General features: G+C 41.5%; 3 protein-coding genes and 1 long non-coding RNA gene across 5 annotated transcripts; 1 reads left to right on the top strand and 3 right to left on the bottom strand.

The window, feature by feature from the left end:
* Positions 1 to 4,784: 4,784 nt before the first annotated feature.
* LOC117479142 (E3 ubiquitin-protein ligase TRIM21-like) lies at positions 4,785 to 23,610 on the bottom strand. 2 transcript variants are annotated; one of them, XM_034126142.1, is made up of 3 exons: positions 23,476 to 23,610; positions 20,348 to 20,352; positions 4,785 to 7,139 (listed from the first exon to the last, which is right to left on the bottom strand). In XM_034126142.1, exon 3 carries the CDS (start codon positions 7,133 to 7,135, stop codon positions 5,492 to 5,494), a length of 1,644 nt encoding a protein of 547 aa, XP_033982033.1. In that variant the 5' UTR covers positions 7,136 to 7,139; positions 20,348 to 20,352; positions 23,476 to 23,610; the 3' UTR covers positions 4,785 to 5,491. The 2 variants fall into 2 exon arrangements, with proteins under 2 accessions (XP_033982033.1, XP_033982032.1); XM_034126141.1 differs by lacking the exon at positions 20,348 to 20,352.
* Positions 23,611 to 27,112: 3,502 nt separating this feature from the next.
* LOC117479143 lies at positions 27,113 to 29,392 on the top strand. The gene is made up of 3 exons (XR_004555534.1): positions 27,113 to 27,297; positions 29,136 to 29,265; positions 29,362 to 29,392. It is a non-coding gene; the product is annotated as an uncharacterized LOC117479143 (long non-coding RNA).
* A 6,277-nt stretch (positions 29,393 to 35,669) lies between these two features.
* On the bottom strand, positions 35,670 to 38,407 carry LOC117479140 (E3 ubiquitin-protein ligase TRIM21-like). Its single transcript, XM_034126139.1, has 3 exons — positions 38,371 to 38,407; positions 36,827 to 36,931; positions 35,670 to 36,021 (listed from the first exon to the last, which is right to left on the bottom strand). The coding sequence occupies exons 1-3, from the start codon at positions 38,405 to 38,407 to the stop codon at positions 35,684 to 35,686; spliced, it is 480 nt and encodes a 159-aa protein (XP_033982030.1). The 3' UTR covers positions 35,670 to 35,683.
* Positions 38,408 to 38,942: 535 nt separating this feature from the next.
* LOC117479141 (probable E3 ubiquitin-protein ligase TRIML1) lies at positions 38,943 to 44,613 on the bottom strand. Its single transcript, XM_034126140.1, has 2 exons — positions 44,507 to 44,613; positions 38,943 to 41,206 (listed from the first exon to the last, which is right to left on the bottom strand). The coding sequence occupies exon 2, from the start codon at positions 41,198 to 41,200 to the stop codon at positions 39,554 to 39,556; it is 1,647 nt and encodes a 548-aa protein (XP_033982031.1). The 5' UTR covers positions 41,201 to 41,206; positions 44,507 to 44,613; the 3' UTR covers positions 38,943 to 39,553.
* Between the last annotated feature and the right edge of the window lie 12,062 nt (positions 44,614 to 56,675).

Below are 56,675 nucleotides of genomic sequence, written 5' to 3'. Positions count from 1 at the left end.
TCACCTTTCCGACAGGCCTTTGGGGCGTCAGAGGAGGTGAGTTAGTAGCTGTTTCTCATTGGAGTTTATCCTATGTTTTACCTGCTGTGTTTTATGCCTTTTATTCTACATGTTATAGTTGTACTTTGAATTGAGTACTGTATACTGTAAAGCACTTTGTGCATTCGTGTTGAGAAGCGTGCTATATAAATAAAGTTTTACTTACTTACTTTACTTCTTTAGACAGGAAGTAAACACAGAATTCAGACTTTTTTTCCAGAATTCTAAATGTTATCACTTCTGTTCAGATCTCAACAAGTATTTCACATGTGGCCCTGATCTTCCTCCGTAAAGTAGAAGTATACATTTGCATCATATAGAAATTCTCTAACTATGAGATTCGGACTTTTACAAACACGAACTCAATGGGATCCGATTGCTCTTTTTCCACTCACAAAATATATTTGATGTAAGTAAAAGTATCATGACTAAACTATAGAAACACTGAGTTGCAAGAACACAGAACAATATCACAGAACATCTGTATTGTAAAATATATCATCATTTATATTCCACTTTGCTAACAGTTCCTTTGCTAAGAAATATTGTTTAATATAAAATCAATGAATTTATAAAAGAGTATATTTCCCCCTGTGGCACGCTCCACTCACAGCTGCACACACACACACACACACACACACACACACACACACACACACACACACACACACACACACACACACACACACACACTGACACACACACACACACACACACACACACACACACACACACACACACACACACACACACACACACACACACTGACACACACACACACACACACACACACACACACACACACACACACACACACACACACACACACACACACACACACACACACACACACCGTCTGACTTCATACTGAGTGTTTGTGGCGTCAGCATCATTTAATTTATCTCTTAGTCTTGTCTCTAGAGCTCAAGGAGGACATTAATTCTAATCGAGGAAATAAAAGGTATTTTTTTAAAACCTCAATAATGTGAAGATGATTTTCCACATCTTTCTCGCTGACACTGTTAGTGGATATGAAGCTGCATAATCCAAAGAAACGAACACAGTGTTTGAATGTTTAATGTTGATATGAATCTTGATAAACTGCTTTGAGATGAAGCGTTCACTCTGCAGGTCGTTGCTTAAAGACCCTCTGCTTGTAATGAATGAACAACGATGGCTTCGTACAGAAAGGACTCTGATAGTAGAGAATGAAAGTCAGGGGTAATAACACAGTATACTTTATTTGAAAGACAAATTAATACATAAAAACATATTCAAGATAAGTAAATGAGGCGTGTGGCGCAGTGGACTAATGCTCGGATCAGGGGGGCACAGGTTCAAACCCCACTGCAGTCAGCATGTCGTTGTGTCCCTGAGACACTTCACCACAAATTGCTCCTGTGGGGATTGTCCACAGTATTGAGTATGTAAGTCGCTTTGGATAAAAGCGACTAATGGCGCTTTTCCACCATGGCGCGGAGCGCGGTTTAAGCGTGCCGTGTCGTGCCGTGCCCGTTTTTGGTTGCGCTTCCACTAGGCCTAGTCACGGCCCGGCCCGGCCCGGGGCCACTTTTTCACCTCTTTTCTGGCCCGACAAAATTGTGGTTCTATCGGGGCCAACAAACAGGGCTGAGTCAGGCTGAGTATGCTAAACTAGAGAGAGGATCGCTGGCAAGGGGGCTACAACTACAACAAGATGGACATCTTTGACCGTGATTTAATTGTAATACACGTTTCAAAATGATGCCGAAGTAACAACATACTGATACCGGTTAGTAAAAACCATGAATTAATGCTTTGGCAAGTTTGCAGACAGACGGCAGGCGAAAAACCTTTTAAAATGCGTGTTTTCTAGATGGAGATTGGCTAAGCTAACGCAGTATATGCTCCGACCGTCCACACTCACAACAACGGCCTATACAGACATAAATAAAGCAGCGGCTGTATTCACCATGACACAGGCAGTCTGTGGTGTGTACTTGTTTAACTTTTGTCGAGTTTCTGAACATATATAAGGAGCTGTGAGCTCTGAGTGCTAACAGCTAACGGCTGTGTTGTTTTTCTGGGGTTCTCATTGAAGATGACGTCACGGCTCCGCCTACACTGCGTTACTATAGTAACTACCCCAGTTCCTAAACTGTAATGGAAGCGCAGCATGAAGTGAGCCAGCCCTGTTAAGGCCCAACGCGGCCAAGCAGTACCGAGTGTGGCCGAGGCCGACCGTGTGGTGGAAATGCACCATAACATGTCATGTCATGTAAATTAAAGTACCTCAGAATTGAACTTCAGTAAAGATGTTTGTCCACTAGGGGGTGACACTTCCTCACAGTTCACATGGAAACACCTGGTAGTAACACACCTTGACAGAGCTGCTTTCATGACACAGGTATTTAAGCATCACCACTAAAACAATTGTGTTTTAACTACATCATAACTAACTTATTATGCATTCATAACCGTACAATCCTGTTGTAATTTGATGTTATGGCCCAAAACACATTACACCACATATTGCACACGTGCATGTGTGAGTTCAGGTTCAAGTGTTAGTGTACTTATTCTTTGAGAAAGGTCGAGTTCCCGTGGGGGGAGGGGGCAGAGGAAGGGGAGACCAGGTGCATGTTGCGAAAAATGATTGTTACAGTTGATGAAGGGGGTGGGGGAGGGGTGTCTAAAGTCAAAGATGAATCTTGATTGGGCCAAATTTGACCTCGAGTCACCCAAAACCATTCTGCTGGGTCTCCTCAGACCCCAACACCAAATTATACACTTTATTTTTTAGAGACCTTCAGACTTGGCAAAAATTGTCAAAATCTGTTTTGTAATGTTTACATAGCTGTTGTGGAAGATATCATGAAGCCTTGTTCCGATACAAAAAAATAGAGTGTAGTTATTATATCATTTTACCTTGAAACGGGTCAGGGGAGAACCCAACATAAAGGTTAAAGGAAGACAATACAGCAGGGAGGACACAAAAGCATTTTAATGTACACCTGAAACCAGAAAAGCCAATAAAAAACAAGGCAAGGCAAGGCAAGGCAAGGCAAGGCAAGTTAAGTTTATTTATATAGCACCTTTCAACACAAGGCAATTCAAGTGCTGAAAAAATACATGCATAAAAGTTTCAGTGCAGTTTAAGATATGAATATATCAATTAAAAGCAGCGTCAGAAAGATGCAGTTCTGAGACAGACTAACTCTTATTGTCCCCTGGTCTTCGTTGAGCTTTTTGCAGCGTTGCAGCACTTTTAGTAAACGTTGCATGTGTTCTCAAGATGGTAAAGATGATTCTTCTTTTGAATGTGTTTTGGCAGATTTGTGTTTTTATATTTGCATCGTTTTTGAAACTGCAGCGTGTTTTTAATAAGTGCGTTGGCCCCTGTCGGCCTCCATACTTATCCATGTCAGTTTTGGTTTATACAAAAAGTGGTTTTATGAATTAGTTACTATTTTGTTTAACTTCATCACCTGTGTACTGCAAAATGTAAATTCACAATACAAGGCCTTTTTAAAAAATGTTATCAAAATGAGTTTGACTCCCATCTGTACTCTGAGTGGTTTGTTCATATATCATCAATAGCCAGATTTATAGACTGATTATTGATGATTGCGTTAAGGATTATAACATCTGTTTCCCTAAAAAACATCTGGAGAATAGATTTTTCTTAAAGGCTGCTGACAGTTTTTCTGGATTTATGTCGTGGTACAAACCCATATCAAAACTCCCCTCTGTAAAAACCTTTGACTCTAATAAGTCGACAATAAAACAAGAATTTGATCCTGGTTTTAACCAGTGTACACATTTCTATGCTGTTTCTGTATAAGTTAGTATAAGATAACATTTCAGAAAACGTGTACTGTAATAAAAAACAAAGTCATGATGTGAGTGAAACATTTTTAATTGTAATATTATTCACCATCCACCTCTTTAAAAATAATGACATTTCAAATGATAAGCTCCATCTTCTAAACAGGGCATTAATAAAATAGACTTTACAAGCATATTTCATGCAATTTTGATATTTAAAAAAACCTTTATTTATTTCCCAGTCAGACGGGACGTTTGCAGTGAGTTAGTCTCACCTGTACAGGCAGTGCTGGAGTGTGTTCAAGGTGAAGAATGAGATCATAATCATTAGAAGCAGTCCAACCAGTCAGACCGCTCACACTGACACAGGCTACAGCCATCAGACACTTAGATTAGCTTAGTTTAGCATATATACTAGGAAAAGGGGGAAAATAGTGAGTGACAAAATACACATTTAAGTGTACTTAATATATCTCTGTACAAAAACTGAAATGTAAAAACAATTTGGCAACTTGTTTTGGTCCCAGTCAAGAAATAGCCCGACCCATAATCCCCTGTTAAACGTCTTATTGATGTTTTTACTCCTCTGATTTGGTATGGATTAAACAAACTGGATTCAGAGCTGCTGATAGGTGGATTTAGTTACCTTTGGACAGGCTGGCTTTGTCTTCCCCTGTTTCCAGTCTTTATGCTAAGCTAAGCTAACCAGTTGATGGCCTTATTTCTAACAAACATATACAGCAATCTTAATATCTATGATCAGCTGATCCAAGAGGGTTTTAAATAGTTCATAAAGCTTCAGAAGAACCAAATCTATCAGACAAATGTAGTTAAGTAGAAATGGAAATAGTCAAGTACATTTTTTTAAGCTACTTTCCCTAAGTTGAGAACTCGTGAAAACTGTACTTTAGTAAGAACATTTAAAAAAACACACAAAATAACATTCTTTGTTCCTTTTTTTAATCCATTGAGGCTTTGTTCAAACTTTACAAGCAGTGTGCAGAGAGGTGGACGAAATACAATTAACATAACACAACAGACAGCTGAGATGTAACATTTAAATTTCCCTCCTTTGTGAAACCACTGCAGCCTAATGTTTAATGATCAGATATTGTTGATTCTCCAAGTAACTGTCAACACATTTTGTACCAATATACTATAATTCAATAATCAATCCTGAACGTCCCCCTTTAAAACACACCAGAGACCCATCATTATCCCCTCAATTGAAAATTATAAAAAATATATTTGAATATATACAGTATTTTACTGATGAAAAAGGAGTGCATTACTTCCACTAGTAATGTCTGCAAGTATGAAACACTTTTTGAACACACAATTCTGAGACAATAAATACTTTTTTTGTCCCCCTGACATATAAAGAAGTGGTAAAAGTTTATTTCTGAGTAAATAGTTTTCTGATCACTTCAAGTCATGACGGCAGGAAGTGCAATCCGTAGAATAAACTAGAGTACATTAGAACATACTCATCAGTATTTTATGTGTTTTTTTACGTCTCGTCAAGGTGAACCATATGTGATCAGATTCTGAAACATTAACAATGTGTACAATGTACTTCCCCAGTTGAATACATTTATTACATTTAGTGAGAGTGAATCTTTCTGACGAAAATCAAATGTTTATTCTACTCAGTGTGATTGACAGGAGAGATGATCAGAGGGCAAGAGTTTTTACCACCATAATTCAGACTGGGACTAAAGAATGGGTAGAGTTTCTCTTTGAAGCAGCAGCCAGTGAAGGAGTAGATCAGAGCTGCAGCATCAACATCATAAAAGGAGACCAGACCCTCCTCATAATCCACAAACACCCCCACCTTCTCAGGCTGAGACTTCAGAGAGAGACGGACTCGAGGGTCAGCACAAGCTTTGTACTCATTTTCATTCCTCAACCATATCATCCAGTTACCTTTCTGAGGAGACGCTGTGATGCTTCCCTTCCTGTTGATCGACTCTCTGGCCACTCCTAAATCCCACTCAGTCTTCCCTTTAACCTGAACCTCGTAATAAAATCTTCCTGAAGAGAAACTCTGCTTTGCTAAGACACAAGCACAAGAATCAAATCTCTCTGGATTCTTTGCGAGATTCTTCTTCACATCACCATGTTTAACTTTTTTTCCATCATCAGACAGGATGAGTCTGGGAAGTGCTGTATCAGGATCAAGAGTCACCTCCACCTCATACTGCTGGACCCTCTTCAGCTCCACCTCAAGCAGCTTCTTCATCTGTTTACTGAGCGTCTCCTCCAGCTGAGTCACAGCTCTCCTCACAGTCCCCTCATATGAAGGTGGACGGACCCTGACATCTGTCCAGTTCTTGGTGGGTGGAGCAGCGTTCAGGGACGTGAAGCTTTGGAGGAGGTGGAGCTGGTCTTCAGAGCGTGACAGCTGCTCCACCTCAGAGCTTCTCTTCTTCAGCTCAGAGATGTCCTGTTCCAGCTCTTTGATGAAGCCTTCAGCCTGTTCCTCTGTCTCTCTCTGCTTCTCTTTGATCGTGTCGATGAGCTCGGCCTGGCTTCTCTCAACAGACTCCTTCAGAGCGGTGAAGACCTGAACACCATCTGCTATCTCTCTGTCTGCTCCTTCCTTACTGAGCTCCACTGAGCGATTCATCTCCTGAATCTTCAGTCGTCTCTTCTGGATCATCTGCTGAATTTCAGCCTCTGTCTTCCCCAGCTCAGCCTTCTTTCCTTCATATCCTTCTTTCAGAGGAACGACATCATGTGTCTTGTGGTCTGAAACAGTGCAGAGCATGCAGACACACACCTGGTCGGTCTTACAGAACAGCTCCAGCAGTTTATCGTGCTTCACACACATCCTGCTTTCCAGGTTCTCCTCAGGGTCGATCAGCTGATGTTTCTTCAGGCCTGGCCTTGTCAGGTGAGGCTCCAGGTGAGTCTCACAGTAGGACTCCAGACACACCAGGCAGGACTTCAGGGCCTTCAGTCTGGTTCCAGTGCAGACGTCACAGGGAACTTCTCCTGGTTTGACAACTTGTTGCTCTGAGCTGCTGCTGCTGGCTTTCTGTTGAGCTGACTGTCTGAACTGAGCAGCCATCTCAGAGATGAAAGTGTTGACCAGCATTTCAGGCCTTGTGTGGAATAACTTTTTACAGTTAGGACACTGATAGGGGACTTTAGTATCCCAGTGTTGAGAGATGCAGGCTTTACAGAAGTTGTGTCCACATGGTGTGCTGACTGGATCAGTGAACACATCCAGACAGATGGAGCACAGAAACTGATCTTCAGTCAGCAGACAGCTGGCAGCAGACATGTCTCTCTGAGGACAAAACGTGTGAAAAAAACAAAAACTGTAATGTATATATGATTGAATCTCTTGTATCTGTTTGCTATAAGTCAAATCGATGGTGATACTGAACTCTGCTGATGTATCATGATTATGCGGAGGGTGAAAGATTGCTCAAATTTGCAGTACTGTTATGTTTATGCATGGCTTTTGTTGTTGTTGTGTTATTTCCTGTTTTGCTCCTTTTACCCCTCACTACTCTGTCTCTCCTTCTCTGCAGGGCTGGTGTGTGACAGGGGGCGTGGCTGGTATTCTCCTGGCTGCAGATGAGGCACACCAGAGGCCTGTACTACGAAGCCGGATTTTCCTAACCTGGATATGTTGGAGTTAGCCGGTTGGCCCAATCCAAAACATACGCGCTCTCGCTAAACTGTACTACGACGCTGGTTATCAAGTGGATCGCTCAAGCCAGCCGTGTCCTATCTAGTTAGGTGCACGTTCACATGGAAGGGGTGGTATTTGGAGCATTCGACCAATCTCAAACACGGACAAGCGTACTGACAGCGCAGCGTCATACTTCCTGAATGAAAAGTGAACTTTAATATTAGTCAAATATGAAGAAGTTAAACTTTAAACATCCATGACTTAAACACTTTATCCAGGATAAAAGCCACATAGCTGCACCTGCAAGGTGAATGCAGCTGGTAAAAGAAAAAGTGTTTGAATGCGTACATTAACAGGTTTATGAAATCACTGCCCCGTCCAAGACACGAGTGGATCTGACTTTAATTAGGAGAATTTGACTCGAGTGTTTCGTCAACTTAATGTGTTGCTTAAAATAATACTTCTGCATACAGTATGTGACACTGTGAGTGTTGCACGGCCAGATACGGCTCAAGAAGCTGACTCAAATAAGGAAATATATGATACATTATGATGTGATATGATATGAATGATAATGGGACACATCGACGTCTGCACTCACAGTGCCGCGGACTGTACTTAATGTTACTCTGATCCGGTTACTTATGTTGTGGCAGATATTTAAGTAAGCTTTCTTAACGCTAATGTTATAATAGTCAGATTGCTCTGAAGATGGGAGGGGATATTCTATTAATTTTCACGTTCACACAGTCAGTTGATTTTTGCCGGCCGTTTCCTCTATACTGTAATATGAATTGATCGCTTTAAACTCCGCACACGGAGCTCTGATTGGTCAGCAGGCGGTGCTTTCACTGAGTTGATCTCTTAGCCTGCCACCTAACCTGCTCCGGAGCAGGTTAGCCGCTCAGCATAAGTTACCATGGAAATCTAGCCTGCTAAAAAGAGAACCAGCGTCGTAGGACCGGAAAGCCCGAGATTTCCCTGAAGTCAGCCGGCTAAGCGAAAATCCGGCTTCGTAGTACAGGCCTCTGTTCCCACTCAGATAATCACCTGCTCTTTAAGAGCCTGGCCCTCACCTCACTTCTCTGCCAGAGAATTAAATGCTGTTCAACAATCCAGAGTGCCTTTCTGCAGCCTTGAGTTTTGTTTTGTTTCTTTGCAGTTTTTGAGCTACTTTTCGAGTATAGCCTGGGACGTTTCCCTCTGCTTTGTTTTTGGACCTTTCTGCAGCCAGCCAGCTCCCTGTTTTCAGTACCTGCCTTGGCCTATTATTTATTAAACACCTTGAGCTTAACTTGTGTCTGTCTCTGCTTTGGGGTCCAAGAATCCATACGTCACAGAATTCTCTGGCCCAAATGGACCCCGCAGAGAATGAGAGACTCAGGGAAGCGCTTGCTGCCCAAGGTGTAATTATAGGACATCATTAGGGATGTCCCGATCACCTTTTTTTGCTCCCGATCCGATTCCGATCATTTGATTTTGACAATCTGCCGATACCGATTTTTCCCGATCCGATCTTTATGCAATGCATTAAGAGGAAAAAAAAGGTAACAGATAACGGCTGGTCATCCAACGCGATGAATTCAGCTATCTTGGCTGTTATTTTTTTGGCCTTTTCACTGTTCTGGGGTAGTTTCTCTTTCCTTTTAAAAGTCTCTGAAAGTGTCGGTTGTTTCAGTGCCGTTACCTGAGTGGCCGCTGTGTACTCGTCGTGTTGTTGTTGGTGGTGTTTGTATTAGATTGGTCATGTTGAACGTAGCTCTGTTCTTTCCACCACGCGGAACCTCCGCCTTGCAAACATTGCATCTGGCTGTTACACTGCCTTCGCTTTCAATTTTATAATACTTCCAAACTCCTGACATTTTCTCTGTCCCGACTCCCGAGTCACCAGCTGAACGTAGCCTCTTGTTAGCTTACTGCTACTATTAGACACTGCGCCCACTCTGTTGCCAGATTTGAGAGAAATAAGCAACCAGGTCTATGAAAACAAGCCCAAAAGAAGCAACACATACATGATGTTGTGTAATTTTAACCCAAAACTAAGGCCTCAGGATGACTTTAAGACGTGAACATGGTCATTTTTGTTTTGTAACATTAAATAAAATGTATAAAAATATTTTATAAAAAAAAAAAAAAAAAAAAAAAAAAAAAATTCCGATCCCCGATTTTTTTCTCCCGATCCCCGATCACGTGAAAATCACGTGATCGGCTCCGATCCCCGATCACGTGATCGGATCGGGACATCCCTAGGCATCATGACAGAGCCCTGCAGAAGGTAATGGAAGCGATTCAGGAATTAACCTCCGGTGTGACCAACCTCGGAGGCCGTATGGATCAGGTCGCAGCACATCTCTCCACGCGCCCGCTGACTGCCAATGCTCAAGCTCCAGATCATGCTCCTCCACCTCAAGCTGATCCGGAACGACAGCCCTGCAATCCTCGTGAGCCCTTTATCCCCACTCCCGTCAGGTATTCAGGAGATTTAGGGTCTTGTAGTCAGTTCTTGCACCAATGTAGTCTTGTGTTTGAGCAACAACCATTCACTTATTCCACTGATAGATCTAGGGTTGCTTTTATTATGAGCCTACTGAGTGATAAAGCAGCAGCATGGGCCCTTGCCATATCTAACAGCAACTCGCCTATCAGTCAGTCTCTGCCGTCTTTTACTGCAGAGATGCGTAAGGTTTTTGATCATCCAGTGAGGGGGAAGGAGGCTGGTAAAAGACTCCTTTCACTCCACCAGGGTTCAGGCTCTGTTGCTAATTTTGCTATAGATTTCCGCATTCTGGCAGCTGAGAGCGGTTGGGATGACATGGCCTTGCTGGGAATTTTTTGTAAGGGGCTAAATGATGATTTAAAGGATGAACTAGCTGCCAGGGATGAAACTTCCTCCTTAGAGGAGTTGATTTCTTTAGCGACACGATTAGATAACCGCCTCCGCGAGAGGCGTAGGGAGAGATCAGGAAAGCATAGCTCCACCTCCCTTCCCCCTCAGTCCAAGTTTCCTAGACAGCCTGCGTTCCCTGGACCTTCTCTTCATCCTCCAGACTCCTGGCCTTCCAGTGCTTCGCCTGCTACCAAGGCCTCTCCCTTCCTCATGGAGGAGCCCATGCAGCTGGGAAGGATGACGCTTACCCAATCAGAACGTCAACGCCGTCTTCATCAGAGACTCTGCTTCTACTGTGGCCAGGCTGGTCACTTCCGCGCCGGTTGTCCTACTCAGCCAAAAGACCTGGCTCATCAGCAACAGGGGGAGTACTGATGAGCCATACCTCTATCAACTCAGCCTCCTCCAACCGCATGCCAGTCAAAGGTACTATTTCTTGGTCTCAGGCCTCTTTTCCGCTTCAGGTCTTGATAGATTCTGGTGCGGATGACAATTTCATTGACTCTGACTTTGTGATGCAGTCTAAGCTCCCCTTTGAGCTTCTTCCTGAACCTAAAGATGTGTTTGCCTTAGACGGGAGACTCCTAGCCCAAGTCACCCACCGTACTTCTCCAGTTTCCCTCAAGCTCTCTGGTAACCATCACAAGATTATCTCCCTGTACCTTATCCCCTCACCCATGTCGCCACTTGTTTTAGGTTTTCCGTGGTTAAAGCTCCATAACCCTCACATAGATTGGGCCAACTCGTCTATCGTTAACTGGAGTATATTCTGTCACTCACATTGCTTACACTCTGCTGTACCCCCCACAGTTACTAGGGCACCAGATTCCCCCAAACCCATTGATCTCACCTCTGTACCCCCTGAATATCACAACGTCAAGGAGGTTTTCAGCAAGGACCACGCACTATCCTTGCCACCTCACCGGCCCTACGACTGTGCCATAGATTTGCTCCCTGGCACCCCCTTTCCATCTAGTAAACTGTACAATCTCTCCAGGCCAGAAAAGGAGGCCATGGAGAGTTACATCTCTGACTCACTCGCTGCTGGGCTCATTCGCTCCTCTTCATCTCCTGTGGACGCAGGTTTCTTTTTTGTGGACAAGAAGGATAAGACCCTACGCCCTTGCATAGACTACAGAGGTCTAAATGGGATCACAGTCAAGAACAAGTACCCCCTTCCACTCATTGACTCTGCTTTTGTCCCCCTCCATGAAGCCACAATCTTCACTAAGTTGGATCTTCGCAATGCATACCATTGCATACTTGGTGAGAATAAAGGAGGGGGATGAGTGGAAGACTGCATTCAATACTCCTCTGGGACATTTTGAGTATTTGGTAATGCCTTTTGGGTTAACGAATGCACCAGGTGTTTTCCAAGCTATGATTAATGATGTCTTGCGTGACATGTTAAACAGGTTTGTTTTTGTGTACCTTGATGACATCCTGATCTTCTCTCGCACTCCTCAGGAGCATGTCCAGCATGTAAGGCTGGTACTACAGAGACTTCTTGAGAACAGACTGTATGTTAAGGTTGAGAAGTGCGAGTTTCATGCCTCTTCTGTGAGTTTCCTGGGTTTTATCGTCGACAAAGGACAATTAAGGACTGACCCCGCCAAGGTCCAAGCAGTGACCGAGTGGCCCACTCCCTCTAACAGGAAGCAGTTGCAAAGGTTTCTGGGCTTTGCCAATTTTATAGGAGGTTTATTCGGGACTATAGTAGGGTAGCAGTACCTCTGACTAAACTAACCTCTGTCAAGTTGCCTTTTGTGTGGTCTCCTGCAGCTGAGGCAGCTTTCGTAAAACTGAAATGTATGTTTTCCACTGCTCCTGTTCTCTCTCATTCTGATCCAGGGGTCCAGTTTGTGGTGGAGGTGGATGCCTCTGATTCTGGAGTGGGGGCAGTATTATCCAAGCGTTCCCCCTCAGACCAGAAGCTCCACCCTTGTGTGTTCTTCTCTCGCTGGCTGACCCCTGCTGAGAGGAACTACGACGTTGGTAATCGGGAGTTGCTGGCAGTGGTTCTGGCCCTTCAAGAATGGAGGCACTGGCTGGAGGGAGCCACCCATCCTTTTGTAGTATGGACTGACCATAAGAATTTGTCTTACCTTCGCTCTGCACGCAGGCTCAACTCGCGCCAGGCTCAGTGGTCTCTCTTCCTGGGACGGTTCAACTTTACCTTGACCTACCGGCCTGGCTCCAGGAATGTGAAGGCCGACGCCTTGTCCCGGCAGTTCGCCCCCCCCAGTGGAGGATTCATCAGATGAAACAATTTTGCCATCTTCCTGTGTCGTGGGAGCTGCTAGATGGGAGATTGAAAGGGTGGTCCAGGAGGCCCAGGAGGACCATCCAGCGGCTCAGGATTGTCCACCAGACCGGCTGTTTGTTCTCCCCGATGCTAGATCTCCAGTGCTCTTGTGGGGACACGCGTCCAAAGTAGCCTGCCATCCAGGTTTTCTTCGGACCGTGGCCCTACTTCAACAACGCTTCTGGTGGCCCACTATGTCCGCAGACCAGTGGCGAAGCGTGTCTATCACAACTGGACCTTCTGTAGATACAAACGCCCCCCCCCCCCCCCCCCACGCACGGCGCAGCAGCCGCTCTTGTCAGATTTAAATGCACAACAACGCGTACTACACTCAAGACAGACATTAACGAACCATTCAACAAGTGTGTGGAAACAAAATGCAACCAGCTCAACGAGATGCATAACCAGCAAATAAAAATGAGTCTCACTCACCAATGGTCCTCACTTAAAGACGAAATCCATCCTCCTGTCCTTTTGGATGAATTTTTCGATCACCCGGTCATAAAGCTGATCACTGCTTTTCAGATCCAAAAGAAGTTGCCTTTCAATAGCCATGGAAGCTAATGCAGAGAGTCGGGATTGTCCTGTTCTGTTCCGTGCATATGTTTTTATCCGTTTGAGGGCAGAAAATGTCCTTTCCACAGATGCAGTGGTGACGGGGATCGTTACAACCAGACATATCAGTGCATATAGCTGATGCATGCTGTCACAAAGTTCTTTTCGTTGGAAAAAGAAAAGGAGGTCAGATGGGTTCTTTCCCTGAAAATCTGTCATACAATACATCACAGACAGTTCTGTTTTCAGTCGAGGCAAGTCAAAGTGCGGCCCGTAGCTCTCTGTGAGGCTTGCGAATGCAGTTTCAGGGAAGTTGCTGTTAAAGCTGGTGAACTGTTGAGGGTCCAGAAGAGAAAGGAATGACAGTTTTTCGTGATCTTTAAACCGATTTTGCACCTGATTTAAAATGTTCTCAAGAATGCCATTGTGCAGCTTCTTGTAGTGTGAGCGAGAATCTCCGTGGGCTCTCCGTCCAGTTGGCAGGCCGGTGTCCTGCACAGTCTCATCATATATTTGATCAAAACGATCCCTATGCCCTTCAATGCAAATGCAAAACTCTTCCACCCTTCTCAGACAAAACTGCATGTCAAATGACTTGTTCTGTAAGAGGTCGAAGAGCACATCTGCATGCGCAAATATCTCGTTAAAAGTTGAAAGGAAAAATCCAAATTCAAAGTTGCCCAGGTTTGATAGGTAGCCATCAGCACTGAGAATGGCAGCATCATCAAATTCCTCGTGGTGTTCAACTATGTAAGGCAAGGCAAGGCAAGGCAAGGCAAGGCAAGTTTATTTATATAGCACCTTTCAACACAAGGTAATTCAAAGTGCTTTACAAAAATGGAAGACATTTTAAAAATGGCATTTAAAATCATTCATTAAAAAGGAAAGATAATGAAATAAACATTAAAAGAAAAAATACATGGATAAAAGTTAAAAGTTACAGTGCAGTTTAAGATGTGAATAGTTCAATTAAAAGCAGCGGCAAAAAGAAAAGTCTTCAGCCTGGATTTAAAAGTAGTAAATGTAGTCAAACAGATCCTTAAGAGCATCCTTCTTTTCAAAGACAGTGCACACCAATCTTGATGCAAAATTCCACCTGGTTGGTGCCACTCGTGGCAGTCGCTTCTGGCATATTTCATCAAGCAGCTGCGTTCGTTTTGGCGATCTTGAAAAGAACGCAGCCAGGCCAGAAAGGTGTGAGAAGAAAATTCTGCATTCTTTCATTTTAACTACACCTTGAGATAAAACCAAATTAAGGGCATGTGCATAACAGTGTATGAAAAGTGCCTGTGGGATCTTTTCCTTGACCTTGGCTTGGACTCCGTTCAGCCCCGATGCCATAACGGCAGCACCGTCATAGCACTGGGCTACAAGTTTGTCCATGCATCCATGTTCCTCCAAGAAACCGAGGGCCATGGCTGCTACATCCTCTGCCCGTTTCTTCCCTGTCACATCCTCAAATTTGACGAACCTCTCTTTTACGCCACTGTCTGTTACAAACCGAAGAACAAACGATAACTGTGCAGCATTGCTGACATCTGTTGTTTCATCCAGCATTAAAGCTACGAAGGGTGCTTTACTTATTTCTTCTTTGATGGTCTCACCCATCACTTCGGCCACAGCACTTATCAAGTCGTTCTGTATTTGACTCGAGGTTCCAATGAACACCTTAGAAGTGGACAAATGGTAGTGCAAGTCTGGATCATATTCTGCTATGAATGTAAGCAGCTCCAGGTAATTACCTCGATTGGCTGATTCTCTGCTCTCATCATGGCCCCTGAAAGCTAACTCCTGTTTCCCAAGGAAAATCACACAGTGGATCAGACGTTTCAAAATCTCCCGATTTTTGTTCACCTTTTCGTTGTGAATGATCGTTTCTCTACGTCTCTGTTCGTCCAGCTGTAGATCAATCCTTGTGTCTCCAAAAGTCTTCATGGTGACCGTTGCCTTAAGATGCCCTGCTGTGTTTTGGTGTTTTTGTGCAGCCTTGGTTAAACAGCTCAGATTATCGTAGCCTTTCCAATTCCATGCCCCCTTTTCGGTCCCAAAAAGCAAGCACTCCCAGCAGTAGAGCCTTTTGTGACTAACTGAGCCCGTAAGCCACGGGTATCTTTCCCAGTTGCTAGTCTGGAAATGGCGAACATAGCCTGCTTTAGCAACTTGATTCAGCTCCAGATTTTCAGGCATTGGGCGCCCTTTTTTTACAATGTCCGTCTTTTCAGTGAATTGTCGTCTTGAAAAAGGAACCGACAATAATTCCGCAACAACATCTTCTTCACCTGTTGCCATGTCAACGTTAAAACGCATAAAACGGAAAATGAATTGTTACCATCTATATCCTGTGTCTCGCACCTGTCAGAACTAACGGGCCTTCTAGCATACCCTGCACCGTGGGAAACTCCGAAAGAATACGCCCATTTGCTACAAATCAATATATGATTGGTTGATCAAACTGTCAATCAGAGTGTTCGCTCTCATTCAGTGCAACGACCAGGGCCTTCTATCAAGGATACAGAATACCCACAGACGCAGAAACAGATCTGATTGGTTGCATTTATTTTTTTAAATGCGTAGTGCAAGGTCCGAGAAGGACAAACAAATCAACGTAACACTGTTTATTACAGATCAACAACACAGATACGATTCTCATTTATAAAATGTATTTACATTTTATTAAATTGTATTTATATAATTAAATCGATAAATGTCTTTTTTTTATCTGAGTTATCAGGGTATTCTCTGAATACCTTGAAGGCCCTGACGGTTCGCCACTGCCGCAGACACAACGGAGTATGTCTCAGCCTGTTCCGTCTGTGCCCGCAGCAAAGCTTCACATCAGGCCCCCGCTGGTCTTCTTCGCCCCCTTCCCATTCCCCACCGGCCCTGGTCCCACATTGCGGTGGATTTTGTGATTGGTCTCCCACCATCAGACGGTAACGACACTATTCTGACCATCGTTGACCGTTTTTCTAAGGCTGTGCACTTTGTCCCCCTGCCTAAACTACCTTCTGCCCTTAAGACTGCCACTCTTCTCACCCAGCATGTTTTTAGGCTGCATGGTATCCCTCAGGATATTGTATCAGACAGGGTCCGCAGTTTTCCTCCCAAGTATGGAGGGCTTTTTGCCAGGCATTGGGGGCGTCGGCCAGCTTGTCCTCTGGGTACCATCCCCAGACCAATGGCCAGACGGAGCGGGCAAATCAGGACCTGGGAGCGGCTCTTCGTTGTGTTGCCTCTCGAAACCCGGCCTCATGGTCTTTTCATCTACCGTGGGTTGAGTACGCCCACAACTCCTTGGTATGCTCTGCCACAGGTATGTCACCTTTTATGGCTTCTAACGGCTTCCAACCCCCCCTTTTTCCGGTTCAAGAGAGAGAGGTGGCGGTTCCCTCGGTGCAGGGGCATCTCCGGCGAGCCCGCAGAGTCTGGCGTGAAGCCCGGGCAGCTCTCACCCGCACCTCCGCCCGGAACCAGAGGCTGGCGGACCGTCACCGCCGACCAGCTCCTGATTACCAACCGGGCCAGAAGGTTTGGCTTTTCTCCCGTGACCTCCCTCTACAAACTGAGTCTCGGAAACTCACTCCCAGGTACATTGGACCTTATGAGATTGAACGTGTCATCAATCCTAGTGTGGTTAGGCTCAAGTTGCCTCTTGCCTTGAAGGTGCACCCAACTTTTCATGTGTCACTCCTCAAAAGAGTTTCCTGCAGTCCTCTTTGCCCTCCGACCGAACCCCCTCCACTCCCCCGGCTCATCGACAACCACCCGGCCTTCACTGTACGGCGGTTGCTGAACGTTCGAAGGCGGGGCCGTGGCTACCAGAGGAGCGACAATGGGTTTCTCGCTCGCTCATTTTGGACCCTGATCTCTTCAGAGACTTTTATGCCCGGTACCCGGATAAGCCTGGTAGGCCGCCAGGAGGCGTCCTTTGAGGGAGGGGTACTGTTATGTTTATGCATGGGTTTTGTTGTTGTTGTGTTATTTCCTGTTTTGCTCCTTTAACCCATCACTACTCTGTCTCTCCTTCTCTGCAGGGCTGGTGTGTGACAGGGGGCGTGGCTGGTATTCTCCTGGCTGCAGATGAGGCACACCTGTTCCCACTCAGATAATCACCTGCTCTTTAAGAGCCTGGCCCTCACCTCACTTCTCTGCCAGAGAATTAAATGCTGTTCAACGATCCAGAGTGCCTTTCTGCAGCCTTGAGTTTTGTTTTGTTTATTTGCAGTTTTTGAGCTACTTTTCGAGTATAGCCTCGGACGTTTCCCTGTGCTTTGTTTTTGGACCTTTCTGCAGCCAGCCAGCTCCCTGTTTTCAGTACCTGCCTTGGCCTATTATTTATTGAACACCTTGAGCTTAACTTGTGTCTGTCTCTGCTTTGGGGTCCAAGAATCCATACGTCACAAGTACACTGTTATTGTTAAATGTTAAAAGAATCTCTCTGTTTGTTAACAGGAGACTGTACTGTTATCTTTCTTACAGTGCAGACGCTTTTCTGCTTGCTCTTGCCTCTGCTTACTTTTTATGCTGATTTTCCTATTCTTATTCTCTGAAAACTTCGAGCAGCGGCTCCTGGACATTAACTTATCACTGGGACAGTTATTCATCGTAAATAGACGGAGGGTTTCAGCCATATTTCAACATTTTTACGACGACCTCAGTCTTACAGTAGCGTGGCCTAGCAACAGCTAAAGCCTGGTAGGCTACTGCATGCTATTTAGCTTAAGCTAGTTGGTAGCAAAATGCCTCCGTTCTCTACAGATGACTTCCACAAACTTCAACAGAAGATGGCTGTGTTGGAAATGAAAATGCAACGGTTGGAAGTTAACGTGGAAGTGAATGGACTATGTTGTGGGAATAACACCACTTTACCAGTGTTGCAAGATAATGGAAAAGGGTATGCTAACTCACAGCTAGTTAGCAGCTACAAGGTTTCCAAGGAACAGGAGGGCTGTGTACTGGGTAATAAATCTACAAGTGGTAGTCCTCCCTGGAACTCTCTGGGTGCAAAGCCTAAGAGTAAATCATTTCCATGGGATTTGGGAGGACGAATAACAGGCAGAGCCCAGCGCTCTGAAATCTGTGATGCGACCGGCTGGCCTGCATTGTTATCACCCAGGAAGAGTGCCTCTTCAACCCCTATTCATACTAGGAAACAGCCGTGGACAGCTGCTAAAGGGAGAACTACAAACAATCCTCCTAAACCACCAAGTGTGCCAATCCAGAACAGATACGCTCCGCTGACCGAGAACCGGAGATCTCTTTCTGATGACCTGGATAACCCGTCCTCTTCACACAGCAGGGTAAGGACCAATAGCTACTCCAAAAGTAAAAGGCTAGAGGGAAAGCTAACGGCTGGGCCTGAAACTCTGATTGTGGGTGATTCTGCTGTAAGAGATGTAAAAGGTCTGTGTAGTAAGAACAACACCAAAGTACTCTGTTTTCCCAAGGATATGGTCTCCGACTTGGCTGAGAAGATCCTGCATATTGGGGCTGAACATCCGACTGTGAAGAATGTGGTACTACATATTGGAACAAATGATGTTGTGAAACAACAGTCAGAAGCGCTGAAAGAAGACTTTAAATGTCTGTTGGAAACTGTCAGCTCTCTAAATGCGGAGGTGTTGATCAGTGGCCCTCTACCGCCAGTCAGAAGAGGAGTGGAGAGATTCAGCAGACTGTTTGCATTGAACATGTGGCTTTCAGCTGCCTGCACTGACCATTCTGTCCATTTTATTGACAATTTTAACTTTTTCTGGGATCGCAGACATCTTTTTAAGGCAGATGGAGTTTGCCTGAACAAGTCAGGAGTGAAATTGTTTATCTCTAACATATTCAACTGCCTGCGTCAGCAATCTGTTCCCTCTGCCAAGGACAAGCGGCAAGAGGAATCAAAACAGGAGAAAGACACAACACATTGCGCAGAAAACCCTGAAGAAGTATCACTGCACCCGCCTGAGGAATGTTCTGATTATGGGAGACCTATGACACAAATGGAGGAGTCTCCACTGCCCGTCACCCCCCCCTGTCAACGCCTTGGAAGATACTCTTCATTCATCTCCCAGCTCTCTCTACTCTCCGCTCACCCTTTCACCCTCGCCCTCCCCCCTGGAGTTCGATGACCGCATGAAGGCGAGATGCAGGGTTGGCAGCATGTCCTTTACCCCCGCCCCTCAACGACGCCCACCAAAATCACCGAAGCAGAGACGCGCACCATCTCCCCCGTCTTCATCACTGTGCCTATGTCAACCACCTCCCATCCCTTCAAGAAAGCATCTGCAGTCTCCGAAGCCTGATAAGGATGTGTGTGTACAAAACGCAACAAACTTTTACTGATATGTGCTGGGTCCAGGCTCAAGGGCATATGGCACTCTCAACTCTTTCCAGCACATGCCGGGGCCCTGCCTGCCAGTAGCTTTGCCGATATCTGTGTTGATAGGTAATAGATTAAGAGCGGTAAATCAGCTTAGAAACAGGAAGTGCTCAAACGTTTGTGTGAGGTTATCAAATTTAGCAGTGATTCCATGTCAGCCACAGCTTGTCACAATTTTTTTTACTGATAGTGTATTTAACAAACTTAAACTAGCTTTATTAAATGTCAGGTCTTTGGCAGGAAAAACATTTTTAATCAATGATTTTATCACTGAGCACAATCTCGATTTTATGTTTTTAACGGAAACTTGGATTGAACAAAATAACAGTGCAGCTGTTCTTATCGAATCAACCCCTCCCAACTTTAGTTTTATGAGTCAGGAAAGAATGCATAAGAAAGGGGGTGGAGTTGCTATTTTGTTCAATGATTCCATTCAATGCAGGAAGACATCTTATGGGGACTTTGCTTCTTTTGAATATGTGGCCCTTCAGCTGAAATGCTCCTCTCGAGCTCTGTTCCTAAATATCTATAGACCACCCAAATACTGTGCAAGCTTTTTTGATGATTTTACTGAACTGCTGTCTATAGTGTGTATTGACTTTGACCGTTTAGTCATTGTTGGTGATTTTAACATCCATGTTGACAACCCCCAGGACAGAGGGGCTAAAGAACTGTTTTGTGTTCTTGATAACTATGGACTGACTCAGCATGTGGCGGAGCCCACGCACAATAAGGGGCACACTCTGGACTTAATTATCTCAAAGGGTCTGAATATCTCAAAGGTTGTGGTGACTGATGTTGCACTCTCTGATCATTCCTGTGTTTTCTTTGAGAGCTCTATTTCTGTTCACAAAAATGTTCAGAAAGAGGTAACCACAAAGCGATATTTAACTGAAAATACTAGGGAAATGTTTACTCATAATTTCTCATCCACACTTGCCCCTGCTAACATCTCAGTAAATGAGCTAGTAGATCATTTTAATTCAAAAATTAAAAATGTTATAGATACCATTGCTCCAACTAAGGTAAAGGAAGTGATTAGCAAGAAAATATCTCCATGGAGAAAGGCCATGACCGTGAGAACAGAAAAAAGAGAGTGTCGAAAAGCTGAACGTAGGTGGCGAAAAACAAATCTCCAGGTTCACTTTGAAATCTATAAAGAGAGACTTGGCCTTTATAATTTGGAATTGAAAAACGCACGACAGTCTTTCTTCTCTGACATCATTACCAAAAACAAAAACAACGCACGTGCCTTGTTTGCTACCGTCGACAGACTAACTAACCCCCCAGTGTCAGTAGCCTCTGAATTTTTATCCACCAGGGCGTGCAATGATTTTGCCTCCTTCTTCACTGACAAAATTCAGAAAATTAGACAAGCAGTCAGTGCCTCTACATCAGGTACAGCAAATGTTTTGTCCCTATGTCCACCTAATATCAATTCAAACACCATGACACAATTCCATCAGATTAATGGTAAAAACTTAGAGGACATTATTCAACTTCTGAAATCCTCCTCCTGCTGCCTTGATATTATTCCAACAGGATTTTTCAAAGATGTTTTTCCTTGCATGGCCTCAGATCTACTTCATATAGTAAACACATCTCTTCACTCAGGTATTTTTCCAGAGGCCCTGAAAACTGCAGTCATTAAACCGCTCTTAAAAAAGAATAATCTAGATGCCTCAGTAATGAACAATTACAGGCCAATATCAAACCTGCCATTTCTAGGTAAAATCATTGAAAAAGTAGTATTTCAACAGTTGAGTAACTTCTTGCATTTAAATAACTGTTTGGATGTGTTCCAGTCAGGATTTCGTCCAAACCACAGCACTGAGACTGCTCTTGTAAAGGTCTTCAATGACATCCACTTAAACACAGACAGTGGCAGAACTTCAGTGTTAGTATTATTAGATCTCAGTGCTGCATTTGACACTGTTGACCACAACATATTACTAGACCGACTAGAAAACTGGGTGGGACTTTCGGCAACAGTTCTAAATTGGTTTGAGTCCTACTTAAAGGACAGAAAAAAACTTTATTTCTATAGGTAAATACACATCTGAGTTGACAAATATGACATGTGGGGTACCTCAAGGCTCCATCTTGGGGCCTCTTCTCTTTAACATCTACATGCTACCACTGGCTCAGATAATGAAAAACAACAAAATAAGTTACCATAGCTATGCGGATGACACACAAATTTACGTAACAATTTCACCAGGAGATTATGCTCCAATTCAAACACTGAGTAAGTGCATTGAACAAATCAATGACTGGATGTGTCAGAACTTTCTCCAATTAAACAAAGATAAAACTGAGGTAATGGTTTTTGGAGCCAAGGCAGAACGTATAAAAGTTAGCGCTGAGCTTCAGTCTGCAATGTTCAAAACAACAGATAAAGCCAGAAATCTAGGTGTAGTCATGGACTCTGACCTGAGTTTCAACAGTCACATTAAAACAGTTACTAAATCAGCCTACTATCACCTAAAGAACATATCTAGGATTAAAGGACTAATGTCACAGCAGGATTTGGAAAAACTTGTCCATGCTTTTATCTTCAGTAGACTCGACTACTGCAATGGTGTCTTTACAGGCCTCACTAAAAAATCTATTAGAAAGCTGCAGCTAATTCAGAACGCCGCTGCTCGAGTCCTCACTAACACTAAGAAAGTGGATCACATCACTCCTGTTCTGAAGTCTTTACACTGGCTTCCTGTGTGTCAAAGAATAGATTTCAAAATATTGTTGCTGGTTTATAAAGCTTTGAATGGTTTAGGCCCAAAATACATGTCTGACCTACTGCTAAATTATGAACCATCCAGAACCCTCAGGTCTTCAGGGACTGGTCAGCTTTCTGTCCCCAGAGTCAGAACTAAACATGGTAAAGCAGCATTCAGTTATTATGCTCCGAATATCTGGAACAAACTCCCAGAAACCTGCAGGTCCGCTGCAACTCTTACTACTTTTAAATCCAGGCTGAAGACTTTTCTTTTTGCCGCTGCTTTTAATTGAACTATTCACATCTTAAACTGCACTGTAACTTTTAACTTGTATCCATGTATTTTTTCTTTTAATGTTTATTTTATTATCTTTCCTTTTTAATGACTGATTTTAAATGCCATTTTTAAAATGTCTTCCATTTTTGTAAAGCACTTTGAATTACCTTGTGTTGAAAGGTGCTATATAAATAAACTTGCCTTGCCTTGCCTTGCCTTGCCTTAATATTATAAATACATCTCAAAAATCATAGCAGCATTCAGTTTAAACTCTAAGAAACACAATGTGTAAGTTCTGATAGTGTTGGGGGATTTTGCCATTGTTGAACAGAGGAGTGAAACCTCCTGCTGAGCATCACTGAAGTTAATACTAGTAAAAAACAGTAAACGTTATCAGCTTCAAAAGGCAGACAGCAGTTACCACAGAAACAGGTTCAAAGCTCAAGGCTACTTACCACAGTGTGTACAAATAATATGAGATCAAATATCTAATTGTCATGCCTTTTTATAAGCAACACTTGTAACATAACACCAGATCCCTTGCTTTGGAGAGTCCAGAACACATCTAATATTTAGATTCTACTTTGTTTAATAGAGTCAATTATAAAGATGTTTTCAAATACAGGAAATATGAAAATTAGCATTAGCTAATGCTAGCTTGGACTGTATGCTCTCTAACCTAACTTACCCAGAGTTTACATTGTATTGTTGGCTGTTGCTAATGTAAATGTTGAGGTTTTTATCTTAACTGACACATTTATATAGTATAATATTCTTTATATGGTCAAATGGATGTAATAGAGTCAGATTCTGATTTTAATCCAACTTTGACTAAATATTTAGTAAGTGATGTGTCTGTAGTGTACTCACCAGTGTTTGCAGAGTCCTGCTGTGTTGTTGAGAAAAAGCTTCTGGATTCAGTTGAGTGTTTCTTCAGAGAAACAGAGACTTGTCTCGGCTGCTGCTCTGCTGTCGCTCAGACAAACTTCAACTTTGATTTCTGGGAAATTGAAACTCTTCTCTTACAGTGTGGTTCAACCTGTCAGTGGCAGTTTGCCAAGAGGGAGTGGAGTAGAGATGGGCGAGTCCTGATTCATCCGGATCATTAACCCGGATCCTAGAAATGAGCTGGTCATGACGAGTCTCCCCTCTCCATTAACCCGAGTCCTTTGAGTCCCACTTTTGGTGTGACGTACAAATTAAAACTATAAATTGCGTCTCTCGCTACTCTCTTTATAACATGTAAAATCACATTACAACGTACCCCAGTCCATCTGCCTACCCTTTAGCAAGTAGGATAGCTGCCAGAAGTGATCGTTTGGCTCAGGGGAGGGGACGCGGATCAGTGAAACTTCCTGCAGACTTGTGGGGACTCAGAGGAGCCGACGGCTCCGAACCGTAATAGCATAGCAGATCCAGCGATCCATACTCGTCATGTGCACGAGCATAGCCCCTCCTCCAGCACACGGCTCCCGCGGCTATATTATGCACGAGTCAACAGCAGACTCGCAGATTCGCAGATTCGCAAATCCTGACTCACTGTGCAACACACATCAGACTCGTGCGGACTCAGAGCCGTAGCCATATAGCAGCAGATCCAGAGATCCAGCAGACTCGTCGTCATGCATGAGTCAACAGCAGACTCAGATTCGCTAATCCTGACTCACTGTGCAAAACACAGCAGAGCAGACTCGTGCGGACTCAGAGCCGTAGCCATATAGCAGCAGATCCAGAGATCCAGCAGACTCGTCCTCATGCACGAGTCAACAGCAGACTCAGATTTGCCAAATCGCAAAATAACCCTTTTTTTTGTGATCAACATTTTTTATTAAAGCAAAATACACTGTGTAGCGGAAGTTAATATAACGTCAGTTTAATATGCTCGTGAAATGCAACAACTTTTCGGTTTCACCGATAGGATTTCTACGGTCTTGGTGATGCTGACTCATATGACTCAAATGACTCGTATGATCCGGATCTCTTCAATGACTGACTCAGAAGACCCTGAGTCCGTAAAAGGATCCGGATTTGCCATCTCTAGAGTGGAGGAAGAACTATTGAGGCTTGTTATTTAACTTTGTGACGATGCATTTTACAGCTGATCCAAGAGGCTTTTCAAATAGTGTATTGAGCATGAGTAGGAATATTTTCTCAATACATAAAGGACATCTCTTTACACATCTGGAGATGTATAGCTATATTTCACAACGCTGTGTTATGGTCCCTGTTTAAGAGCAGCTGGTGAAACACTTCCTCCTCCCTGAACAGACTGTTTGAAAATGGGTCTTGTAAGAAATATGAGGAGTAAAGGCTTGTGGAGTTATACAATAAACACACAACGTCTAAATCCTCTTATTAGATGCAATATTAATCACAGAGGAACGAACCCGGGAGGAAGACCCGCCCCCCGTCGAGACCGGCCAATAGGAGAGGACTATAGATTATAACATGTGATGGACAGAAAAAACGCTCTCTCTCTACCCCGGCCACGCGATAAACAACAGCTGGGAGGAGGCAGCGGCACCCCACGCGATCGGGAGAGCCGCACAACTCTTACACATTCCATTTGTATCACCGTATAATTTGTTTAATTAAATGCTGTTAACTTTAAAATAAGCTTCCTTGGACTCTTTTCAGCTAATCCTGCTCTCAGGTTTGAATCACCTGTAACAGTCTGTACTTAAATGCCATTGTTTGCTACGTTGTACTTTTACTCCTACAATTGATTAATACCTTTAGTTACTTTACAGATCTGGATTAATAATGTGAAATATAATCAAGTGTTAAATCAGACTTTAGTTCCACCTGGAGTAAATTCACAAGCTACCCTGCAGTATACAAAGTCATTCAAGGGACGGGAGTGGTTCAGTCTGTAGGGGATTGGACTTTGGCCCGAAGGGTTGCCGGTTCAAGTCCCGATCGGACCAAAGAATACGGGGTATGGACTGGTACTGGAGAGGGGCCAGTTCACCTCCTGGGCCACTGCCGAAGTGCCCTTGAGCAAGGCACCTAACTTTTCACCCTTTGTCTGAAACCAGACCATTTACATGCACCCAAATATATAACACAGTACAGGAAATCGAAACCCTTTAAATGTCTGAATGGAAGTGTTTGCACCGGTTGACCCCCGTATTTTCTGGATAACCTGGACCAAAATCCTTCGTGCACACAAGTATGAGGAAGAGGTTCAAAGTTCCAGGTAGCATACTAAAAAGAGAAAAGTATGCGAGTTGGAACGCAGACGAAAAGTCAAGGTGAGTGAGAACTGGTTTCCTCAGCGTGCGTTCAGACCATTCTTCTTAAGTGAGAACACAACACACGCCTCAGTGGAGAGCAGATTCCTCAGCACACTGCGCTTTGTGCTGCGTACGTGCCACTCATTCTTCAAATCCCTCCGGACAAAGACGCTTGTTGTAGAGTGAAAGGTAAACAGTGAGACGTCAGGACAAACATTAGCAGAGAACAGTTTGAGCTCTTCTGTCACTCTGAGGAAGAGCACATGTCAACTTTTGAAGAGAGGCAAAGTCCCTTATGCAGGCAACAGTGAACACAATTTAAGAAATATAAAATACAAAGTGCAAAAACTCCAGATATGAAATAATGAGTGTCTTTGTCGTCAAGTTTTGTCTTTTTATGGCCATTGTGAGTGTATTTGTAGACTCCTTCTGTCTCTTTGTAGTCATGTTTTGGCTTTTTAGAGACATTTTATGCAACTTTTTAGTCACTTGAGTCTCTCTGTGGTCATGTTGTGTCTCTTTGTAGTCTTTTTGTGTGTTGTTTTGATTATTTTGTGTAACTTTTAAGTCCTTATTAGTCTCCTCAGAGTCGTTTTGAGTCTTTTGTAGGCCTTAAGTGTCTCTTTTGGTAATTGACTGTCTCTCTGCAGTCATTTAGTGTCTCTTTGTGATGATTAAGTGTCTCTTTGTGCCACTTTGTGGACATGTCTTGTCTTATTGTGGTCATTATGTGTACCATTGTGGTCATTCTGAGTGCCTTAGTAGTCATGTTGGGTCTTTGAAAACATATCACATAGTCATTTTGACTCTCTTTGGAGTTTCTTTATGTATCTGTTGTTATTTTCACACTTTTCATAGTTTCTTCGTGTCATTTTGCAGCTGTTTTTCATGTCTTTGTAGTTTCTTTGGTCTTCTCGCAGCTCTTTTGCATCTGATTGTTGTCTTTTTGTCCGCCCCTTGAGTCTCTCCTTGGTTTATACTTGTGTCTTTGGGTGACATTTTGTAGATCTAGGCACTGGTGTTAAGGTCAGCTTTTTGGTGAGCTAAGAGATTCTGTTTCCCATTCAGCAAAAAAGAAAGTGAAAACTCTGCATTTATATCATTCTGCTCAGAACAAATCCAATCTAATTTGAACACTGATGAAAAGTAAATCATGCTAAATTGACTTACTGTTAGTTGCATTCATAATGGATGCAACTCCATGGGAATACATTGAAATCACAGCCAAATAATGTCTCTTTAAATCCTGTATTGATCAACCCTTTCATGTTTTACACTCATCTAATACACAACTAACTTCACAATGATCTGAGGAATGGGGTGAAGTTCATTTTCTGTGTTTTCTGACCCTCGCTGTGATTCTCGTCCTCTCAGGTTGGGTGTACGCCTTCGACAAGATAAACACACTGAACCTGAACACACCATACGACTACAACTCCGTCATGCAGTACCACAGGTTACCAAGCATTCATCTTCATTTATATACGCATATATTGGATATAAGTCAAAGGAACAGTTCACCCAAAACAATTAATTGTAGACAGAACTGAGGCTTGAATTGCAGTCAGGAGAGCCCAAGAAATAAAAGTGCAAAGGTATTTCTACGGACCCAAAAACAGCAAAATATGTTTCAAAAAGGTTTGTTTTTATTTGAAAAAAAAACCTTTGTACTACAGGTAGCCTGGACAGGTGAGTAACATTAACAATTTATATATTTTTGGGTAGGTTCGAATTTTGAGAAAGAAATACAAAGCTTGAAAAAAAAAAAGAAAAAAAGAAATCTAATCCTGAAAAAAAAGTCTAATTATGAGAATAAGTGATATTTTGAGAAAAAAGTGAAAATTGTTGAAATTTTGTGAAAAAAGTCCAAATCTGTTAAAAAGTTAGAATTCTGAGAAAAAAGTTAGAATTCTGAGAAAAAAGTTTGAATTCTGAGAAAATAATCTAATTAGGAGGAAAAGTGAAAATTATGAAAAAAAGTCAAATTCTGTGAAAAAGTTAGAATTCCGGAAAAAATATGAAATTGTTGTAATTCTGAGAAAAAAATATAATTCTGAACAAAAGTCTAATTATGAGAAAAAGTGATATTTTGAGAAAAGTCAAAATATGAGAAAATTATCTATTTAGGAGGAAAAGTGAAAATTATGAAAAAAAGTCAAATTCTGTGAAAACATTTGAAATTGTTAAAATTTTGAGAAAAAAGTCCAAATCTGCTAAAAAGTTTGAATTCTGAGAAAAAAGTTTGAATTCTGAGAAAATAATCTAATTAGGAGGAAAAGTGAAAATTATGAAAAAAAAGTCAAATTCTGTGAAAAAGTTAGAATTCCGAGAAAAATTTGAAATTGTTGTAATTCTGAGAAAAAAATATATTTCTGAAAAAAAAGCTGAACACATTTTGAATAGTCCAGCCCATCTCTTCTTGTATTATTTTTCTTAATAAAGCAGCTAAATTAAAGTGGACCTATCATGCTATATTTGAATAATATATTGTAGGGCCATACCTATATAAGGCATATTTATACTTTTTTTTTTTCAAAATACCAAACAGATCATGCATTTTAGCCATGCCTCATTTTGCTCTATTTGCTCTATTCCAGCCCTGTCTTCACAAGGGCTGATTCTGTGGCAAATGAGCTGCAGCTGACCACGCCCCCCTGCAAAGGAGGGGGGCGAGGCACGAGCGTCATGTTACCATGCTGTTACCATGCTGTTACCATGCCACGCAACCTCTCATTCCCCTGATAGGTGGAGAGTTGCCAATATAGGCGGAGCACCCCGTTTCTGACGTCAGAGCAATTTCAAATCTGTATCAGTCTGTATCAGATCCGTTTTTAGAGATTTGGGTATGGAGGAAAAGAGAGAGGGTTGTGTTTTCTGACACTTGGTGAGTTCCCTGACACACCGGGGACACATATTCATGTATAAAAGACGTACAAAAGTGCATTTTGGATGATAGGTCCCCCTTAAGTTATTACAGCAACAGAATGAATAAACAGTTGGCAAATAATAATGATAGATAATATTTAAATGCATAACATTCATAAGAGTGAAACCAGGATTAAAATAGGTCCCAAGCTCTCAAAATAAATGCAAAATATACATTTACCTACACTGCCTTATCAGCGTTTTTCTAATTTACACAATAAATATGTCTTCATAATAATGAGATAGATCTGATTTGTTTTGGTGACTGAACCGACTCTTTAAGGAGCATTTGAGTCTCAATGGTTTCTAAATGTTTATTATATATACAAGCTAATAATAATGAAGCCTCTGTGCTCTAAATGTTTCCAGGTATGCCTTCAGTGGGAACAATATGCCCACCATGGTGCCGATCCCCAACGCCAACGTAGAGTTCGGCACGGCCAATCAGATGAGCAGGAACGACATCAGCAGACTGAACACGCTGTACAAATGTTGAAAGGTAAGAAAACACACGCTGGGTTCCCTTCATTCATCTGTTTTCAGGGCAAAGGAAAGTGTGTTTGTCGCCTTTAACGTGTTTCTTCTGTTCCAACAGGTGGTGAAGAAACCCTGAGGACATGGGGCCAATGTACACATCAAACCTGCTCTTTATAGCACAGTCTGAGAAAGTGTGTTGATAAAGAATCTTCAAACATGTTCGATGAAGTGTAGTTTGTAGTTTGTGCACTTGTTAACACTTTTGTACTTCAGAAAATGTTCCTGATTTTTTTATTCTTCTACCTAAGTTTGAAGAAAGGTGTGAAGAAGAGGTGAAAGATGTGTAAAAGCTGCAGAATCTCTTATGTATAAACTCAAACTCATATTACTTTTAGTGTCTGTTTCACATGTCAGCATCAAAACAAACGTAACTTACCAAAAGCACAAAATGGTGCATAAAGGTAAATATTATGTAATTGGAAAAGCATCATCAATCATTTGTTGATTAGTAACAGTATTTTGTTAAGTAACTGAAGCTGCCAAAATAATCGTTTTCGAGGCAAAAGTATATATAATATTTGGAGTTGTACCGAAGATGATTAGTGCCACAACTGAAAAGAAAAAGTGAGATCTGACCAAAAGTTCTTTATTTTTTTGTTTGTCAGAAATCTGACTTTTAAGAAATACACTTTTGGTCAAATCTCAATTTTCTATTTTTTTAAACATGTGGCCCTAATCTACGGATCTAGAGGATTAGTGCTAAAAGAGGATTAGAGACACATGATTAGGGGCCACATGTAAAATAGTTTGTGAGATCTGACGATAAGTGACATTTCTTCTCAGGGGGGTTCTATCCAATGCAGAAATGGAGATGGCTATCCATGCCTTTACTTTACATTACATGTTACTTGTTAGACGCTTTTATCCAAAGCGATTTACATACTCAATACTGTGGGTAATCCCCACAGGAGCAATTTGGGGTGAAGTGTCTCAGGGACACAACGACATGCTGACTGCAGCGGGGTTTGAACCTGTGACCATCTGATCCACATACCAAGGCTCTATCCACTGCGCCACACGCCTCCTTTATTTCCTCCCGGCTTGATTACTTTAATGCTCTTTTATCCTGCCTCAACAAAACATCAATAAACCGGTTACAACAGGTCCAAAACGCTGCAGCCAGATTACTCACTCGGTCCAAAAAAACATGCCACATCACTCCGATCCTTTCTGCCCTGCACTGGCTCCCTGTCCATCTCAGAACCCAATTCAAGGTATTGGTCTTCACATATAGAGCTGTCCACGGCCAAGCCCCAGCCTACATTAACGACCTGATCCACCCTCACAGCACAACCAGGGCCCTGAGGTCCTCTGAGCAAGGCCTCCTAAGGGTGCCCCGAACCAGGCTAAAAACTAAGGGGGACCGTGCCTTTGAGGCGGTGGCCCCAAGACTTTGGAATGACCTCCCTCAGAAACTGAGAGCCTCTGCCTCAGTGGAGATTTTTAAGGGGCAGCTAAAGACTCACCTTTCCGACAGGCCTTTGGGGCGTCAGAGGAGGAGAGTTAGTAGCTGTTTCTCATTGGAGTTTATCCTATGTTTTACCTGCTGTGTTTTATGCCTTTTATTCTACATGTTATAGTTGTACTTTGAATTGAGTACTGTATACTGTAAAGCACTTTGTGCATTCGTGTTGAGAAGGGTGCTATATAAATAAAGTTTTACTCACTTACTTTACTTCTTTAGACAGGAAGTAAACACAGAATTCAGACTTTTTTTCCAGAATTCTAAATGTTATCACTTCTGTTCAGATCTCAACAAGTATTTCACATGTGGCCCTGATCTTCCTCCGTAAAGTAGAAGTATACATTTGCATCAAATTTAAATTCTCTAACTATGAGATTCTGACTTTTACAAACACGAACTCAATGGGATCCGATTGCTCTTTTTCCACTTACAAAATATATTTGATGTAAGTAAAAGTATCATGACTAAACTATAGAAACACTGAGTTGCAAGAACACAGAACAATATCACAGAACATCTGTATTGTAAAATATATCATTTATATTCCACTTTGCTAACAGTTCCTTTGCTAAGAAATATTGTTTAATATAAACTCAATGAATTTATAAAAGAGTATATTTCCCCCTGTGGCACGCTCCACTCACAGCTGCACACACACACACACACACACACACACACGCACACACGCACGCACGCACGCACGCACACACACACACACACACACACACACACACACACACACACACACACACACACACACACACACACACACACACACCGTCTGACTTCAAACTGAGTGTTTGTGGTGTTAGCATCATTTCATTTATCTCTTAGTCTTGTCTCTGGAGCTCAAGGAGGACATTAACTCTAATCGTGGAAATAAAAGGTATTTCTTTTTTAAAACCTCAATAATGTGAAGATGAGTTTCCACATCTTTCTCGCTGACACTGTTAGTGGATATATGGCTGCATAATCCAAAGAAACGAACACAGTGTTTGAATGTTTAATGTTGATCTTGATAAACTGCTTTGAGATGAAGCGTTCACTCTGCAGGTCGTTGCTTAAAGACCCTCTGCTTGTAATGAATGAACAACGATGGCTTCGTACAGAAAGGACTCTGATAGTAGAGAATGAAAGTCAGGGGTAATAACACAGTGTACTTTATTTGAAAGACAAATGAACACATAAAAACATATTCAAGATAAGTAAATGAGGCGTGTTGCGCAGTGGACTAATGCTCGGATCAGGGGGTCAACAGGTTCAAACCCCGCTGCAGTCAGCATGTCGTTGTGTCCCTGAGACACTTCACCCCAAATTGCTCCTGTGGGGATTGTCCACAGTATTGAGTATGTAAGTCGCTTTGGATAAAAGCGTCTAACAAGTAACATGTAATGTCATGTAAATTAAAGTACCTCAGAATTTAACTGCAGTAAAGATGTTTGTCCACTAGGGGGCGACACTTCCTCACAGTTCACATGGAAACACCTGGCAGTAACACACCTTTACAGAGCTGCTTTAATGACACAGGTATTTAAGCATCGCCACTAAAAGAAAAACAATTGTGTTTTCCCTCAGAATGTAAATGGAAAATCAGCATTTACTTTAATGAGAAGTTTCAAATGTACGCCTGGATCCAGAAATGCCAATAAGGAGTCACATTAGATTAGATTACTTTATTGTCATTACATAATGCAAACAGAGTGTAACGAAATGAGGAGGGTCTAACCAGAGTGCAGACAGTCAGTTATATACACATCTACCAGCAGTCTGTACAAAATAAATGATACAAATAAAGGAAAATAGATGTAAAATGTATAAATAAGAATACATACTATTTAAAACACAGTTTGCACAATCATCCTCAGTGTCATCTACACAGTTATCCTTCTTTAAAGATTGTTATGCAGTGTAAATAAACACAACTAAAGCACAAACAAAAGAAACAAGGTATTATTTATTTATATTTTAACCCTTGTGTTGTGTTCGAAAGCTGTTTCCGTTCATGGTGTTCGCGGGTCAGTTTTGACCCATGATTTATCTCAGTCCAAAACACACAAAAAATGGCTATCATCCGATATTGTTTTAACTACATCATAACTAACTTATAATGCATTCATAACCGTACAATCCTGTTGTGATTTAATGTTATGGCCCCAAAACACATCACACCACATATTGCACACGTGCATGTGTGAGTTCAGGTTCAAGTGTTAGTGTACATATTCTTTGAGAAAGGTTGAGTTCCCGTGGGAATCATTGTTTCATATATATATACATTATACATATATATTACGTATATATTTTACTTTGTATTTACTACACTTTCCTAATGAGCAGGTTTTCTCTCAGGAGCCGTCTGTCTCCGAGCTCCTGTGGAGGGCCAACAAGGATGTGGGTGAGTCAACATGCACATTTATGTATTTATATATTCAGAGGTAGAGTGAACATTAATAGACATTTCTAAATGTGCCAAAAACCCTGGACACATATTACAGTCACCCTGAGAAAGAACATAAATAATGACTAAATTATTTGTAGAGACATAATGAGGCAAGGCAAGTTTATTTATATAGCATCTTTCAACACAAGGCAATTCAAAGTGCTTTACAAAAATGAAAGACATTAAGAAAAAGTGCAGCAGAAACAACCTGATACACTACTTCCAGTATAATTCAATGAACACACATTGAAATATAACCTTTGACCTCATTCACACAGTGCAACTGAAGTATTCTTAGACATATTGTGTGAGTTGGGACGTACTATGAGATTGCACATGTGTTCATTGTCTCATAGCATATTTTAGTTTACTCAGTGCAGACAGGTTGTATTGAATCTTGCAGACACTGCCCTTATTTTAACCTCTTATTCCTTGAGCCAACTCCCTGTTAGAGAACGTGCTATTCAAGCATTGTGTCGCTAACAGGTGAAGGTATGTCACCATTAGTTGACAGTTTTGAAAGGTTGGGCTGTTTTGATTCCTTACTATGTTATCATTAAATAATGCCAGATTAAATTAGAATCTAATACAAAAAGTGGTCATAAGAATTAGTTACTATTTTTTTAACTTAATTACCTGTGTACTGCAAAATGTAAATTCACAATACAAGGCCTTTTTTATTTTTTTATCAAAATTGGTTTCACTCCCATCTGTACTCTGATTGGTTTGTTCATATATCATCAATAGCCAGATTTATAGACTGATTATTGATGATTGCGTTAAGGATTATAACATCTGTTTCCCTAAAAAACATGTGGAGAATAGATTTTTCTTAAAGGCTGATGACAGTTTTTCTGGATTTATGTCGTGGTACAAACCCATATCAAAACTCCCCTCTGTAAAAACCTTTGACTCTAATAAGTCGACAATAAAACAAGAATTTGATCCTGGTTTTAACCAGTGTACACATTTCTGTGCTGTTTCTGTATGCGTTAGTATATTTAAAGATAACATTTCAGAAAACGTGTACTGTAATAAAAAACAAAGTCATGATGTGAGTGAAACATTTTTAATTGTAATATTATTCACCATCCACCTCTTTAAAAATAATGACATTTCAAATGATAAGCTCCATCTTATAAACAGGGCATTCATAAAATAGATTTTAGAAGCATATTTCATGCAATTTTGATATTTACAAAACCCTTTATTTATCTCCCAGTCAGACGGGACGTTTGCAGTGAGTTAGTCTCACCTGTACAGGCAGTGCTGGAGTGTGTTCAAGGTGAAGAATGAGATCATAATCATTAGAAGCAGTCCAACCAGTCAGACCGCTCTCACTGACACAGGCTGCAGCCATCAGACACTTAGATTAGCTTAGTTTAGCATATATACTAGGAAAAGGGGGAAAATAGTGAGTGACAAAATACACATTTAAGTGAACTTAATATATCTCTGTACGATAACTGAAATGTAAAAACAATTTGGCAACTTGTTTTGGTCCCAGTCAAGAAATAGCCCGACCCATAATCCCCTGTTAAACGTCTTATTGATGTTTTTACTCCTCTGATTTGGTATGGATTAAACAAACTGGATTCAGAGCTGCTGATAGGTGGATTTTGTTACCTTTGGACAGGCTGGCTTTGTCTTCCTCTGTTTCCAGTCTTTATGCTAAGCTAAGCTAACCAGTTGATGGCCTTATTTCTAACAAACATATTCAGCAATCTTAATATCTATGATCAGCTGATCCAAGAGGGTTTTAAATAGTTTATAAAGCTTCAGAAGAACCAAATCTTTCAGACAAATGTAGTTAAGTAGAAATGGAAATAGTTAAGTACATTTTTTTAAGATACTTTCCCTAAGTTGAGAACTAGTGAAAACTGTACTTCAGTAAGTACATTTAAAAAACACAAAAAATAACATTCTTTGTTCCTTTTTTTTTTAATCCATTGAGGCTTTGTTCAAACTTTACAAGCAGTGTGCAGAGAGGTGGACGAAATACAATTAACATAACACAACAGACAGCTGAGATGTAACATTTTAATTCCCCTGGTTTGTGAAACCACTGCAGCCTAATGTTTAATGATCAGGTATTGTTGAATTTCCAAGTAACTGTAAATAAATTTTGTTCCAATATACTCTAATTCAATAATCAATCCTGAACTTCCCCTTAAAACACACCAGAGACCCATCATTTTCCCCTCAATTGGAAATTATAAAAAAAAGAAATATATATACAGTATTTTACTAATGAAAAAGGAGTGCATTACTTCCACTAGTAATGTCTGCAAGTATGAAACACTTTTTGAACACACAATTCTGAGACAATACATACTTTTCTTGTCCCCCTGACATATAAAGAAGTGGTCAAAGTTTATTTCTGAGTAAATAGTTTTCTGATCACTTCAAGTCATGACGGCAGGTAGTGCAATCCGTAGAATAAACTAGAGTACATTAATGGTTCAAATGGTTGTTCTACTCGGTGTGATTGACAGGAGAGATGATCAGAGGAGCAGAGTTTTTACCACCATGATTAAGACTGGGACTAAAGTATGGGTAGAGTTTCTCTTTGAAGCAGCAGCCAGTGAAGGAGTAGATCAGAGCTGCAGCATCAACATCATAAAAGGAGACCAGACCCTCCTCATAATCCACAAACACCCCCACCTTCTCAGGCTGAGACTTCAGAGAGAGACGGACTCGAGGACCAGCACAAGCTTTGTACTCATTTTCATTCCTCAACCTTATCGTCCAGTAACCATTCTGAGGAGTCGCTGTGATGAGTCCCTTCCTGTTGATCGACTCTCTGGCCACTCCTAAATCCCAATCACTGAAGTTAATACTAGTTGTTGTTGTCGTGTGCTATGCTGAAGCGCAATCATCCTTGTACATTACTGTTTTATATACAGTACTGTATTCACTGTATTTATTATTATCTGTGTATTTATTCTTATTTATACATTTCCCATCTATTTACCTTTATTTTTGTATCATTTATTTTGTACATACTTCTGATAATTGTGTATATAACTGACTGTTTTGCACTCTGGTTAGACCCTCCTTAATTTCGTTACACTGTGCTTGCATTTTGTAATGACAATAAAGTAATCTGATCTAATCTAATCTAAAAAACAGTAAACGTTATCATCTTCAAAAGGCAGACAGCAGTTACTATAGAAACAGGTTCAAAGCTCAAGGCTACTTACCACAGTGTGTACAAATTATATAAAATGAAATATGTAATTGTCATGCCTTTTTATAAGCAACACTTGTAACACAACACCAGATCCCCTGCTTTGGAAAGTCCAGAACAAATCTACTATTTAGATTCTACTTTGTTTAATAGAGTCAATTATAAAGATGTTTTAAAATACAGGAAATATGAAAATTAGCATAAGCTAATGCTAGCTTTGACTGTATGCTCTCTAACCTAACTTAACCAGAGTTTACATTGTAGTTGTATTGTTGGCTGTTGCTAATGTAAATGTTGAGGTTTTTATCTTAACTGACACATTTATATAATATTCTTTATATGGTAAACTGATGTAATACAGTCAGATTCTGATTTTAATCCAACTTTGACTAAATATTTAGTAAGTGATGTGTCTGTAGTGTACTCACCAGTGTTTGCAGAGTCCTGCTGTGTTATTGAGAAAAAGCTGCTGGATTCAGTTGAGTGTTTCTTCAGAGAAACAGAGACTTGTCTCGGCTGCTGCTCTGCTGTCGCTCAGACAAACTTCAGCTTTCATTTCTGGGAAATGTAAACTCTTCTCTTACAGTGTGGTCCCACCTCTCAGTGGCAGTTTGCCAAGAGGGAGTGGAAGAAGAACTATTGAGGATTGTTATTTAACTTTGTGACGATGCATTTTACAGCTGATCCAAGAGGCTTTCAAATTAGTGATGTGCCCGTCGTTCACTCTTTTAAGTGAACGACGGGAGCCGGCTCGCGCCCGCGAACAAGCCGTTTTTTTGTTTTTGTTATTTTTTCATAAGTAATACAAGACAGAATGATATGATGATCTCCGCGCTACAGCTGCTCCGTGCATGCATGCAGTGACATGTAATATCCAAGGATTAGAGACGGTTGGATGCTGCTGTACTGAGCATTGCAATATATTGATTTTCACTATGTTATTTATATATGATTATCCTTGGGCTCAGCAAAGATTTGATGTCAGCTGTTGCTGTCTTTTTTTCTATAGTTAATACTGAAATAGAGCCCTGCTGTTTTGCCAGGGCCTTTTCTTTAAATATAATTTTAAAATATCGATACAGTAGCCCCTTTTTTTAAATGTCTATGCATACGTTTTTATAGGTGTTGCTATCTGCTTTGTGTAGCGTGGTTCTACAAGCAAGTCTGTGCATTCATTGGGTGGTATCAGAGAGATACAAGGGTCTGTAAATGCAATGAAAACAATTGGCCACAGCAAATAATTGATATTAAACATGTAATTTTTACTTTTGAATAATTCAGTACAAAGGATGTATTGAATAATTTAAGTGATATGTGTACACATATAAATCATTAGACAAAACAGGGCTACATTTGATTGAATTATAAAAGGTATAATATGTGGTAAAATGAAGAGCCGTTTGGGAGCCGAAAGAGCCGGCTCTTCTTCGTGAGCCGAGCCAAATGATCCGGCTCACCAAGAAGAGCCGGAATTCCCATCACTATTTCAAATAGTGTATTGAGCATAAGCAGGAATATGTTCTCAATACATAAAGGACATCTCGTTACACATCTGGAGATTTATAGCTATATTTCACAACGCTGTGTTATGGTCCCTGTTTAAGAGCAGCTGGTGAAACATTTCCTCCTCCCTGAACAGACTGTTTCGAAATGGGTCTTTACTTAAAGATAACATTTCAGAAAACGTGTACTGTAATAAAAAACAAAGTGAAACATTTTTAATTGTAATATTATTCACCATCCACCTCTTTAAAAATAATGACATTTCAAATGATAAGCTCTATTTTATAAACAGGGCATTAATTAAATAGACTTTACAAGCATATTTCATGCAATTTTGATATTTACAAAACCCTTTATTTATCTCCCAGTCAGACGGGACGTTTGCAGTCAGTTAGTCTCACCTGTACAGGCAGTGCTGGAGTGTGTTCAAGGTGAAGAATGAGATCATAATCATTAGAAGCAGTCCAACCAGTCAGACCGCTCTCACTGACACAGGCTGCAGCCATCAGACACTTAGATTAGCTTAGTTTAGCATATATACTAGGAAAAGGGGGGAAATAGTGAGTGACAAAATACACATTTAAGTGTACTTAATATATCTCTGTACGAAAACAGAAATATAAAAACAATTTGGAAACTTGTTTAGGTCCCAGCCAAGAAATAGCCCGACCCATAATCCCCTGTTAAACGTCTTATTGATGTTTTTACTCCTCTGATTTGGTATGGATTAAACAAACTGGATTCAGAGCAGTTGATAGGTGGATTTTGTTACCTTTGGACAGGCTGGCTTTGTCTTCCCCTGTTTCCAGTCTTTATGCTAAGCTAAGCTAACCAGTTGATGGCCATATTTCTAACAAACATATACAGCAATCTTAATATCTATGATCAGCTGATCCAAGAGGGTTTTAAATAGTTTATAAAGCTTCAGAAGAACCAAATCTATCAGACAAATGTAGTTAAGTAGAAATGAAAATAGTTAAGTAAAAAATGTTTAAGATACTTTCCCTAAGTTGAGAACTAGACAATATTAATACAATTAACATAACACAACAGACAGCTGAGATGTAACATTTTAATTTCCCTCGTTTGTTAAACCACTGCAGCCTAATGTTTAATGATCAGATATTGTTGATTCTCCAAGTAACTGTCAATACATTTTGTACCAATATACTGTAATTCAATAATCAATCCTGAACTTCCCCTTTAAAACACACCAGAGACCCATCATTTTTCCCTCAATTGAAAATTATAAAAAATATATATATACAGTATTTTACTAATGAAAAAGGAGTGCATTACTTCCACTAGTAATGTGTGCAAGTATGAAACACTTTTTGAACATACAATTCTGAGACAATAAATACTTTTCTTGTCCCCCTGACATATAAAGAAGTGGCAAAAGTTTATTTCTGAGTAAATAGTTTTCTGATCACTTCAAGTCATGACGGCAGGTAGTGCAATCCGTAGAATAAACTAGAGTACATTAGAACATACTCATCAGTATTTTATGTGTTTTTATGCGTCTCATCAAGGTGAACCATATGTGATCAGATTCTGAAAAATTAACAATGTGTACAATGTACTTCCCCAGTTGAATACATTTATTACATTTAGTGAGAGTGAATCTTTCTGTAGAAAATCAAATGGTTGTTCTACTCAGTGTGATTGACAGGAGAGATGATCAGAGGGGCAGAGTTTTTACCATCATAATTAAGATGGGGACCAAAGTATGGGTAGAGTTTCTCTTTGAAGCAGCAGCCAGTGAAGGAGTAGATCAGAGCTGCAGCATCAACATCATAAAAGGAGACCAGACCCTCCTCATAATCCACAAACACCCCCACCTTCCCAGGCTGAGACTTCAGAGAGAGACGGACTGAAGGACCAGCACAAGCTTGGTACTCATTTTCATTCCTCACCCATATCGTCCAGTAACCATTCTGAGGAGACACTGAGATCTGTCCCTTCCTGTTGATCGACTCTCTGACCACTCCTAGAGTCCAATACGTCTTCCCTTTAACCTGAACCTCGTAATAAAATCTTCCTGAAGAGAAACTCTGCTTTGCTAAAACATTAGGACAATAATCAAATCTCTCTGGATTGTTTGGGAGATTCTTCCTCACATCACCATGTTTAACTTGTTTTCCATCATCAGACAGGATGAGTTTGGGATGTGCTGTATCAGGATCAAGAGTCACCTCCACCTCATACTGCTGGACCCTCTTCAGCTCCACCTCAGGGAGCAGCTTCTTCATCTGTTTACTGAGCGTCTCCTCCAACTGAGCCACAGCTCTCCTCACAGTCCCCTCATATGAAGGTGGACGGACCCTGACTTCTGTCCAGTTCTTGGTGGGTGGAGCAGCGTTCAGGGACATGAAGCTTTGGAGGAGGTGGAGCTGGTCTTCAGAGCGTGAGAGCTGCTCCACCTCAGAGCTTCTCTTCTTCAGCTCAGAGATTTCCTGTTCCAGCTCTTTGATGAAGCCTTCAGCCTGTTCCTCTGTCTCTCTCTGCTTCTCTTTGATGGTGTCGATGAGCTCGGCCTGGCTTCTCTCAACAGACTCCTTCAGAGCGGTGAAGACCTGAACACCATCTGCTATCTCTCTGTCTGCTCCTTCCTTACTGAGCTCCACTGAGCGACTCATCTCCTGAATCTTCAGTCGTCTCTTCTGGATCATCTGCTGAATTTCAGCCTCTGTCTTCCCCAGCTCAGCCTTCTTTCCTTCATATTCTTCTTTCAGAGGAACAACATCATGTGTCTTGTGGTCTAAAAGAGTGCAGAGCATGCAGACACACACCTGGTCGGTCTTACAGAACAGCTCCAGCAGTTTATCGTGCTTCACACACATCCTGCTTTCCAGGTTCTCCACAGGGTCGATCAGCTGATGTTTCTTCAGGCCTGGCCTTGTCAGGTGAGGCTCCAGGTGAGTCTCACAGTAGGAGGCCAGACACACCAGGCAGGACTTCAGGGCCTTCAGTCTGGTTCCAGTGCAGGCGTCACAGGGAACTTCTCCTGGTTTGACAACTTGTTGCTCTGAGCTGCTGCTGCTGGCTTTCTGTTGAGCTGACTGTCTGAACTGAGCAGCCATCTCAGAGATGAAAGTGTTGACCAGCAGCTCAGGCCTTGTGTGGAATAACTTTTTACAGTTGGGACACTGATAGGGGACTTTAGTATCCCAGTGTTCAGAGATGCAGGCTTTACAGAAGTTGTGTCCACATGGTGTGCTGACTGGATCAGTGAACACATCCAGACAGATGGAGCACAGAAACTGATCTTCAGTCAGCAGACAGCTGGCAGCAGACATGTCTCTCTGGGGACAAAAAGTTTGAAAAAAACAAAAACTGTAATGTATATATGATTTAATCTCTTGTATCCGTTTGCTATAAGTCAAATAGATGGTGATTCTGAACTCTGCTGATGTATCATGATTATGCGGAGGGTGAAAGATTGCTCAAATTTGCAATTCACTGTTATTGTTAAATGTTAAAAAAATATCTCTGTTTGTTAATATTATAAATGAAATCTGGAAAATCGTAGCAGCATTCAGTTTAAACTCTAAGAAACACAATGTGTAAGCTCTAATACTGTTGGGGGATTTTGCCGTTGTTGAACAGAGGAGTGAAACCTCCTGCTGAGCATCACTGAAGTTAATACTAGTTGTTGTTGTCGTGTGCTGTGCTGAAGCGCAATCATCCTTGTACATTACTGTTTTATATACAGTACTGTATTCACTGTATTTATTATTATCTGTGTATTAATTCTTATTTATACATTTCCCATCTATTTACCTTTATTTTTGTATCATTTATTTTGTACATACTTCTGATAATTGTGTATATAACTGACTGTTTTGCACTCTGGTTAGACCCTCCTTAATTTTGTTACACTGTGCTTGCATTTTGTAATGACAATAAAGTAATCTGATCTAATCTAATCTAAATGTCACTACCCGATCTGCCGCCCTGCCCTATCTGCAGTGCGCATGTGCGAGATGATCCGCCATATTGCACAACTCCGTACGGCAACCCAACTAGGACACTTGACACAGTGGCATTTGGCAAAGCACACAAAGAAAACTCCGAAAACCGAGAGAGATGAGTTATTGTTATTACAACGTGACTTCACTATTATTTAACATGTAGTGATCACTCATTTACTCATGTACATAATTCACTCATGGAACTACAGGTGGGGGGGTATTGTTTCCGCACGGACATATGTGTTGCTGACAGTATTTATTGTGTGCCCTCCTGGCTTCTTTCTCTTCTTCCTGGGCTGCGACCCGACAACATGTCCGTTTCTGCTGCTCATTAAAGTTCCCATTTGCACCTTCGATGCACCGCCTCCGACTCCTATCTCTTGGCACTACATTGGTGACCCTGACATAAGTCTCGCGAAGGATCCGAGACTGAACCGAACACGGCAAAAAACAGACACTGTTTTTCTCGAAATGCCGGAGATTTTTGGGGACGTCCATGGCTGCCACGTGCACACGGACTGTGGCTCGGTGCGCCCTCCGGAATGGCCGCGGACGACGCTCGCCATTTCCACGGCTTTTCGGCACTGGGGGACAGCAAGCCTTCCATGGAGCCGATACACGACGATGCCTGGTTTATTCGGGACATGCGGCTGCATGTCCGGCTGTGCTCGCTAACGGCTAATGGACAGCTGGCGACTAGCAGCTAGCGGCTAACGACATCCGACTGTTAGCCCCTTTTTTTTTTTTGGTGCCGGAGAGGAGGTTCGATCAAGTCTGGTCGGCCTCGTGTGGACCCTCTCGCTTTTTCGCCACCTCGACGGCGGCTTCGGACGTCGCCCATGCCTTCTTCGGCCCGTGGGTGGCACGCTTCTGGACCCCGTCTCGCCTCGACTCTACGGTTTCGGACGTCGCCCATGCCTTCATCGGCCCGTGGGTGGCGCGCTTCGGGACCCTGTCTGGCCTCTTCCTTCGCCTCGGCAGCAGCTTCGGACGTCGCCCACGCCTTCATCGGCGCACTCCCGGACCCTACCTGGCCTCTCCTCTAACCACGGCTCACGGTTCGCCTCGACGGCGGCTTCGGACGTCGCCCCGTCTGACCCCGTCTGACCCCGTCTGACCCTGTCTGACCCCGTCTGGCCTCTCCCCTGTCCACGGTTCCTTCCTCCCGGGGATGCTGCTCCTGCCCCCCGGGGATACCGCTCCATCTTTCCAGGGACTTCATGCCCGCCGCTGCTGTGCCTTTGCCTGCGGCCGGGCAGCGCTCCTCCCTGCTGGGGACCACCGGGATATTCACGCCCGTCCCCACATCGCAACACAGCGACCCTGCTTTCTGCGGCCCCCTTCCGACGGCCCGTTCCATGGCCTCGGCCCCTGTGGTGCTTCCTCCCGGACGCAAGGATTGTGTCCATGGTTGAATTCTGGGGGAGCTTGTGTAGTGATCACTCATTTACTCATGTACATAATTCACTCATGGAACTACAGGTGGGGGGGTATTGTTTCCGCACGGACATATGTGTTGCTGACAGTATTTATTGTGTGCCCTCCTGGCTTCTTTCTCTTCTTCCTGGGCTGCGACCCGACAACATGTCCGTTTCTGCTGCTCATTAAAGTTCCCATTTGCACCTTCGATGCACCGCCTCCGACTCCTATCTCTCGGCACTACAAACAACTCTTTTTATTGGGTTCTTTTATTTGGGGTTAAGTACATTGTCAGAATAAGTGAGAAATGGATTTAACTTCTGTTAGACAGCTATATGCTATACATTTTAGCATACATTCACAGTCAATATTTATTCAGTATGATAGCTGTCTAACAGAAGTTAAATCCATTTCTCACTTATTCTGACAATGTATTTAACCCCAAATAAAAGAACCCAATAAAAAGAGTTGTTAAATAATAGTGAAGTCACGTTGTAATAATAACTCATCTCTCTCGGTTATTTTTCTGCTTTGCCAAAAGCCACTGTGTCAAGTGTCCTATTAGAGTTGCCGTATGTAGTTGTCAAATATGGCGGACCATCTCGCACATGTGCACTGCAGATAGGGCAGGGCTGCAGATCGGGTAGTGACACTAAACACGTTGTTGAACAGAGGAGTGAAACCTCCTGCTGAGCATCACTGAAGTTAATACTAGTAAAAAACAGTAAACGTTATCAGCTTCAAAAGGCAGACAGCAGTTACTACAGAAACAGGTTCAAAGCTCAAGGCTACTAACCACAGTGTGTACAAATTATATAAAATGAAATATCTAATTGTCATGCCTTTTTATAAGCAACACTTTTAACACAACACCAGATCCCTTGTTTTGGACAGTCCAGAACAAATCTAATATTTAGATTCTACTTTGTTTAATAGAGTCAATTATAAAGATGTTTTCAAATACAGGAAATATGAAAATTAGCATAAGCTAATGCTACCTTTGACTGTATGCTCTCTAACCTAACTCACACAGAGTTTACATTGCAGTTGTATTGTTGGCTGTTGCTAATGTAAATGTTGAGGTTTTTATCTTAACTGACACATTTATATAATATTCTTTATATGGTCAAATGGATGTAATACAGTCAGATTCTGATTTTAATCCAACTTTGACTAAATATTTAGTTAGTGATGTGTCTGTAGTGTACTCACCAGTGTTTGCAGAGTCCTGCTGTGTTGTTGAGAAAAAGCTGCTGGATTCAGTTGAGTGTTTCTTCAGAGAAACAGAGACTTGTCTCGGTTGCTGCTCTGCTGTCGCTCAGACAAACTTCAACTTTGATTTCTGGGAAATGGAAACTCTTCTCTTGCAGTGTGGTTCAACCTGTCAGTGGCAGTTTGCAAAGAGGAAGTGAAAGAAGAACTATTGAGGCTTGTTATTTAACTTTGTGACGATGCATTTTACAGCTGATCCAAGAGGCTTTTCAAATAGTGTATTGAGCATAAGTAGGAATATGTTCTCAATACATAAAGGACATCTCTTTACACATCTGGAGATTTATAGCTGAGTGATTCTACAATTTAGGGTACATTCCATGTCCATTGATGATAATTATAATTATTCTAACTATTTTCTTCAAAAATATCATATTTTGCCTATTATTGGAAAGCATGTTATAATATCACACAAACATTATGTGCATCCTATGCTTTATTTAGCTTGAAATGTGTCATGATGTTCTTAAATTGTCAGTTTTTGCTATGTCCGTTTTTCAGTTGAGGGTGTCTTGGTTTCAAAATAATGAATAAAAACCATTAAAGTAAATAAAACTTTATTTCAAAAGTCTAAATACTAAAGAATAATAACATATTTTTAATTGATTTCCTCCTTTAAATAATTTAAATATCTTAATATATGAATGTCCGCAAAAGTTCTGTCAACTATGTTACTAACAGAACTCCCCCCTTTAACTCAAAAATGGTTTGTCCCAATACCATGTCACCAGCATCACATGATGCCATGTTCCTCTTTGGCAGACATTTTGAACACACTGTGGTGATTGTCCTCTAATTTTTTACAATATTTTATGTATAATAGCACATTGTCAATGAGTATATTAATTGACCATCAACAATGTTACGTACATTGTTATGGTTTACAATTGTTTAATGATTTTAATTCAATTATATGTTCAAATGTGATGTTAACCTTTTCAAGAAAATGACATGTGGTCATCCAGGCAAGGCCTACCATTGAAATGATGGGTCAAAATAGGGAAATTGTCAACTAAGTTACCTGTCAACTAAGTTACCCAGTACTGTAATAACTGTAGTAACTTAGTTGACAGGTAACCTAGTTGACAATTTGTATGACATGTCATTACACGTCATTATCAATGCAATTTTGCACTTCTGCCTTGAAATGAACATAGTGCTGATGGTTAATAATGTGTCCAGTCAACTATGTTATTTGCGTCAAATGTTTGACTTTCATAACTATGTTGCACCTCATTTTTTCAAATTTAAAATATCTAAAATAGTGCTTCTGATATCCTTTATAGTATAATGTATATCTACACAGGTTGGAGTTTTACATGACATCTCTTAAAACTATCAAAATGACCTGTATGGTAGTTTTATAATACAAAATAGCCCTAAACTTAATGACAGTGCTGAACATATCACATGAAAAAACAAAACTTTAATACAATTATTTTTTAAACTTTAAAAAATCTTTGGATATATGGTAGAATAGACTCAAGAGCCTTTCAAATTTGATTTTACTTGAAGTGCAGGACTTAATCAAATGATTGTAATGACATCAAGTTTGTCCGTAACATAGTTGACAAACTGAGTAGTGAAAACATCCTTACCCTTAAAATAAAATAAAATAAAAAAATGTTTAAGCTTTGCAACTAGTGGATATGTTACACTGAGGAATATACTAACTTGAACCACTGATTGTTCTATTGAGAAAGAACACTTTCTTTGTACTGTTTTGTTGATGTGAAATGCACCCTAAATTATAGAATCAGTCAGCTATATTTCACAACGCTGTGTTATGGTCCCTGTTTAAGAGCAGCTGGTGAGACACTTCCTCCTCCCTGAACAGACGGTTTGAAAATGGGTCTGTACTTAAGTGCCATTTTTTGCTACTTTTACTACTACATTTAATTAATACCTTCAGTTACTTCACAGATTTGGATGAATGATGTGAAATATAATCAAGTCTTAAATCAGACTTTAGTTCCACCTGGAGTAAATTCACAAACTACCCTGCAGTATACAAAGTCATTCAAACTAGCTGCACCTTTACCAGCTTTGAGAACACTTTCATGATCAATCATTATAAAACATATCATATATATTATTCTGAAATGGACCAATCTGCACAATGACTACTTTTACTGTCGCTACTTTCACTATATTTTGATGATAATACTTTTCTACTTTTACTTGAGGAACATTTTGAATGCAAGACTTTTACTGTAACAGAGTATTCCTACACTCTGGTACTTCTACTTTTACTCAAGTACAATATCTGAGTACTTCTACTTTTACTCAAGTACAAGATCTGAGTACTTCTACTTTTATTTCTCCCACCTCTGAGGAAAAGTCTAAGAACCTGAATGTGACCTTTGACCTCCTTTGACCTCCATTGAACCACAGCTGCTTTGTTTCTTTCTCCTCAGCTTCTCGTGAGCGCGGCCTGACTTCCTTCCACAATGTTTCCTGCATTCGCTTCGTCAGACGCACGAGCCAGAGAGACTTCCTGAACATCCAGTCAGACGGCGGGTAAACCTCGTATTTGTAAACCTACTTTGCAAAAAAACAGATTATGATTCTTGAAGGTCTCCTATTGTACTATTTTGAGGCATCCTTTTTTTTTATTTCCTGCTTTTTTACACATACTCTCTCCAGTAACCCGTGTGTATTTTATATTTTACATTTTACATATTTGTTTTATATTTTACATATTTTAAGATTTGGGTTGATGTGATTTTTATTACCAGCACTTATTTTTAAAAGCACTTTTATGTATTTATTTATCATTTTTTAACTAATTTTACCTGCATGCCGATTTAAAAAAAAGTCAACATCGGTTCTTTTAGCCAGATGTTTTTAACCCACTTACCAGGTCTTTTACCAGATGTTGTGGTACGCAGCCTCGGACACCCCACCGGGGGAGACCCCCTCGGGGGGGCAGGAGTACAAGTTTTAACCCCGCCGCATACGCTCTGTGCTTCAGCCGCTGCTCTCTTTTATCCCTTTTATTGCATTTTCTTAAACATTTTTTAACACAGACCAAACAGGGCTTTTATAAACTGTGACGGCCCCAGAGCCTGGGGCCTGTGAGTGTGCAGGTGTGTTGCAGGTCCTGCGATGGGGTGGAGCTGAAGATGCCAATTAGCATGACCGGGGCCACCTGGCTGGAGCCGAGGTGCTACTTAAGTCCAGCTGCCCGGAGTCACATGGCCGTCATGACTCTCTCCAAGCCTGCTGCAGAAGGACTCTGGCCGTGATCCTTTCCCCTCGCCCATCCTCTCCTGTTTTTGGTGTTGCGTTTGGAACGATCACAAATACTGTAAAGTGCCGTGGTTTTTGGAACTCTTGAACGTCTCTCTTTGTTTTCCTGTTGTGGCCAACGGGCCGGTCATAACAAAACTTTTATTGGTTTTACTACAGGAGTTTTTAAACAGGTTTTTAATATAAAAAATATTGACCCGAGAGGCCGTGCACCACGCTAAAATTAATGATTCCCCTCATGGGGTCCCCACACGTGATTGTGTAAACAACTCTTGGTCCCCACAAGGATAGTGATGCTAGGTCACACACACACACACACACACACACACACACACACACACACACACACACACACACACACACAGTGTTTGTGGTGTTAGCATCATTGAATGTATCTCTTAGGCCCAATCCCAAACCACGCCCTACACCCTACCCCTACACACTACCCCTCCGTTTGCGCGTTCGCGCGGAGGGTCCGCCACATTAAGTGCTGTTCCAAACCAACGAGTGTGGAGAGGTGTGGAGGGGGAGTGGGCTATCAAGCCCTCAAACAGCGAGTCTGCATCGGTGCTGACTTGAGACTGGTCTCTACCTGACCGGAGTCACGCTGTGTGTGTCCGTCAGGAAACACGCTGTTTACAAGTAGTTCCAGCAAACATCCACTGATAAATTGCGATGTTAACAACCTCATGATAACCTCATATTTTTTTAACTTAGGATCATACCTGTGTTTAGTCTAGAAAAAGGTAAATGTGTGCATTTTATTATAAAGTTGTGTATATTTACAGACTGTTGCAAAAACTAAGAAGCTTATAAACATCAGGTTTAAAACTAAAAGAGCTTTACAAAAAAGTAACACAATGAAAGATGTTTGGAGTTTTATTTGAGTTCTTAATTTACATTTTTTGTCTAAGAGATGCTGATTTGAAACCGTTGTTACATACAGTTATGGCATTTCCTGTTTCTGCCGGAGAGAGGGGAGTTTGTCCCAAAGCTTGCCGCTGTATTTACTCCCTCCATCTGACAGGAGGGAGCCTCGTTGAGCTGCGAGTGTGGCTACAGACGGAGTTCACTCCGTCACAGGAGGGGTAGGGTCGAGGGAGTGGTTTGGGATTGGGCCTTTGTCTTGTTGACTAGAACTCAAGGAGGACATTTCCGCTCTAATCGAGGAAATAAAAGGTATTTTCTTTATTAAAACCTCAATAATGTGAAGACGATTTTCCACATCTTTCTTCCAATACTCCGAAAAAAAGAAGGTGTTTGAACTTTTAATGTTGATATTGATTAACAGCTTCATTCTGCAGATCGTTGCTCGGCTTTTAATGAATGAACAACGATGGCTTTGTACAGAAAGGACTCTGATAGAATGAATGACAGGGGTAATAACACAGTATACTTTATTTGAATGACAAATTAATACATAAAAACATATTCAAGATAAAAATAAAGTACCTCAGAATGTAACTACAGTAAAAATCTTGACTGCATGTAAGTGTAAATGTTTGTCCACTAGGGGGCGACACATCCTCACAGTTCACATGGAGAGACCTGCTAACACACCTTTACAGAACTGCTTTAATGACAAAGGTATTTAAGCATCACCACTAAAACTATTGTGTTTCCCTCAGAATGGAAATGGAAAATCAGCATTTACTTTAATGAGAAGTTTCAAATGTACGCCTCAATCCAGAAATGCCACTGAAAAACAAGTGAAATAACACATTTATGTTCACATACTATTTAAAACACAGCTTGCTCAATCATCCTCAGTGTCATCTACACAGTGATCCTTCTTTAAAGATCGTTATGCAGTGTAAATAAACACAACTGAAGCACAAACAAAAGAACATTTTCTATTTTGAAGGAAGACAATACAGCAGGGAGGACACAAAAGCATTCTCAAGCTAATGTAACTTTCCTTTTCAAGTCATGTGTGGCTCTTTCCTCGTCTGTCGATCAGTGAAAGTCAATCTCAACAGTCTCCATCCTGATCTCCCACATTCCTCCCGCTCCTCAGTGATGGACACGTCTCTGAAATCTTTGTCTCTCTCTCTGCCCTGAGGCGACACGTCGGGACTCTCTCTCTCAGAGGCAGTGCAGATATCTGAGGGAACAACGTCAACATGTCAGAACTGCTTTTACTTTCAGGCAGAAGAGAGGCCATGTTGTTCGTGTCCTTTAATTGTCTTCATATAAGGCCAGACAGAAGAGGTCAAAGCATAAGAGAGTATGCATCAGAATCAGAATCAAGTTTATTGCCAGGTACGTTTAAACATACAAGGAATCTGCTTTGGTATCTGGTGGTGCGGACATAAACAATCAATAAACAAAGAAATAAGTTGCAAAGTATATATGTTAGAGCCAGTATTTAGTTTTTATAAGAAAGGCCATCTAATCGTGACGTCTGTAGTCAACACACTATAAAAGACTACAATTCCCACGGCGCCTCCTTTAAGTGACAGTGATGGGCAGCAACCTGTCAGAAAGACGCCGTCGAGGAACAGTTTTTAACCGTTCAATTACCCTTTAAGTTATTAAGTTATATTTCAAGAAAGAAAAAACACCTCAGTTGTTTGTTATTTTATTTGAGTTTTGCCTATTTGTTTTGACTATTGTAAAGGCCTCTTTTCTTTGTTGCATGTGTACAAGTTAGTTATTTTATTTTGAGCAAACCCATCGCATCATATCATCAAAATCACATGTGTCAAACTCAAGGCCCGGGGGCCAAATCAGGCCCTTGGTGGATTTAATTTCGGCCTGCAGGATAATTTTTAATTACTATTAGATCTGGCCCGCCGGTATATTGCACGCACACCTTCACTCAATCCTGAGGGTCTCCTCAGCTCAGAGCCTGACCCCAAACATTGATGAACTTGCACCCAAGATGAGATGCCAAGTATCTGGCTTGAACTAGCATCACAGAGCAGCACACTGAGTTTAAATGGATGTTTCCTTTTGCACTTTGTTTCTCACGACAACAGGGCATGTTTGTTTTTTTCTTTGAGGGAAATAGTTTTTTTGAAGCTGTTGTTGACCTGTGGAAAAATGTAATCATAAGAAATGACTCGGGGAAAAGCTGCAGATCGAGCCATAAGAAATTAATGCAACTGATTATTTAATGTTTAATGTTGTTTTTATAGGCAATAATTTAAGCTTTGTTAGTTCCAGGTTTAATATGTGCAATAAGTTCATTTCAATAAGTTCTGGAATAAACATTGAACCAGTCCGGCCCTCGACTAGTACCCATTTTTTAATTTTGGCCCACTGTGTGATTGAGTTTGACACACCTGATATAAACCATCGGAGGCCAAGCAACTCTTCAACTGTAAGTAACACAAAGATAAAGTAAAGAAAACGAGTTAAAAATGTCTGTTTAAGGCGTCTAGTGGCTTGATAGAAAATAAGGAAGGAAGCCACGACAAAATATATAAGGAAAATAAAAAATAAGTATTTTTAAGAAACAATTTAGCATTACAAATGTACAGTATTTACAACACATTTAAATGTAACTATACAAATAACCTTAAAAGCTAAAAAAACAAAAAAATGGGTAGTATTGTGTGTGCATGCTGTGTGAAATGAACAGAAACAATAGCTCTAATAACTCTAGAAGAAGCAGTACTAACATCCAAAATACCAGGATGTACTTCTGCATGGGGTCACATTTTCCAGGCCCCTACACACCAGACCGATATCGGCCGTCTTGCGTTGTTTGGCGACAACGGGTTCCTTGTCGCCCAAAGTCAATTTGGTGTGTCCCGAACCCTCGGCCGTGACACGCCTTATTTGGCCTTTCACGGTCGACATGTTGAATCGGCCGGGTGTCGGACACAAGCTATCGGGCCAAGAAACCACTCTGATCAGCTGTTCAGCTAGCAAATGAGAAGCGAAACGGAAGTGAGGGACGTAAACAAACAATTTAAGGCACAAGACAGCAGCTAAACACCAGCAGGTGATACTTAAAGACATCAAACATAGCCCTTAAATGTCCTCTCTTACCTCCCACACATAGCAGGGACATCTCTGATATCGGCGGGAGCGTCCCCGGCTGTCCTCTGCTGAGAGCTCCGTGATTTGTTTGGTCAAGTCCGGTTTTTCATCTCATCGTAAATTTAGCAAGAAGTGGCCATTATTACATTGCTGACTCAATAAACTACACACCCGCCAGAACACTGCGATCATCAGATGCAGGTCTATTAACTGTGATTTTATAGTATGTCTGCACTTTATGTGCTCATTTCATCATTCATGTATTTTTATATTCTAAAACATGTTTTCGATGGACGAGAGTGAAAATGGAACGCACACGCTATTTGTTTGTTTATATCAGTCTGTTCTTCTTCTCTGTCTTCCGGTTGTTGCCTATTTTGAATGACGAATACACACTACCGCCGCCTGCTGGTAAGGAGAGTTATTGCCACTCACGCATGCGCAGTTCGTACGTGCTCGGCTGAAGTCTTTGCGGTGATTTCCAGTGCGACACACGGCCAAGACGCAGGGGAACTCGTCGATGGAACTGTCGGTGTCGGGTGTCTGCAAGTTCTCTGGTGACTGCCTGGTGTGTCAGGGCCTTAAGCGTGCTTTCCTTACGGTGGCCGACAGGTGCAAATGCATTACAATGGACCACAAGAAGAAACATCTTCACCAACTTGAGGAAACATGTGTAGCGTTTACTAAAAGTGAACAAAACGCTGCAAATAAAGAAACTAAATAAACAACACGGACCCTAAAGGCCCTGACACACCAGGCAGTCACCAGAGAACTCGCCGACACCCGACACCGACAGTTCCATCGACGAGTTCTCCTGCGTATTGGCCATGTGTCGCACTGGAAATCACCGCAAAGACTTCAGCCGAGCCCGATAGCTTGTGTCCGACACCCGGCCGATTCAACATGTTGAATCGGCCGGGTGTCGACCGTGAAAGGCCAAATAAGGCGTGTCACGGCCGAGGGTTCGGGACACACCAAATTGACTTTGGGCGACAAGGAACCCGTTTTCGCCCAACAACGCAAGACGGCCGATATCGGCCTGGTGTGTAGGGGCAGTGGCGGCCGGTGGTCTTTTTTTTTGGTGGGGCTCTTGACGTACCGTAAGTGACCTACCCGGGGGGGTCCGGGGGGTTTCCCCCCGGAATTTTTTTTCGAGAAATGACCCCTTAAATGATGACTTCTGGTGATGTTAGAGGGGGGGGGAAAGGAGAAATCGAGGCTTAAAAATATGAGAAGACTGATCAATACCTCCATAATCTTCAGTGTGGAAAATATTATTTATCAACCTGAACATCTACTACTTTACCAGGAATTTGTGTTCTCAGAACTGGTCTGTTTTTTTCTTTCTTAAAACTGTTCATGTTTTATGAACCAACACCTTCACCAAGTAGCTTTACAGTGAACTGCATGTGAGATATAAAATTAATAGCATCTTTTCAGTAGCATTAATTATAAATATTTAAGTGGTTCAATACAAGTCACTACAGCATTTCAAACTGAACTGTGAATAAATGCAATTTAAAAAAAATAACCACAGCACAAAATGTCATAAATTGTGTTTTTTCTTTGTTTCTCTGAGGATTATTTACAAACAGGCTTATTTACATATAGCAATAACTCAGAAATGAAAAAGCTACATCGTCTAACACGAACAACCAGTTAGCATAATGATAATATATGTGTTATGTACAATGTAACTGGCAAGGCTAGAGCAAGAAAGAACATAAAGTTTGCAAAAGGTTTAAATAACTTCAAGTATCTGTCTTCAGATTACGTGGAGGTTTTAGTCCGATGGGAAGCAGATTTTAAGCGACACCGAAGATAAACCAAAAATGTGGTGGAGCTGCAAACCGTGTAGTGTTGCTGGGACAGAACAGGAGCTATAACCGTTGGAAAATACATCACAGACAATGCAACAAACGTGGAGACAGAACAATCACTTCTGTGATAAATGCCCACTTATTAATAAACTTCTAACAACCATGGGAAACCTCCTCTCTACATATAAAGTGATATCCAAGCATGGGAAACAAAAGACAGCATTTACCTGTTTGCATCCAGCTAGCCAAGCCTTTCTTGTGTACCAGCTACTTGTGAAGCCTCGTGTATAAATGTTGTCTTTTTCACGAGATTGCTGCGATATATTCAAATCGGGTTGGTCCGGTGCAAGGTCTTTAAGCAACAATTTATCTGCCAAACTTCTCCTTTCGAAAGGATTGGAGATTAGCTCTTGAACAGAATTAGCCGGGGACCGAGGTCCGGAGACTCCACCTGCACACGAAGCCATCCTCATCAACTACTTGCGTCAACCGGATACGAGTCACTGTCCAAACTACTCACAGACTGCACTGGGCGCTGACATTGGCGCCCGGTGACCGTCATCTTTGACGACGCTGATTGGCTGAAATTATATTTTCGCGGCATAGTTTACACGTTACAGATAGCAACAGTCAGCTGCTGGTGGCTGCTGCTGCACTGGTTGAAGGCTCCTCTCTTAGCGCCCAGACGAGAGAAGGTGCATGGGCAAGGCCAGGCAGGAAACATGTGACTTATCAGTAACTTTAGACATCGTAACACAATTTTAAACGAGATTTTATTGTAGATTATACATTTTACTGATACCAATTATATAATATTTACCTTGTTCATTAAAAATAAAAATAAAAACATATATATTTTTTTAAACATATTTTTTTTTTTTTATTTTAATTTTAATTATTATTTATTTTTATTTTTTTCAATATGGGAAGAGGTGGGGCGGCGCCCCTAGCGCCCCTATGGACCGGCCGCCACTGTGTAGGGGCCTTACAAAGTGACGCACACAGTTGGGACCGGAGCACTTAGTGATGTTCAGGGATTATAACGTTTGCCAACTGTCTCTGTTGTTGGAAACTTACCTAAAATAACAATGTTTATTGACTTATTTTAACAATGCGATCGCACGATTCCTTCCGATATTATTGCAGATCTGCTGCAAGTTAGCTAGCTAACCTAGCATGTGTTGTAACGGGGGTAAAGATGTTAGTTTTGGCACATTTGTGTATTTATATATGCATCGGGTCTGAAACTGCGCCCTATTATGCACATTTTCAGTTGTATCACTACGGTATGAGACTAAATCAAGTTTTATCTGCAAAGGAGAAGCAGACGTGGGAAGTAATATATATATTATATGTAATATAGTAGTGTCTCTACTTTAAAGAGTCCTCTCCTGCTGATGTTCAGGTGTATATCAGTATGTAGTGTCTCTACTTTAAAGAGTCCTCTCCTGTTGATGTTCAGGTGTATATCAGTATGTAGTGTCTCTACTTTAAAGAGTCCTCTCCTGCTGATGTTCAGGTGTATATCAGTATGTAGTGTCTCTACTTTAAAGAGTCCTCTCCTGCTGATGTTCAGGTGTATATCAGTATGTAGTGTCTCTACTTTAAAGAGTCTTCTCCTGCTGATATTCAGGTGTATATCAGTATGTAGTGTCTCTACTTTAAAGAGTTCTCTCCTGCTGATGTTCAGGTGTATATCAGTATGTAGTGTCTCTACTTTAAAGAGTCCTCTCCTGCTGATGTTCAGGTGTATATCAGTATGTAGTGTCTCTGCTTTAAAGAGTCCTCTCCTGCTGATGTTCAGGTGTATATCAGTATGTAGTGTCTCTACTCTGACATGTCTCCATGCTTTAATGTTCAAAAAGCTCTTTATTTCTCTCATACTGCCTGTGCTGCAGCACCTCTTTTCACCCTCTGTCTGAAACCAGAGCCCAGTCTGCTCTGATTGGTTAGCTGGCCGGCTCTGTTGTCATTGGTCAACCGCTTAGAGATGTCCTGCCCCTTAGCCTATCACGTATAATGTGTTGGAGCGCTAGCCAATAGAAGCGCGAGTGTCACGAAGTGGGAACTGTGGGATTTCAGCCTTTGCAGACCATTTACATGCACCCAAATATATAACACAATACAGGTAATCGAAACCCCCCAATAAAACATAAAAGGACCCCTTTAAATGTCTGAATGGAAGTGTTTGCACCGGTTGACCCCCGTATTTTCTGGATAACCTGGACCAAAATCCTTCGTGCACACAAGTATGAGGAAGAGGTTCAAAGTTCCAGGTAGCATACTAAAAAGAGAAAAGTATGCGAGTTGGAACGCAGACAAAAAGTCAAGGTGAGTGAGAACTGGTTTCCTCAGCGTGCGTTCAGACCATTCTTCTTAAGTGAGAACACAACACACGCCTCAGTGGAGAGCAGATTCCTCAGCACACTGCGCTTTGTGCTGCGTACGTGCCACTAATTCTTCAAATCCCTCCGAACAAAGACGCTTGTTGTAGAGTGAAAGGTAAACAGTGAGACGTCAGGACAAACATTAGCAGAGAACAGTTTGAGCTCTTCTGTCACTCTGAGGAAGAGCACATGTCAACTTTTGAAGAGAGGCAAGGCAAGGCAAGTTTATTTATATAGCACCTTTCAACACAAGGCAATTCAAAGTGCTTTACAAAAAATGAAAGACATTAAGAAAATGGCATTTAAAATCAGTCATTCAAAAGAAAAGATAATAAAATAAACATTAAAAGAAAAAATACATGGATAAAAGTTACAGTGCAGTTTAAGATATGAATAGTTCAATTAAAAGCGGCGACAAAAAGAAAAGTCTTAAATTAAAATTAATAAATTGCTCTTTTTGTCATTTCACAGTACAGGTACTATGTAACGAAATGTTTCCTCTGCATTTGACCGCATTATGTCCGGCGCCCGGGGAGCAGTGTAGGGAACGGTGCCTTGCTCAGGGACACCTCGGTAGCACTTGGTCTTGCCGGGACTCGAACTGGTGACCTTCCAGTTGCCAAGCCAAGTCCCTATCGACTTCGCCACCACCGCCTACAG

Source organism: Trematomus bernacchii, unplaced genomic scaffold, assembly GCF_902827165.1.
Source record: "Trematomus bernacchii unplaced genomic scaffold, fTreBer1.1, whole genome shotgun sequence".
Taxonomy (NCBI): Eukaryota; Metazoa; Chordata; class Actinopteri; order Perciformes; family Nototheniidae; genus Trematomus; species Trematomus bernacchii.
The sequence above is the reverse complement of the archived record's forward strand: the minus strand, read 5'-3'. Positions and strand labels throughout refer to the sequence as shown.

Bases quoted from the DNA above. Each gene is read 5' to 3' on its own strand.
- LOC117479141 (XM_034126140.1), bottom strand. From the start codon at position 41,200: ATGTCTGCTGCCAGCTGTCTGCTGACTGAAGATCAGTTTCTGTGCTCC.
- LOC117479142 (XM_034126142.1), bottom strand. From the start codon at position 7,135: ATGTCTGCTGCCAGCTGTCTGCTGACTGAAGATCAGTTTCTGTGCTCC.
- LOC117479140 (XM_034126139.1), bottom strand. From the start codon at position 38,407: ATGGCTGCAGCCTGTGTCAGTGAGAGCGGTCTGACTG. The intron at 36,932-38,370 runs GTTGGACTGCTT...AGTTTGTCTGAG, and splicing joins CAGTGAGAGCGGTCTGACTG to CGACAGCAGAGCAGCAGCCG. The intron at 36,022-36,826 runs GTGAGTACACTA...ATTGGGATTTAG, and splicing joins GCAGGACTCTGCAAACACTG to GAGTGGCCAGAGAGTCGATC.